Raw genomic sequence first — 63,232 nt, 5'->3', positions numbered from 1 at the left:
CACCTCACAGCAGGGTGCAAGATACTAGCAGGCAAAGAATAAATGGAGCGCCATAACCAGATAGCTGGCATAATGTACAGGAACATCTGTGCAGAATATGGAATTGAGACCCTTAAGTCCCAGTGGGAAACTCCCCCACTGGGACTTAAGGTGGTGGAGAATAAGAGGGCTAAGATCATCCGGGACTTACAGATCCAGACAGATAAAATGGTGGTGGCCAACCAACCGGACATAGTTATCATGGATAAGCAGCAGAGGAAAGCCGTAGTGATCGATGTATCAATCCCCAATGATGGAAATATCAGAAAAATGGAGCAGGAGAAACTGGAGAAGTACCAAGGCCTCAAGAAAGACCTTGACCTCAACAGATACCTGTTTAAACATCGCAAAGCGCAGTCCTAGGAACAGCTAAGATACTGCGCAGGACCCTCAATCTCCCAGGACTCTGGTGGAGAACCCGAGCTTGAGAGATGAACAGCCACCCGCCCTACCCAGGGGAGATGGGAAGGGGTGAGTGAAAGAGGAGTTTATATATATATATATATATATATATATATATATATATATATATATATATATATATATATATATGAAATGAAAATGAAGAATACTTTATTAATCCCCAAAGGGAAATTCAATATTGTAGGAGATAATAATTCACTTGAGGAGGTCTTGTTCCGGAGGCTGCTGACTGCTGGCAGGAATGATCTTTTGTATCTTTCAGTATTACATCGGACCTGAAGAAGCCTCTCACAGAACACACTTTGTTGTTTCTTCACGGTGTTGTGGAGAGGGTGTGAAGAATCCTCCATCATCTTCATCAGCTTGTGCAGCATTCTTCTTTGGACAATCAGCTCCAACGGCTCCAGAGTTACTCCAAGCACAGAACCAGCTTTCCTGATCAGTTTGTTGATTCTCTTCAAGTCTCTGGTTCTGATGCTACTACCCCAGCAGATGCTGCAAAGCTGACTGCACTCTCCACAACAGACTTGTAGAAGATATGCAACATCTTGGTGCAGATGTTAAAAGATCTCAACTTCCTTAAGAAGTAGAGTCTGCTCTGACCTTTCTTATAGATGTAATGCATATGTAATGTAGACAGTATGTATACAGCCTAATATCAGTGGTGTTTGTCACTTTGGGTTGGCATGATGATGCTGTGAGTCTTGACTGAGGCTGGACAGACTGACAGCTTACAGCCTCTAATTGGATTTGGACTTGCCTACATGTTTTTATGGATCACGGCAGACAGACACAGTGCCTGTTCTCGGCATTTGTTAATTTTCATTTACTTTACCTCATTTATATATTTTTTTCTTTTTAACACATGGGATGGGGGAGTGGGAAGAAAACTCACATCATAACTTGCCTAAATGAGCTTTTGACGAGTTATTCACCAACTTAAATGAGGTGTTTTTTGTGAAAATATTGAGACTTGTAGCTTTGAAAAGACATTTAAATGTTTGCAATCATAAATAACCAATATGTTTTCTTTCTTCATAATTAATTTAACATTCCAGCTGCTTAAATATGTTGATATGAAGATATTTGAAATTATTTGTACCTGAAACAACACAAAATATCATAATAGCCACAGAAAAGACAATAAAATGCACAGTTAGTTCATACATACAGAGTAGATGCACCAAGTAAATGTTTAATTAACATTTTGAGGCATTTATACTGTACAAGGTCAAGCAGGGAGAGTTATTCTTAACATGAGATGAGCAGGTGGTGGAGCAAAAGTCTGAGGGCATCTGGTGGTCAGGTGGGCAGCAGTCAGGGGCCCGCTGAAGCGTGAACATGCTGTGTGGCAGGGGTTAAGGTAAAAAGGGACTAAATGAACAACACAGGCTCACTTAGCAACCTCACTTGTCGTTTGTCTTGCTTTAATTAGTAAAAATGTCGACTGCAACAAAAATGATTTTTCATTTTGAGTTAAATCAGTGTGCTGTAAAGATTTTCTGTCCATCATAAGAACTTTGTCCACAAACCTTTTAGGGGTCTTTTCAAATCAAATCAAACTTTATTTATACAGCACTTTTTATATATATAAAAAAAAAAAAATTAAAAAAAAAAGCAACGCACTAAACACAAATGATGAATGTTTTATATACATATATATATATATATATATATATGTATATATATATATATATATATATATATATATATATATATATATATATATATATATATATATATATATATATATATATGTGTGTGTGTATGTATGTATGTATGTATGTATATATATGTATGTATGTATGTATATATGTATGTATGTATGTATGTATGTATATATATATATATATATATATATATATATATATATATATATATATATATATATATATATATATATACATACATATATACATATAGGAGCTTATACTACACTCACATAGGATCTTTTTTTTCATTTGTTGTTTTAAATGTCTCTGGTATATAAATAATGTGATAAACATTTATTAGGACAACAGAAAAAAAAAACTGGATCACAAAGACTGTCTTATATACATACATCTGCATATAAATACATGCTCATATATCGATATATACCCATACATATGTACATACACATAAACACATACCTACACATACATCTATACGCATATACATATGCAGTGCATATAGCTATATATACACACATGCATGCACGCAATTGAGTATATATAAATTCACCTACGTATAAATACACATGTACCTGTACATACACACACATCACATATATGCCTCTATAGCCTTACCCTTACATCAGCACATATTGTAAAAATGACCTTAATCATTTTTTATAAATATTATATTTAGTTTGCTCAGCGTTGTAGCCATTATTATTATTATTGGCAATAATAACAAGACCATATTTAAAAAGATACAGAAACAAGCGTACTGCTATGACGTCATGAGGGAGAAGGGTTCAGATGAATGATTTCACCGCCGACGTTGCTCTCGTCTTGCAGCTTTTCTGTGTGTGAATGAACTTGCCTCAAACTCTTTAAAATTCTTTCTTTATTTCTTTTCTTTATTTGCATGTAAAATCTGTACATGTGTCGGTGGAAGTGCATGTGAAAATTGCATAACTGTGCCATGAACAGTGTCAGAAGTTCACCTACAGGGGCTAAAGATTAGTGAGACCCTCTCATACACACACACATCAAGGTTGTCACAAAGCCCAGCAGGGTTAAAGCTTGTGTAACCGATGGTTGAGAAATAACCTGGCTAGAGCCTTATTAGCCGTAATCTGTCGTCCTCCCTTTACCTGAATTACATCATTGATCTTGGTGCGAAACTGCACGTATTGTGTCAATCCTGTTTTAGAATCGCCCACATATATCTTTACAGTTTGAGTAAGAAATGAAAGATTTTAATTTGTGTTTCTGTGCTGAAGTGAAAGACTGGATGTCAGAAAAGTGAATCAATGCTTTAATGAAGTTAACAAAAGTGTCACACAAACAAAATGCCTGAAAAGTAACACAGTGCTGTAAAAGAAGCAGACTGACATGTCCTAAATAAACATAACAAACAGAAAGGTGAACTACAAAACTATCTCATAAGAAAAAAAGTATTTATATTAAACACTTTATAAAGTGTTTTGTGTGTAATTTTTTTTGTTTTTTATCGCCTGACTTTTAATGTTGTTACTTTTAATGTTGTAAAATACCTTTTGGATCCAGAAAGGCCCTTTTAAATAAAACTTATTATTATTATTATTATTATTATTATTATTATTATTATCAATAATAATATTGAGAAGATTCAGACAACAATCAAGTGAAATGATCAGACCATTCAGTCAGATAGTTACACTTTGAAAGATTTGAAAAAATATCTGGACTTTAGACAATTATCAGCATTTAAAATAACTAATAGGATCAGCTACTAAGTAAGAAAAAGAAGACATTTACTCTCAAAATGAGACTGATAAACAGTTCTTGCAATATTCATACACACACATATACATAAATTATGTACTTGATATGTACTCACAAAGTTATACAAATTAATATATGAATATACAATATACAATATACTATATATATATATATATGCATATGTATATATTGTATATTGTATAATGTATATTCATATATTAATTTGTATCTAACTTTGTGAGTTAAAATATTACCTGGAGAAACTAACACAGTTTCCATGGTGGTCTCATCTGTGTTTGCCCCGTGTCGGTTTAAGCTGAGACTCAACTTGGACCTACATGAGCCAATCCTAATGAGCATGTCCATGTGGGGCACATAAGAGTTAATTTGGGCTATGCGGGCACTGAGTGGGCTGGAATTGGGCAAATTTAGTTTGTTTCATGCAGTTTTAGTGACATGGACCCCATATGTGAAGCCCATGGCCGGCTGGATGAGCCCCAGAAGGTTTGTTGGTGGGCATAGGCATAAGTTGGGCCCATAAATTGGTCCCCAGCTGAAACCCAGTCAGAACCAATTTATCATCCATAAACACGGATGAATTCTCCATGGAAACAGACAAACTCACCTGGCATCTATATCTGCAGTCTAAATTGAACCCTTATGGGCCCCACATGGGCATGTTGGCTGGGAAAATATATATATATATATATATATATATATATATATATATATATATATATATATATATATATATATATATATATATATTCCCATCACCTAATATTTCCTCATCCCTTTATGTGCGTATCATTACTTCATTACAAACTATCTGGTTGTTTTTGTGCAGAAAAGTCTCTTCTGGCCAGGCAGCATTTTTGCATTGGACTGCGATTCCAGCTCTGACACATTTGCTTTCCACAAAAGTTGGTGTTTATAACATTCCTGACACAAAGCGAGCCAGACGCAGTAAAGCAAAGAGAGATGGAAAGATGCAGGAAGGACAGGAATAAGTAGGATATTTCAGAGTCTTTGTGGAGTCGTGTTAATTGTTCATCAGGCTCACAGAGGACAAAGTTGAGGATGAAATTACAGACCCAGTTGCTCATATAATAAAACAGAAGTGATGGTTATAGTCGACTGGTAGAAATGAAAACATCAGTTTTCCTACATGCACTGTTTTCTGCTCGGATGGTGATGAGAGACAAAAAACACCACATGGTAGACTCATAAACTCAACAGTTGCATATGCTTTTTGGCAACTATAACTGGATAATCTTGTTAATATCTTGACTGGGAGCAAAGTTGTAATTGGGATTAAAAGCGAACATAAAACTTGGGAAGAGCTCAGTGTCCTCTATCCATCATCGCTTTGATATAGAGCCCTTACAAAAAGCAAGTCACATGATGACCAGGAGACAGGTCATGTGACGATCTGCTGCAGGATCACTTCATATCATCACAATATGTGTGACGACTGTAACTAATTCCCTCTTTTGTGCGTGGTCACGATGGCGTGTGACAGGACCGAACGGAGGAGGGAAGTCAAACAATGAAACAAAGAAGCCCGATGAGATGCAGGTATGCTCCTGTGTTACAGTAATTTAGTGCACATCCTGCTAAAACAGAAAAAAATGTTTGCACAACATGTAATCAGAGAGCAGTGACGACACAATTGTTTCATATCTTGCATCAAAAGCGTTTCATGCTTGTAGACAGTTTTTGCAGCAGGAAACTGAAACACCGTCTGGCTAAACACTGTTAAAGTACAAAAGTCTGCACATTTATTTGCTCTTACTTAATTTATAGCTTTTCTTTTTCTTGACATTTATTCTTAATTTCCTTTCATTAAAGACAAACTCCAGAACTTCTGCCACTTTCTTTTACTGAATCAGCTGTCGATAGCGACTAGTTCAGCAAAAGAAAGTGGCAGAAGTTCTGGAGTTTGTCTTCAATGAAAGGAAATTAAGATCTTGCATCCTACCTGACCTGTTAGTTCTTTCCAGCCAGCAAACGACAATCTTATGATGACTCTTGTTTAGTCTCTTTCTATGTTCAAAACAGCCAGTTCCTTATTATACCATGAAGCAAAACGTCACGTCCCAGATATAGAAGTTGTATGGTGTCGGTTTCTCAGGGCTGCTGGGCAGCAGCGGTTATAGAGATACACATGATAGATGTCACTGAGTCATCAAAAAAGTTTGGAACACAGAGTTTTAAGGTCAAAAAGTTACGTAATGCATCTTTAATGTATACTTCTAACGGGTTGAGGTGTTTTCCTTCACTGGCTCCTCCTATAAACCTTCATCCAACACACCTGAATTAAAGCTGGATTCCCTCTCGTACCTGTCATCCGGCTCTGCAGAGGCCTAGAAACCAGACGAACATTTGATTCAGGTCTGTTGGAGAAAGGCTGCATCCCTGCAGTACAGGAAGCTGTGATGTAAAAGGGATTTTCCTGGTAAACAGTTGGTTGATATAAATAAATAAAATAAACATAGCTTTGCTGTGAATGTTTGGAACACAAATAAAGCTAAATGGAACTGAATTAAAGGGAAATGCACATCCTATCAAGGCGGGTAATGTCACACCGCTGCGCACAGAAACATCCTCCTCTCAGGGTTTCAGTCACTCTCCACCAGTAAAAAGGTTTGGACACATTTTCCCCTCGGGATTTATTGGAAAAGTAGTGACTGGTAGTGTATTTGTTGAACCAGAGTCATCTTTATTTGGAAGATTTTCAGCCATGCTGTTAAATCTTTTTGTGTTTTTGTTAATTTTTCTGATTATCTGACGTGATTATGTTGAAGAAATTCACATTCTTCTCATGTACGCAATATGTAATTTTAAATTTAAATAAATTTAAGCAATAAATTGGCTGACTGCTCTCTTCTGTGGCATTTTTCACTCCCTGAGGAAATGAGGCTTCGTTTTATCACTGCTCATATGTCTGTTTATTCTGCCAACCGCATGGACAATAAAGTTTAGACAAACACTTTAGAATTTTGTAAAATAAAACACTACTGAAAGTTTGATTGATGCAAAAGAAAAAGTTTAATTGGTTCTAACCAACACTGTATTATCCTCACCGTATTCTTAATCATGTGTTTTATGTGCATTTCATATTTTTTTCTCTGTATTTAGAGATGCTGTTAACATAAATCATCAACTTTTTCTCTTTCTGTTTTCCTTTGTTTCATAATTGTAGTTCTTATGTACAAATCTCAATTTCAGAAGTATTTTTGTGGTTGTTGGAACTGCTTTAGGGTTCTTTTTTTTCTCTTTTACTGCAGTTAAACGGTAAAAGTCTCCTCCAGAAAGAGATTTTTGGCAACTTTATTGTAACTTAAACACATCTATAATCAAATCATTTTCATCTGGAGACTCACAATATCATTTTAAAGATGATAAATATGCATTGCATTAAGCTGTGAGGAGGATTTGTGCCTTAAAAAAAATCTAAATAAACGTGCTTATGTTTCCAGTACTACACAACAGTAGAGACAACATGATTAAGGGGCCCTCTCCTGTTCAGATTACATCCATCCTGTGAAACTGTGACACGTAGTCCAGCATCCATGCAGCCTGAACTTATCACAAGCACCTGGTCGATTCCCACGAAGCCTCCAATCACGACCCACAGAAGCAGCAGCAGCCCCGTCCGGCGGCCATGTGGCGGCCATCGCAGATAGAGCTGAGGTGACAAGAGTCAAACAGCTGCAGAGTCTTCTGAGCTTTCCTCACCTTGTCTTGTGTTTACCTTCCCGCCTGAGACAACATGCTGGCCACTGTGTTTCTTGCCCTGCTGGTGTCTTCTGTCAGCGCCACAGAGAACGGTAAACTGGTATTTATTCTCTCACCTCTCTTAGTCTTTTCTGTGATTCCATCTTTAACGTCATGCTTAGAGAAACTGGCTGCCCATTAAGACTTGTTTTACTTTGGGAACATGTGGAAAATGAAAGAATGGATTGTTATGCCAATGTGTTTGCAGGCTTTCCAGTGGATTATGTTTATGATTTTGATGATCAACAGAATTTTTCTTAAGCAACACAATGGTGTCCACTATTTTTGTTTGATATTTATTCCAGTAACTTGAAATTTTCATATCAGAATTATTCCTGAACTTTCAGTTTTTATTCTGATTAAAAATGAATGACACTCCCATTGGTCTATAAATTTGTGCTAAAACATGTGTATCTACAGGGTAACAGACAAGATGAGCGCTGACTCTAAGAATTTTTTCTGACATATATTTGGGCTCTTTTGGGTTCATTCAACAGTAATTTGACAGGAAATATATGTGAATTTAATATCTATTTAAACGTAATCCTGATTAGGGCTACATGGTGGTGTGGTGGTGCTTAGCACTACTGCTTCACAAAGATGGCTGTTGGTTGGAGCCTTTCTTTTCAGAGTTCAGATATTCTTTCTCCTTGTATATGATTGGGTTCTTTCCAGGTACTGCAGTAAAAACATGCTTGATTAACTCATATCTCTAAATTCTCCCTTGGAGTGAGTGTGGATGACTCCTTGTCTCTGTGGTGGCCCTGTGATAGACTAGCTTCCTGTCCAGTATGTCGCCTGCTCACATAGTGGCCACTGGGATGGACTCCAGCTACTCTGCATCAAACTAAGCTGCTATAGATGATGGATAAATTTGCCTAATTAATGTCTTGGCTGTTTCGAGTGACAGAGCAGACATGGCTGCCACCCACACAATAGTAGTGGATCATTCTTTTGTGTTCTCCATCAGAGAACTCAGAGAAATTATCTCTTTTTTTTGTTCTACACATTCATGGTGGCAACAGGTTTCCACAAACCAGTAACTAATGCCAAGGTCTGTCCATCCTCTGTAATCTGGGGCAGCTGGTTCACCACTTTGGGTCAAAGTGAAACATCCAAACACTGATTTGATTATGTTGAAAGTTTGTGCCGACATCTATGGCTGCTTTAATACATTCCCATTCTCTAAAAGCTGCAAACTGGCTATCAGACTGAAATGGTGGAAAGGAAAAAACACAGATTTGATACAGAAGTAGGTTGTTTTTTTCTAGCGAGATCTAACAAAACCAAACGTCATTCACAGAAAAATGTAAAATATTATCAGAAACAGTCTTTTATTGGAATTTATCAGTTTCCTAACATAATTACGCTTTTGTTCTCTTAGAATTAGCCATTTATATCTACTTGCCATGAGTCAAAGTTGTCAAATCTGTTCCTCAGTTTTGACTATGGTGTCTCTGAAAGGACAAACAACTCTGTGTACAATGAGAAGCCTCTGAGCTTGAAAAACCAGCATTAACACTATAAAGCCAAAAGTATCATATTTGATTCATATAGTTTCTGACACTTTTTGCATCACTTATGGTAAAAACTTGGCTTTAAAATTCTGTTCAACACAATCTGATACATGTTTCCTGCCCCCTAATAGATGCCAGGAAGCAGAGTTATACATTATGATTATTTTGACGCATCACATGGTGATAAATGGTACATATCCCCTTCTAAAAACTGTAATTTTTTTGTAACATATTATTAGGGGACAGGTGAATACCTTATAACCAAAAAACGAGACTTTTACTTATGGTTTTTTTATGAGTTTGGCCTAGAAACGCAGGTTCTGTGTAAGATGCTGGCCACATGGTCAGCACAAGAAACACATTCATTTTGACAGCAATAATTCATTCATTCATTCATTTTCCCAACCGCTTAATCCAATTCAGGGTCCCAGGGAAGCTGGAGCCTATCCCAGCCGTCATTGGGCTAAAGGAAGGGTACACCCTGGACAGCTCGCCAGTCCATCGCAGGGCGACAGTCATAATAGAAATCCTAAATCTATGTGATAAATGCAGACTATAATTTTTTTCCACAATGATTTGGTGATCTCTGGAGTTATCTTGGGACCCTCTTGGGGGTCTGGACCTCCAACTTGACAACCACTGCTTTGCGTATTGTCTTACATCAGCTTATGCCAGCATTCAGCCTGTAACATTGGTGTTTATTTGTTTTGCCTCTTGGCTGCTATGTGCCATTGGACTCGATGCAAACTACTGTAAAATCTCTCTAAAATCATCCATTTCTCTTTCAGACGGTGCTCTGCCCAGACTTAATGACACTAAAGCTGTGGAGGCCTTCATCGACTCTGCAGAAGTGGTAATCATTGGATTCCTAGAGGTCAGTCAAGCCTGTTGCTTGTATAAAGAAATTTCAAACCATCTTTAGGACATCTCCTGAACAAGCTTGCATTCTGGCTTACTTTATTATGCCAGCAAGAATGTGGCAAACCAGACATGATCAGACAAATTAGCTGGGACTGAGACTGGTCTCCAGAGGCACTCATTTGCACCCTGATCTTGGTGATGCTGCAGTCACAAATAGATTTTGGAGACAGATTTGTTTCCTGTGGCCACACCTTTGGCAGCGCCTGCGTAGCTTACTGTCCCACGGAGGCAACTTCTTTGGCGAGACTCTGTGTGCGGGGGAAGATGGCAGGCTCGACATGAAATATATACGTATCTGAACACTTGTGGGATTGGCTCAACCATCCCTTGTGTAAACAAGTGCAAACGCAGGGAGGAGGTTCATGAGAGGAGAGTGGAGGCTATAGAGACAGGGAGCACATAAGGATAGCACACAGCTGAACTGTGATGCTGAGAACAACAAGAGACCAAAATATTGGTGCTCTGACTCACTGAGAGTGAACGCATAAAGACCTTTTGATGAGAAATAGGGATGCCAGAGCTCATGAAACAGTGCCACAAAAATAGCTATGATTCACCGTTCTTTGAGGCAGCCACATTCCTACTTTTTTTTTTTTATCTTTCATTTTTCCAATTTTCCTCTCCAACAGTATCTAGTGTTCCCTGCAACCAGACAGTCTTGGTTTAGGTTACTTAAGATTGATGAGAGATATAACAATAATTATAAGTTCTAGGGGAAAAGAACAAACATGTTTTTGAAATAAATCATACACTCCTTATTTTTTGAAGAAAGTGATTGCAGATGCTGTGATGAAGATGTGGATGAAACTGTCTAGCTTCTTATTTCAGAGTGAGGAGAGTCATGGATATAAGGAACTCCTGGCAGCTTCAAGGCGAATTGACTCTGTCCCTGCAGCCATTTGCACCGTGAAAGAGGTGTGGGCCGACTACAGCCTGTCCTCAGACACCATCACCCTCTTCAGAAAAGTACTTTGCTTCATCTGCTATCTATATTTCCCATCAAAATGGTACTGGGAGTTTTGAAAGGGGGGTTATGATAATGATGATGTGTGTTCTGTAATCCAGGCAGACAACCATCAGGAGAACCTTGTTCTCGCTGATGTCAAGAAGTTAGAAACCGATGGACTTGTGAACTTCATTACCATCAACGAGGTCCGATACGTCACAGAGTACAACCAAGTGGTGGGTGAACTGCTCATACCAGTGTTTGCTTCTCTGCTTGTTAAGTCTCGAAGGAAATGAGTAAAAAGCAAAGCAGGCACACAATACAGTTCAATCATCAGCTTGATCAGGATACAATATATTGTATATTGTATATGTATATTATATATTGATTCAATGGAAAAGGATTTAGAGAGTGTGGATTACTACGTCCGCCAAGGAGGTTATGTTTTTACTGGCGTTTATCTGTTTGTTGGTCTGTTTGTTTGTGGTTAAGATAACTCATAAAGTTATGGACGGATTTTCATGAAATTTTCAGTTGTTAGAAATGTGAAAAGAAGGAACTACTTTAATTTAGGTGGTGATCCGGATCAACGTTTGAATCCAGGATTTTTTTTGTAGAACTGTGGACCTAGGCGGAGGTTTGCGCTCTCCGAGTGCTTTTCTAGTTGTGATCTGATATGAATAACTAAGGTAGAACAGTCTTAGAACTGTATTAGAGATACATAAATCTGGGTATCATCAAATCAAAATATGACATTTTGGCTGTAAATGTGAACAATCCCACTTTATAACTACTAAAAAAAAATTGATCAAGGCTCATTTTTTACATCAAATTATTACATCAAGGGTGTCCAAAGTCGGTCCTTGACAACTGTTGTCCTGCAGGTTTTCCATGTATTCCTGCTCCAACACACCTGGCTTCTATTAAATAGATCCAACAGCCAATGAAGTCCTGCACAGAGTCAGGTGTGTTGGAGCAAGGAGACATGGAAAGCCTGCAGAATTGTGGCCCTCGAGGACCAGAACTGCATGCCTCCATTAAATCAATGTATTGTGTTGATCAATGTAGTGATGCTGTAGCCACATGTCAGAACAATGACAAAAAAAGATGAGCAGACTGAAAGAGATTTTAAGTGGAAAGTTGGTAAGTCATCTGTTAACATTCTGTTTTCTGTCCACCTCCTCAGACAGCAGTGGGTCTGTTCAACTCAGAGGTGAAAACCCACCTGTTGCTCTTTGCCAACAGGGGGACTAAAGAGTTTACTGAGCTCACGGAAGAACTGAGAGCTCTGGCTCCTGAGTTCACAGGCAAGGTGAGAAGAAAAATATTTTAAATCAGTCCATATGTGGCAATCCAAAGTAAAAATGGTAAACTACGTTTCACTTATAAGCTTATATGATCCCTGCATTTTAGTTCTTATTCGTGCTGATTAATGGAGCCGTAAAGTCCAACATTAAGTCACTCAACTACTTTGGCCTCAAGTCAAAAGACCTCCCACGAGTTGGCATCTATGATGGCAATTCAGATATGAAGTGGCTCCTACCTGAAGGAGAGATTTCCACAGAGCGAGTGAAGGACTTCTGCCAGTCCTTCCTACGAGGAGAACTGAAAGTAAGCAGAGGCTTTATCATTCATTGTATTTTCATCAGCGTTTCATCATGTGAAGATGAAGTCTGTCGATCTTTTGAAAAGCTACAAACAAAAAAAAAGTGAATCAATCACATTTCCATGGACTAGTTAGGAACAAGAAATTAGGCTGTCTTGTATCACTATATAGCTGATTATCCTATAATACCATAACACAACCATCACATGAAGACATAGTTGTCCTGGAAACAAAAAATATCCTCCAAAGAGGAAATGATATTGCAGTGAATGTCTTCTTCTCAAGGATTTTCTTTAAACCTCCCTAATATCTGAGCCATTAAATATGCAAGTTTATAGTTTGCAGATTCAAATCAGAAATAGTGACTGAATTTACATTTTTCATGTGATATGTTAGAAATTTTTTTGCATGTCCCCTAATAGATATCAGGGATTCTTTAAAACAGGCAAAAATCACCTCAAGGGAGCCTCTTAAAGGTTTTTGCTTGTTAGTAGTTTTTTTTTTAACTTTAAAATTCATATCTTCTCAATATGAAACATATAGAGCAATGGAAGCGTAGAGTTGTCACCCAGTAATGTTGTAACGTGACATGTAATAGGTTTTCCATGCATTCCTGCTCCAACACAACTGACTCAAATTAATGAATCATTTTGCAGATTTTTATAGCCAGTTAGTTTAATTTATTTTGAGTCTGGTGAGTTGAAGCAGAAATATGTTAAAAATCTCCAGGAGCTGTCCTCGACGGCCTTTGTTGGACACCTCTGGCCTTTGGTGCATAACAATAAATCAGAGTAGAACAATCAATTCTTGACTAAAAGAACTGAAATCTTTCTGCATGACGAGAATAAATTACATAAAAAGTATTTTGCTCTAATATTTTTAGATCAGAAAATTTGCATACAGAACTTTGTATGATAAGGTCTCAAATGGTCTTTTATTTGAGTGACAGCTCTACATTTCCTTATAATAAGATAAGATCAAATCAAATCAGATTAGATGAGATGAGATCAGATGAGATCAGATGAGATCAGATCAGATGAGATCAGATCAGATAAGACAAAATAAACTTTATTTGTGTAGCGCTTTTTATAGACACAAGGTCATAATGTGCTTCTCAACAATAAAACATAGAAAAGCATGCAATTCAGAAAAGAGCTCAATTTGTGAGTTTCAGAAGCTTTAAATGAAGAGTACAGTTGGAGGTCATCAGCAAAAAGGTGATAGGAAACATCCTTACTCTGCTGGATAATCTGACCAAGAGGAACGATGTACAGTAAGAACAGAAGCGGTCCCAACATGGAGCCCTGGGGCACACCACACAACAATCTGCCAGGCTTAGACGGTATGTGGTTGGCAGAAGCACTAAAGCTTCTACCCACTAGGAATGAGGTAAACTACTGTAAAACTGAACCAGAAATCCCCATCAGGTTCCGCAGCCTTTAAATTAAGATCCGGTGGTCGACGGTGTCAAATGCTGAAGACAGATCCAGCAGAACCAATACTGTACATCTTCCTGAATCAGCAGGCACCATGTTGTCACTTGATACTTTCAGTAATGTGGTTTCTGTGGAGTGATACTTACGAAACCCTGACTGAAAAACGTCATACATGCTGTGTGATTCTAAAAACAAAGTCAGTGGCTTTGCTGCCACCTTTTCCAACATTTTAGCAAGGAAAGGGCAGTTTGGAAATCGGCCTGAAGTTCTTAAGATCTAATTTGTCCAAGTAAGCTTTCTTGAGTCTTTGTTCCACAATGGCGTGCTCAAATGAACTCGGAAATACGTCAGAGGACAGCAATGATGGAAACCATGCGCAATTCCTGGATTATTTTTCATCTCTTGTGCATGACCAAACGTATTATATCTATTGTTTTGGCATTTCCATTTAGATCTGTTGTGTTAATAACAACCAGGTGTAACATGTTCTATGGTGCTGCCTTTTGATGACTTCACAGCATCGTTTATTTGCTCCTTGTAATGCGCTAATTTAGCATTGTCTGTGAAGAAACATTTCAAATGTTTCCCCTTAAACCTGCTTGACAACTGCATGGAAAAACAACAATGGTTGGTGTGTGCAGATCAGAGGTGGCAATTCCTGGTCCAGAAAGTAAAAGTCCCGTCCGGCAGCTGTTCCGACCAGTCACCAAGCAAGCTGAATTTAATGAGCAGAGTTTATTTGCCAGGTAAACGAGCCTGTTAGTGAAAACACCTGTTCTAAATGTACAGGTAGATGCAAAAACCTGGCAGGACTTTTGCTTTCTGGACCAGGAATTGCCACCTTTGGTGCAGATTAACTATTGTATATGACTACTAGTGTTTCAAATGTAGGCCATTTGGCAAAAAGCTGCTGTTTCACTGAAAAACACACCCGGTCAAACCTCAAAATAATTTTTCAAATGAAAGAAAAAAAAAGTAGTTTGACACAAACTCTAAAAAAGACATAGCAGGCATTTTTGCAGTTTGTTGGCACTTTAAGTGGCGTTAAAACCCAGTAACAAATGAAGGATAATTATAGGCACTTATAGCTGTGACAGTAAAGTGTTTGTGCCAGACAAAATACAGGAAACAACTGCGTGTTAAAGCCCGGCAGCTCCAGCTGGGTGTAGCTGTCTGGAACCAGACTGAAGCTTTCACATCAGTCTGTTGTGCCATTTAAAGTCTGAGATCCCATCCACTGTATTTAAACTTTAGGGAAGTATTTAGATATTTGTGAGTAAAATAAGTCATGCTGGAGTGTAAAATTCAATAAGCAACCAGCAAACAAAGTGACTTCCATTAAAACATCAGCAAAAGGAAAAAAAAAGAACAAAAAGAAAGATGAATGTTGAAGAAGTTTCTCTTTAATCAAAGTTAGATGTTTCATCAATAATAGAGACTGTTTAACTCATGCTTTCCTCATAAATGTGCTTTATAACTTCTTTTTTCCCTATCCCCTTATTGTGCTAACTGTCATAGAAAATATGTGATTAAAGTGGAATTTTTCTTGCACCAAACGTTGAAAATCCAAAGATGAAAAGCTGTCTGGTTTAAAAGTATCAGCAGAAACATAAATCCCAACCTTTTAACAGCATTTTTTAAAAATCTATATTTAAAGTTATCTTGGTAAAAGTGAGCTGACAAAAATAAACAAAAACAATTTGGATATATGTATTATTCCTCATCATGTGATACATCAGAATTATTGTTACACAACACAGTTTATCAATGTTTTTGACCATATGATGATACAGTAGATTTTAAAACTGTGTCTATCATTTATGATACGTTAGGCATTAAATGTTAACAGTAAACCATTATTTTACATTCAATAAAAATGATCATAACTTCACAAGTTGTCTTTAAGTGTTAATAACATCTTCATTTTTTAATTATTCAAAAACACTGATGTTTATCAGACCGTGAAGTTTAGAAGCAACTCGGTGACCTGAACCCCTAACTGGGTTGACTGGGTGAAGAGTTTAGCATGTTTCTGAAATTAGCTAAAGAGATCATATTGTGTTTGATTCTGTTTGTTGAGTGAATATTTATTGGAGGATGAGTGATTAGGATCCCAATCCCAAACTGCTAGCCTGACACCCCAGACTGGAGTGCTTTATATATTCAATACAGAGCGACTCAGTCTGGAGTCCTTCCCCTTCACAGAGATTCGCATTGGTCGTAAACAAACCGGCCACTCTGATTGGTTGATCTGAGGAGATTCTTGCCTCTTGCCTTGCATCACCTCGTATTCTTTAAATCAAGATGGTGCACGGACGAAGCGGGAGTTCATTTCTTTCTGCCATAAATCCTGTTTTAAATGACCAGGAACATATCTAATCCTTAAAACCTCAACAACTGACAGCCATGAAGGTTATTTATGTCTTCTGTACTGCACGCCATGTTTATTGTCTTCCGATGTGTTCACTCTATGTTACATATGCCATTTTTCTGATTGGTTCACTCCATAATTTTTTTGTTCCGCCCTACAAATCTGTTGATGTGAGTGAGTCCCTAGAGTCTACGCTGGTACAGCGAGAGCGTCTGGCTTGTCAGGCTACCAAACTGTGGAAGGTTGTTTGAGCAATTTATCCCAAAATGCATCAGATCATTTGTCACCATAAAGGCAACGTGTGGCATGAAGTTAGTACAAATTTAAATGAATGAAGTTAAAGCTGGGGTAGGTAATGTTGGGGAGCTAGCAAGATTTGAAAGCAGCACCATGTCTTGGCTCCTCCCCCTCTGGTTTTCCTCTTTGCGTGATCCGAGGCTTTTTTCTTCCCTCCACCAAGGAGGGTATGTTTTTACCGGCGTTTATCTGTTTGTGTTCAAGATAACCCAAAAAGTTATGGATGGATTTTAATTAAATTTTCAGGAGTTGTTGGAAATGCAAAAGAGAAGAACAGATTTAATTTTGGTGGTGATCCGGATCACATTTTGCATGCAGGAACTTTTTAAAGTCTTTGGCGAAGGTTTGCGCTCTCTGAGTGCTTTTCTAGTTTGCAGCTTTTTCCACCAACAATTTTCTTTTTCTCGGCTGTTTAGCAGGAGGAGGCAAATAAACCGAGCCGGGTCGCGGAAATCCTTCCTGCATTTTCTCAGCCATGTTTGCCTTCCGACTTTCTTCTTCACTGCTTTGTATTTTCGCTTAACACGCTATTTATATGCAGGGTGTGGCTATCAGGTATGCGCTGCTGGAGGGGGAGGAGGGGAGCCGGGAGAAGAAGCTTAAGAAATATGAGAAATGAACAACTTCATTTCAGCCCACACATTTTGATTGGTCAGAGTTTTTACAGATTTACAGTAAACTGAGGGGTCTAACTATATTTCTTATTGTTCATGATTACAAAATGTACAGACTACTATCAGGACGAGGAACCACTTCACCCAGAATAAAATAAAAAGTCTCTGAGCAACATTACCTGCCCCAGCTTTCATGCTGGTGTTTGCATGTAGGGAATAGAATAAAAGAACTATAAATATGTGTATATTTTGTGCAATTTACAAGAAAATGAAAGAGGAGTGATGAGCTCATGAGATGGTGGAAACAAATGCAGGAATGATGTAAAAGAAGTTTTTCATGATTATCAACAGTGTAGCGAGGAACACTACTTACCCAGATGAAGAGTGAAGGCCTGGTAAGAAAACAACAAGACTACACAGAAAACTGATCAAAAACAGTGATTATATACAGAGAAACAGGTGCAACGAGGGGAAAACAGGTGATCTCCGTGAGGGCAGGGGAATCCTGGGGAATGTAGTATGGACCGGTGAAGCTGAGCAGACAGGAGGTGGAGCAGGCATGACACACAGGGATAACTTTAAACTCTCCTCTGAAATAAAATAGAAAACTTCACTTGATGTTCTATTTTTTACTGTATTTATTAACATATTGAACTTTTCTATTTTTCAGGACGTGAAGCAGGCTGGAGAACAACCAAAAACGGAGCTTTAGGACTAAAAAAAAAGCACATGTAAATGTAATACTTTGCTCTAAATTAAAACATCTTAATACGTAGAAAAGAGAATGGGTGACTTTTGTTTTGCAAGTTCATCCTTTCAGCACGAGAAGAAGATGCAAAGTCCACATCCCTATCCTCACTTATTTACAGGTTTATGTTAAGCTTTGTATGTTTACGTAAGTGTGAGTCTGTCTGTGGTCTGGTCAGCTGACCACAGGTCACTGGCCGCAAGTCCCAGTGATGTGGCAGAGTTTGTTAGTCTGTCCGCAAATGTTAGAGTCCAAACCACAACACACCAACCTCAGAGAGACTGACAGAAAGCAAGCTGGGAAGATGGAGATCGAGGTAGACAAGACACAGAAGTCAGCGCTGTTTCTCATAAGAGAGGCTCTGAATAGAAAATGATGTGAAAATGAGAAAAAAAACACATTCTGAACTTACATCAGGATCCTCAACAGAGAGTTTTAAGAAATCATCAAGAGAGCAAACCCACACATTCGGAAACTAGGGCATCTGATTTACAGTCAGCTCATTTAACTTAAAGACTTATCTGGCTCGCTAAAAATGGACCAAAAAGGAGATTATTTAGCTCTGAAGGCTGTAAAAGCTCCATAAAAGAACAACAGATGGGCTGTAGACATCAAGAGAGAGAAAGTTTGGGCTTGTCCCAGAAATATTCCCTCAAGCAAGAAGGGAATTTCAAGGCCCAGACTGGGATCAGGATAATTAGTGGTGCTGCACTGCCAAGCGGATACATCCGGCGGAATTGGGGGAAGCCTGGCAGGTGACTGTTTCTCAGAGACCAGATGGAAATATGCAGTAAGTGCTGCCTGCCATCTGAGCTTGTTTACGGCTGACAGGCGAGACGGTGCTGAATGAAGAGCTGATCAGTTCGGAGGGAGACAGACTTGACAGTATGTTTTTGGTTTTATAACACCAGACGGCAGACAAAAACACCCAGCAGTGAGCTGCTTTTTACTCCATGTCTGCTTCTTAACTACAATCACTGATTTAAATGTGGCTTATTTGTCTGGTTTAGTGTCCAATCAAGTTCCTGCCGGGCTTTACATCAGGCATATTCATGTGAAAAATTGTACAGTTTTACGTGACTTACAGCTGATTCGCTTCACCAAGTCAAAGCTTTACCTGCTTCATCCTGTGTGGGGCCCGCAGGAGCCTGTACCACCTGTCAGCAGGCAAAAGGTCAAACAATGTCTGATTTAGATCCATGAAAGACAGCTGACTGTAATAATGATAATAATGACAATAATAGTTATGTAATAATAAGTGCATAACAATAAGAATAGAAGTCATCTTTGACTGAAAAGGCAACATTCTGTTGGAAAAGTGGAACCAGGAAAAAGCTGCATCTCTGGTGTCATTCTGATGTGATGGCAGCAGTTTTTCCTAAATTGTGCAACAAAGATCTATTGCATTTATTTTATATAATGTTGTTCCTTTTCCTCAAACCAGGGGGGGTAACTTCAGTCCTCGAGCGCTGCAGTCCTGCAGATGTTAGGAGTTTCCCTGCTGCAACATACCTGACACACTTCAGACTATATATGCAGACTTGTTCAGAGTTTGACATCAAACATGATGTAATAAATAAATAAATAAATAAAAACATGATTAGGGTCATGTGTGTTGCAGCAGGGAAACATCTGCAGGACTGCAGTTCTTGAGGACCAGAGTTGCCCACCCGTACTTTAAAGTCTCCAGAGGGGATTTATTTATTGCCCAGTTTTTTGTTTTGTTTTTTATTCAAAAACTGCAAACTTAAAACATTTCAGAAAGAAACTTTTACTTTTTTAACTTTCTTCACGTGCATCAGGACGAATGAAGCATGGTCCTTAGCAAGGATGAAAAAACAAATGAAATAAATGAAAAACAACAGATGGCGTTTTACTAGCAGTAATTCTTTTTTTTTTTTTTTTCTCTTTTTTTAAACAAATTCTAACAAAATGCAAAAGAGGTTTGTGGGAAAAGTGCATCCGACAGCTTTCGGTAATTAAAAGGTAAAGCAGCAGCCAGGTGTTGCTGAGCAAATGCAATTCATTAACTGATGTGAGAATCTCTGTAAAACATAACTTTTGGCACTTTGGTGCTCAGGAGAAATCAAGAGTGTTTAAGGCAATGCCAAGGTGGAAAACCTGATGCTGTACAGCCTACTTAGGCAACAAGAGCGACGTCTCCAGAAGTCTCCAAAGTTTTCACATTCATTACCTAGATAGAAGTAAAGAAACCTGCGTTAGAAAAAGAAAAAAAACGTCTGTAGAAGCTAAAGTATCAACTCAAGATTTTCCCTCAGATAATGATTTTAAAACTTATTGTATGAAAGTAATATAAGAGCTAAGGCTGAGGTCTATAGTGCACTAATCTGTGTCTTTCATTTGATTATAACACCCATCAAAATGCATTTAAATTTAAAAAAAAAAAAAAAAAAGTTGCTTTTTGGGGCAAATATTATGCGTTCAGAATGCAACTAGTTGAGATTTAATAAATTTAAAAGCCTGCAATTAATTTGATCTTTTTGTCTTTTTAACTCAAATACACCCTCATGTATTCTAATGGCCATAATGACTAAAAATGTCATATTTACATGTAAATGTAAAGTTTAGGACACTGCCTGTTGTCTTGAGTGTCTGCTGTGGACATTTTTATCCTGGGCGACACACTGTATGTCTGCTATGTCCTTACTGGACTGGGATGTGGTTTGTGTCATGTTCAGATGCAACAGATCACAATCCCATAACATACAAACCAATAGGACACAGGTGTCAAACTCCAGTCCTCGAGTACCAGGTATCCTGCTCCAACACACCTGACCCAAAGTAATGAACAGGTTGACAGGAAGCTGTTGGATTTATTTGATTTAAATTAGGTATGTTGGTAACAAAAACCTGCAGGAAACCGGTCCTCGAGGTCTGCATGTCAGCAGGTCTTAGTTTACGTGAAATACTGAAGCTTATGATCATGATAGCTTATATAAGTTTTTTGGGTAATGAAGAAAAGTAACACATTACACTTAAACTACTTTACAACACTGTCGGAAAACACTTTCATGCATTACACAAGCCGCGTTTACTTGTCATGTTCAGATCTGTTTAGGAAGTGTGGCAAACGGGCTTACCTGGGCACGTTGCCATAGAGATCGATTTGAGTGACTTGGCTTCTCATGTGAGGGACGGACGGAAGGAACTGGAGACGCAGACAGGTGGTTTCAGCTTGTGGCGATACTCTCAAAAGTACAAAAATGCTTCTTTGAAATCAACTTTATGCAGATGGAACGTGTCTTTAACAAGTCAAGACACCAAGAGACAACAAAAGAGCCACCTGTTATTTATCAGCACAACGAAGCCTCATCAGCTTACTTGTAGATCACAGTGAAATATTTCTTTGCACAGGCAAACATATTGTTCTTTCATACATTTGTTTTTACATGCAATGTAGTTTACATATACAGAATAATTATTTTAACACAAAGTGGTAATACATCTATGATGTGTCTGGATAAATTACTTCTCAGGCTGCCAGCTGTAGCTGGGAGCCCCATGCTGCTGGCATTTTGAAGCATTTCAGCTCTACTTTCAATCAATCAATCAGTCAATCAATCAATCAAAATTTATTTATATAGCACTTTTCATACAAAAGCAGCAAAAAGTGCTTTACAAAATAAAAAGCAAGAATAAAACAAGGTTAAAAACCTGCCTTCACATACAAAAATATAGAATTTACCCAAAGTCTTACACATATACTCACTTTTCACACACACTCACATAGATAAAACACTTAAAACACTCTCATCGAACCAATCTTAAGGATCCACATTGGCACACACACACACACACACACACACACACAAAAAATGACAATCATAAAAGAAAAGTCTAAAAAGTCTCTAGAATGTTGTAGATGTAAAGGGTTGCATGCATTGGGACGTCTTTGGGTTCAAACTCGGACTGCATTAACAGCGTGTTGGGCGTGCTCTCTTAGAGCGCCTTTTAGGGACGTTTTGACATGAGTTCACGGCCAAATCAGCTTTCTGTATACAGAAAGCGCAAAAGACATCTTTGGCAGGAAAGCGAGTTAGGAAACAGGAAAGTAAAGTGATGAGTCATGAAGTTACTCTTTAAATTCAGTTACTAGTGATGTAATGTAATCAGAATTTACTGTAACAAGTAACTAATTAATTTCTTTGAGAAACTACCCAACACTGACTTCTGAAAGTTCAGCTAGAAATATTTGGTTAGATTGGAAGTGTTTTAACAAGGAAGCCCTTTTTCCTTCTTTATCCTTCATCGGTCTTTAACAGGAAAAAAAAACATTAGACGGGATCACCTGGAAAAACAGGCCAATGGTTTTTATTCACAACTTGTGCTTTAAAGATTGATCATAAAGTTCACAGCTCTGTGTGCATGTGTCAGTGTTAGCTTGCTGTTTTCCTCTCAAACCGAATGAAATAAAAAACAGGCAAGAAGAGAAATGTCTCATGTTTCCTCTGTTTCACTGCAATTTAATCAGGAAGAAAAAAATACACAAATGTTTTAGACAGGAGTAGATTCTTGGAGTCCGTGGGCACTGAGCATATTTATACAAACGTTATTATCGAGGAGGAATTCTTCTTCCACTTTGTGCGGGTCTTTTCAGATGAAACTGTAGACAGAGCTGAAGGGGTTAATAAGAACATGGCAGCACAACGTTGTCCTTCTGAATCAATGTCTTTTTCACACATAAGATCGAGCTGGACATGTTTTATCATATTAATGTACAGCATCTGGGGTATCATTACAAACCGTGGTGGATGGAGGATTAGTTGGGTTTATTCTGAAGCCTTGCAGTCACTAAATAATTCCTAAACTCCTGCACAAAGCAAAGTTCTTCTACCGTCTGATGTGATGCTTCCTGTCTGACAGCTAAAGCTAAGCTAAAAAAAAAGGGTTCAGGATGCTGCAGTCGGCGACTCAAAGTCCGGACCTCAACCTGACTGAAAGGCTGTTGTGGAACTTAAACATTAATTCATTAATTTTTCCACTCAGAACCGCTTGGTCTGATTAAGGGTCACGATGAAACTGGAGCCTATCCCAGCAACCAGACAGGCAGGGTACACCCTGGACAGGTCGCCAGTCCATCACAGAGCAGAACTCAAACATTGTAAAAATGACCAAATTCTTCCACAGTCATGTCAACGACTGATATATAGAAAACCATTTCTACATTTTAATGCTGCCAGAGGTCCCTGGCTCATTGTTAGAAGATCAGTTTTTATACGTTGCTTAGTTTGGGCTTCATCCTTCTATCATTTCCCAAACCCACCTATGTCACTGCAGGTTCACAGGGGGCTGTCGCCTCGTCCCAACAGCTCATTTTGGCTCAGTTTTAGTTGTACTTTTACTTTATTTAACTCATTTGAAAACATTGTAAGAACCAGCAATATAAAAGACTGTAATTTTCTGTTTTGTTTGTAGAGTTCAGCTTCAGCTTCAAGGCCCTCCTGTAAAAACATGCACTCATCTCCGTCGCATCCTGATGTTTGTGTTTCCTTAGAGCAGGCAAGGAGGGAAAAGTACATGTTGAGGGTTAAAATGAATCTACATGCTCTGGTTTAGATGTTCGAAAGTTCAAAAGTACATGTTGAGGGTTAGAAAATTACACAATGTCACAGACTACGTAGTTTAACTCTCGCTGGTTGCAGCTGGATCACGTGATCCGAAGCCACTTTACATAAAATAATATCCGTCTTTCATCTATCAAGCCTGCATTTACTGTGAATCTATTCCAGGTTGGACATGTGGACAGGTGCTGCTGAGGCTGCTCTGTGTTGGCTCGCTGAAGGCCTGTCATGCAGCGGAGTAACAGTAATTATCCTTTTTCAGGAGATATTGTGGCCACGACGAGGCAGGGATGAACTGAGATGGAAACAGACTTGTTCGGTGTACATCATCTTTTAAGAGAAACGTTTAAATGTGAACTTTTATGGTAGAAATGTTTTAGTTCGGAGCGGCTTTGCTGGCTGGTTGATGGTCCAGGTTGCTCTTTAAATCAGTTCTCCCCTTAACCGGTTCCGCCCCGAGACATTTTTATGCATTTTTTTAATATAAAATCTTGTACAATCTGTTTGACATTTTATATTTCAATTCTACTGATGGTTCGTCATGCACCTGCAGATCCATCAGCAGTTCTGAAATATGGTAGCACTGCTTTTCTGATAAAGTAATTAATGATAAATATTAACTATGTATTTATTATCCACAAGAGCTGTGAGAGACCTCTCTTCTGGGACTCAAAACACCCAAACAAACAAAAAACAAACACTTTTTTCTCTGTTATCATCTCTAAAAGGGCCCAGGGGCGGGCCCTGATGGTTAGGGGTTATCTGAAAAAATAAATAAATAAAAAGGAAAAAAAGTACACAGTGGAATTCCCTAGAAATGTTCCTCAGGGCAGCGCATGCTAAAATACTTTCAAACATCCAAATTTAATGCAAATGAGGCAGCTTTCCATCATGGCATTTGGTAACAAAATAAATTCTGCAAGCTCGTGTCAGAGTCGTAGAGTCTGAGGCCACAGGCATGCTTCCTATTTCCACAGACTATGCAAATACTGCAAAATAAGAATCTGGAGCATTTTTTATCTATTTTATTCCTTGCAAACATGTCTTTCCATCTGCGGAGAGCCGTCAGTGATCTGCACAGAGAACGACTCAGTATATGCTGCTGTAAAGCACCGTTTGGACACGTAAGGAGAATCAAGTCATTTGACCATATTTAAAGGAGAGAATTTGAGAACATCTCTGAAGGAAATAAATCTTTCACAATAAAAGTATGAAAAGAAAAGCTGGTTTCAGCTCAAACAAAGACACTGCATTATCGTCACTGCAGCATTTCATCTTCAAAACTACCTAAAAAAAAACATGGATGTCCATATGTTCCAAAACAATGATCCTCCAGATGTACCAACGCCTGAATTAGGCCATTATTGAGTGGGTTTTCTTTATTTTATTAGTATGTTTTCACATTTTGAGTGTCTAAGACAACCAACGTGCAAACCATGGTTTGAGATATCTGACAGAGTTTAATTCCTCTTCATCATCATTTCTACATTCATGTTGAACAGCCATCCATTCATCCATTTTCTTAACCGCTTTAACGAGAAGCAGGGCACACACTGGACAGGTCGCAGGGCCAACACACAGAAACAAACAACCATGCACACTCTCAATCTTCCCTACAGCTTCAAGATGTTTTAACATGTGGTCATGACACTTCACAGCCACCCTCTCGTTTTCTGGTGACCACCAGAACCAAATGTTTTTGTCACGGCGTTGAAGGAAGTTCAAGTGAAACTGGTTCACACTGCTTCATGTGGATTTATCTGGTATGAAGGAGAAAGTCCAGCTGGCACAATTTACCCACAAAAACTACCAGATTTTTGTCAGTAAATCAAGATCCATGACGGATGTTTTAAAACTAAGATTCAGAAGTTAAGTGTTGGGGTGTGTTTCATTGTAAGGAGTCAGGTTATGGAGCAAATCTGGATAAAAAAAAAAAAAATTAAAGAAGCAAAATGAGGTAAAAAAAAAAAAAATTGTTAAAGATAAGAAAACCTCATGAATGAGGTCAGTTTGTTGTTTTGTTCTGTGACATTTTGTAGATAGGAAAATGAAGAGTAAAGTAGGAAGTATCAGCTGCATGTCGGCCTGCAGCTGTTTTCAAGTTACATTTTAATAATTAAATAACTTTTATTTAATACCAGTTTAATCATTTGTGTGAGAGGGGAGATTATATTCTGTTCCTTTTTATTTCAATAAATAAATAAATACATTTTTACATTTTCCTACAAAAATCAGTTTTCTGTGAACACACAGATCTCAGAAAACAGAAGTAGTGATTTTATTAGGAAAAAAAAGGAAATAAAGCTGACAAAACTCATTCTAATAATACTGAAACAAAGTTTTATGAGTTTTTTTCTGAAGCCATTGTTTTTCTTGGATTTGTTCTCCTTTTATTACATGTGACGGGGAAAAAGGCAAAAGTTTTATAGTGTGTCTTTCATGGAAGCAAGGTATGCTGGAACAAGGATACATCGAAAACCTTCAGGTTTTTTATGTTTTCTGATGTATACTGTTGTATACTGATGTATTCTGATGTATACTGGTGTATACTGTTGTATTCTGATGTATACTGTTGTATACTGATGTATTCTGATGTATACTGGTGTATACTGATGTATACTGATGTATACTGGTGTATACTGATGTATTCTGATGTATACTGTTGTATTCTGATGTATACTGATGTATATTGATGTATTCTGATGTATTTTGATGTATACTTATGTATGCTGATGTATACTGAGCATTGCTTGTTGGCGAGCAACAAAAAATGGAACTTGTCCAAAACAGAAAAGCACTAGATGCTGAATTTCCTGCCTCTTCGGGGACGATATGGCCATTGTTTTCTCTAACTGTGTCCCCCACACTGAAATGTATCCACAAAAATGGACACAGAACCAGACATTGAAATTACATGGCACACAGTCCAAAGCAAATCACTGACACCAGGAATAACACCAGACTATGATACATTAAGGACACGGAGGTCACTGTGCAGCAGTCTCTCTTTCTACATGACAGATGAGTTTGGTTGGGGACCCTTAGAGATATTTATATAAGAAGCGATATAAATGCATAAATCGTTGGTAATCTAGACAGTATTTAGAATGCAATGTGGTTTAAGACAAAGCTGCAAGCTACAAATTTCACTTTTTATCCAAAAAACGCAGCTGAAGCCACATTTGAACCATATCATACAAACATACAGCTGCAGCCAAACCCGCATGCATAACGCTGTGCATCCAGCACATGGGGGTTGCCTAAGTTTGGCTCCATATATGCAGAAATACCTCAAGCGAGGCTGTGTGTTAGGCCACCGGTTGGTGTTTGTAAGCCATGGCCGTGTCCTGGATCTGTTCAGGACCTGGGCAGAAATGCATCCGTAAATAGCAACCGACTGCGGCTCAAGCAGGACTGTGCAACACTCTAATTAAGCTCTGTCGCATAATGAGGCTCACTGCTGTCCCATGTCACTCGATTAGTAGCTTGTGGCGGCCTCAGGCTGTAGTTTGGGGTTTGTGGGGGTGGGAGATCACATCTGGGGCAAAGACTACAGCAGCATAACAGCGAGTGCAACAAGTGGCAACCTCGATGTTAAAGACGGAGCGCTGCATCGGGGCTCTCCCTGATTAAAATCACATTCTATTTTAAGGGTATTTTATAGAAATCTTGTAACGCCACCAGTTTGGATTTTTTTTTTTTTTTTTTTTTGGTTTTTTGCATTATTTTTACCTCACTGATGAAGGGTGAGGAGTGAGAGGCATTTGAAAGGAATGTACAGGACTGGCAAACAAGACCTGTAAAAAGAAATATATAGCGGGTTAAAAATAGTGTTTTTGATGGGGTCGGGGGGGGGTATGACACAAATATTGTTTATTTTATGCTCAGAGAGAACGAGAGTGAAACTATTTTTAAATGTTTTAATGAATTATTGTGTGTAACAATATAATGATTTAAGAAAAAAATTTTATTTTCTGTATATGAAAATGAGGAAAGACATATATAGATGTACATTATGGGGGGAGAGGTGGGGTGGGGGGGTGGTTTCCACCGAACTGTGAAGTTCTGTTTTTATTCTGACCTTGAATGGAAGCTCTTAATGCAGGTCTATGGGTTTGCATGTCACACAATGCACTGTACATACAATCAAATGTCAGGAATGTTTGCGGCTGGGAACGCTGAACGACTTTTAGACACAGTGCCAGGTTGTGTGGGTGTTTGTGGGAGCTTTCTCGACAAGTGGAAGCGGAAATGTAGACATTTGACTCCCCAGCCAATCAGAGGCTTATCACATTGCGTGGGTCTGGTCAGACAAAAGAGGTGGACTACAGTATATATTGACCTCAAGTCGGGGCAAAGGAACAGAACAAGCCACTGAAGGCAAGCGAGCAACAGAAAGCAGCAACTTGTTACAGCGAGACACTCACTACAAGGCATCATGAAGACTCTGGCTCTCCTCTCCATCTGTGCTCTTCTGTCAGTCTGCTGGTCCATGGGAGGTAAGGACAAAGTCTGGCTCTTCTTCTCTGTTGTTTGGGGCCATGTAAGCAACCTGGATGATGCTTGACAGATGTTGTGGTTGCTCATCAGCTGTGGAACCCGAGGTGATCGTGGATCCTGCTGCGGACACAGCTGCTGAAGCTGCACCTGCTGACCCTGCAGCTGCCGGTTCATCCTCCTCCGAGTCGGATTCAGCCTCATCCTCCGCATCCGACTCTTCCTCAGACTCTTCAGCATCTGATTCCAGCTCCAGCTCAGACTCGGCAGCCTCCAGTTCAAGCTCCGAATCCTCCGAGTCCTCCGAGTCTTCCTCTGAGTCCTCAGAGTCTGCCTCCTCAGAGTCTGACTCCTCAGCATCCGACTCTGCTTCCTCTGACTCCGCTTCTTCATCTTCCTCATCTTCCTCATCTTCGTCAGAGTCAGCCAGTGCAGAAGGTATGTAGCTGAATATTTTCTGGAAGATTAGTCAATGATTTTTTTGTAAAAAAAAAACCAAACAAAAAACTCAGACATGGTTTCTTCTATCTGTTCCTTCAGCTTCTCAGGTGGTTATGAAGAGAGACCTGGCTGCTGTTCTCCTGAGGAGAAGAAGAGCTGCTCCAGGAGGCAGCCTCAGCCCTCTGCAGCTGGAAAGGTGCAGAGTCTGCCTCCACTATTGATTCTGCTTGGCCTTTATCAGTAGAAATCTGACTCAGAATCTGCATTACATGACATATTGTCTAACCGTGTGTCTCTCCTCTGACCCCCAGCCTGCATGAAGTCTGTGAGCTGAATGTTGCCTGCGATGACATGGCTGACACTGAAGGCATCGTCGCTGCTTACACAGCCTACTACGGACCTGTTCCCTTCTAAGTTAAAGCTTTTTTTTTTTTGCTTTTTTTTTGGTAATTCACCCACATTTGGACAGTTTTTTTTTTCTTGTCACTAGACAATAATAACAATGCAACCACTCCCCCAAATCTAGACAAGGAGTAGAAATACTAAAGGGTGGGACTGGTCCATCTTATGACGCTAGCTGCAAATCACCGCTGCACACATGGCCAGCAGCAGCAGCCCAACATTTTAAGGCCTCCTCCAGGCTTTCAGAGAGAGGCACATGGAAACAAAAGCCTGTGAATGATGTAAAAGCCCATGCAAGTGTAAATATTTTGTATCCTAGAATAACACAGTGAATGGTGCTACAGAAGCAAATGTATTGTATGTTAATGTACTAATGTTTTTTTTATATATATATTGTTGCTTAGTTTTGCTTTAGTGATAGTTCTGGTGAGTAGACGATATAGTGTTGAGCTGATAGTGTTGGTGTACAGTGTCTGTAAAACACATCAGCTGTTTCTAATGACTGTAAGCACAAATTGCCTCTGGGTTTGAAAATAATAAATTATTTTTGTTTTGTCAAAATGTGCAATTGTCCTTTATTTGGTTTAACATCTATTAACGGTCTTTTTTAAAAAAAAAACAGTATTTGTATATACAAATGAATGCATCACAGGCGTGGTCCGCAAATTTTCTCTGCCATTTAGTGCTGAGATTTTTTTTTTTTTTTAGATTTTCACAGTGAGCCAGAAAACATTAACTTAGAGCAGAAAGAATCAGCAGAATCAGGTGTTCGTTGCCTCTGGAGTTCAACTGTTACACATACAAAGTAGTCAGAACATACATTTATTTATGCTACACTTGTGTAATAGTATTAGTACTCATATACTAGTATGATACTAGTACTAGAACTTATATAATAAAGTGTTTTCACTCATAAATGTGTCCTAAACAATCAGCATAACAAAAACAACATGAACAAATTAATCTGCACTTGTTTTGTTCTGTTCCCGTGATGACCACTAGATGGTGCTGTTGTTCGGTCAGGCAGCTTTCCATTTCTGGTTATGACTTCATTTTCTAACTAAACTACATGGAGAAATGGTCAGCGGTCTCACCAGCGGTCTGCTTGGTATTTAGCGATGACTTGAAGCTAAACGTGGTCTCAAGTTTTTTTACAAGAAGAAATAAACATCTAGGCTACATGTGATATATTCAGTAAACTTGTTGTTGTTGGTACAGCAGGTCTGACCCATTGCATACAGTCGACTGGTTAAACAGTCATTACAAACTGATGTGGTGCAAATTTTTGGTCAAACACAGATGTCTTTACTTTAAATTCTCTTCAAAGCATCTGGCACAGTTGTATTTGGTTTGCAGAAAGGCAAGAGGAAGGATAAAGTGTTATGGTCCTGCAGTGGATCCATCAAGGTCAATTAACAAGTTTAAAAAGTGCATCTGTCCCATCTATCTTATGTTCTCCTGCTTATCAAGCTGCAGGGTCAATAGTCTGATGAGTGATCCCCTGACACTTCCTCCTCTTTCAGAGAAACTCTTACCCAATCCCAAAGCCAACCTGGAGATATGATCGCTCCAGCAAGCTCTCTTTTACAGGGAACATGTGTGTGTGTACTTTGGTTGAAGCCATGTGTATCATTCTCTTTACTATACATCTCAAACCCATTGTCTATACACACACACTGGTCAAAGACACGATAAAACTGAAATATAGACTTAAAAAATGAGTTTAAGGTGAGTAAAAGTCAGCTTTAGAATCAAAACTTACAACTTTGACCTGATCATTTATGCCAGTCTGCGACACTGACGTTGTGATAGTTGACACACACTGTCAAAAGCTGAGCCATGTTGGATTGGTACAGTGCAATGAAGCGTATATTTATGCTCAGTAAGGAAGATCTTTTCCTTCACATCTGCCCTCATACTGTCACTTTCATCTCATTCTTAATTCTGCCAGTGCAGCTGTGGGCCTATGCTCTTCTCTGGCCAATCAGTCTGATCCCATTCTTTAAAACTCACTTTTGTTCTGTCATTTTCCCTCTGGGCTGACTTTCCATCTCCACCTCAGACTGATACCCAAGATTCCTCATCAGAAGTACCCACTTCTTTTCTCAGCTGATTTACCAGCGTCGAGACTCCAGGGGGTCCAGTCCTATCCCCTCCCTTACTTCATTTCATTGCTATACTGAGCTGATACTTTGGAGTCCAATCACCAAGTACAATTGCTTCAGGTTCATCTCTTGTACATCATTGAATGTTGTTTTTTCCATTTTTTTTTCCCCAATTTCTCTTTGTCTAAGTGCCATTTTATCATTTGCAGAAAGACAACCCCAATTCCATCCATCAGAGGCATCTGCTTCCCTCACAAAACCCTCTCACAACTTTTTAAGTAATTCCATAAATAGTTAATTGGAAAAAAAAACACCTAGTTTAAACTTAACTTAGTAATTATCCTAACCGCTTATCCAATGAAGGGTCACGGGGAAGCTGGAGCCTATCCCAGCTGTCTTTGGGCGAAAGGCAGGGTACACCCTGGACCGCTCGCCAGTCCATCGCAGGGCCACACAGAGACAAACAACCACTCACACTCTTTCCCAAGGACAATTTAGAGTAACCAATTAACCTAATGTGCATGTCTTTGAACTGTGGGAGGAAGCCCGAGTACCTTGAGAGAACCCACACATACATGGGGAGAACATACAAACTCCACACAGAAAGGCCGCGGCCCAAACCTTGCCCCAGCCAAGAATCAAACCAGCAACCTTCTTGCTGTGAGGCCACAGTGCTAATCACTATGTCAGCCCATTTAAACTTAACTTTCAGAGTTAATTGTATATCACAAAACAAACAAAAAACAAGAACAGCGAACAATGACCGGCTTTTTATCATTCAGCCTGAAAGGTCACATGATGAACGCTGGCAAAAACAAACAACAAATACTTCCAACATGTTTATTTATTCTAAAAAACATGTTTAAAATACAATAATTTAAAATAAATAATTTTTCAATATGCTGTTAATAACCTTTAAAAGGTGAGAAAAATTTTATTTGGCTTTGATTGCAGATAGAAAGTTGTTTAATTATCGCTTCAACTGGGAAGACTTTAGATAGCAACAAAAAAATTTTTGGTTTGTTTGTTGAAGGCTTGATTTCATTCTACCTGTTGTTTTTACCAATATCTTACATTCACTTGGCATTTTCTTCTACTGATACAACATTTCCTTTCAGCATTCTGCTTAGTTATGTTTCCTGTTTCTCACCTTGGCTCAGCTTACTAACTGCGACACACCTATTTTATATATTTGTTCCTCTACTATTAGTTTTTCTGTGTTAAATAATTGTTGCCAGATGTTTTACCTGCATTGATTAACTATCCAGATGCAGGGCCGGATTAAAAGTGCACAGGCCCCTGGGCCCAGATTGTCCCATGGGCCCCCCTCCCCCAGCACAATATTGTGAAAATTGTGAATGATAAAGTGTGAAACGACATTTCTACCATCTTTCAGCCAGTGGTACCAATAGCAATACACTTGACACTGTGGTGTAACTATCTGACCTTTATGAACATTTTGTTTTGTGTCCAAACTGCTGGTGTATGCCCTACGTGGGCCCAACTAGTCTCCAAATGGGCCCCGAGTGGACGTGGGCTCATTGGCGTGGTGTCCGTAACATCCATTGGATAATTCTGCCTTGTTCAGATGGTGTTTTATTTAAGAGAAACAGACTTTATCTTTTACAAAACTATAAACAAAAAGTTACCATGCCTTAATGTCAGCAGCTGTATTTTGCCATTAGTATTTATTAGACATTTACCCTTCATTTGAATTTATTTTTAATAAAACTTTTATTTTACCGCCTGTCTAAGTTTGGGTCATAGTTTGGATGGTCTCTTCACACACATAACACCATGTTCCCAACAGGAACCATCATTCTTCAGCTATGAACTGGAACTAGAAACAGTCAATGGGTTACTGAGGACAATTAATTTTTTTTAGTTTCGCTTTTAACTCAATTTTTGTTTATCTATTTTTGTTTTAGTATCTGATTTAATTTAATTGTATTACATTATATTTTAAAATAAATTCCTGCACGGTGGAACAGTGGTTAGCACTATGGCCTCACAGCAAGAAGGTCACTGGTTCAGTCCTTGGCTGGGGAGAGGTTTGGTCAGTGGCCTTTCTGTGTGGAGTTTGCATGTACTCCCTGTGTATGCGTGGGTTCTCTCCGGGTACTCCAGCTTCCTCCCACCATCCAAAGACATGCATGCTAGGTTAATTGGTTACTCTAAATTGCCCCTAGGAATGAGCGTGAGTGGTTGTTCATCTCTCTATGTGGCCCTGCGATGGACTGGCGAGCTGTCCAGGGTGTACCCTGCCTGTCACCCAAAGCCAGCTGGGATAGGCTCCAGCTTCCCTGCGACCCTGAATTGGATTAAGCGGTTCAGAAAATGAATGAATGAAATTTATTAATGTTATACTCGTTCTATTATCTTCTGTTCTTATTTAAATTTTTACATATTTAATTTAATTTTTAACATTTTAATACTTCTCAACTCCAGTGTTTTCCTTTTGAGCATCCTCAACATTGGAGGCTTTGCCTGCCTGGTTTGCAGGACTGTTGCCACGGGTGGCTTGGGGGTCCTGCACTGCAGCCCTATGACTGTGGCGTGGACCCCAGCCTACCTGGATCTTGTCTGTTCCTGTGGCAGTGGGTGGACTTGCTCCTGGTGTATATAGACCACCAAGACATTGTTTCATCACAGCAGTGTCAAGCCAAATGTTTGTTTATTTTTATTATTTTATATCCACATTCAGTTGAGAGACAGTAACTCATGTCTGTTAAGGATAGAAGGGGGGGGGGGGGGGGGGTGAAGGAGAATTAATACTTTGGTGAGTGAAGGCTTTATTTTGATAGCAGTAATTGTGTTTATTATGTAAAGAAATGGGTTTTTGGTCCTGGATCTGAGTACTTTGGTCCAAACCCTTTGCACTGGGTGTTGTGATGGCCATGGCCGCAGGGGCACCTTTTTATGTCTTTGGTCTTTTGACTAGTGACCGTTTGTGGCGCCCCTGATACTGTGTCTGGTTGACTTCTTATGCAGACAGCTCCTGTGATAGTGTTTCCTTACCGGGCTCATCTGTGCTCAGCAACATATAACTAGACAGGTGTATGCATGATGTTTAAGACAAGTGTTGGAAATGAATGTTGGGTGTGTGTGTGTGTGTGTGTGTGTGTGTGTGTGTGTGTGTGTATCTTTGAGTGTATCTGAGTGTGTGGGAAGAGCAAGGCTGATAAACATTCTTTGTTGTGCTTTTATATTGTATAAAGCCCTTTGTGTTCCATCAGGTTTTTATCAGTTCCTAGAGTCAAAACAAGACATGGAGGAGCTGCATTCAGCTTCTATGCTCCACACGTCTGGAACAAAGTCTGAGACTGTCTCAGATCAGCTGAAATAGTTTATTTAAAGGGTAAAAACCCTCCCGTTCTCAGCTGCATTTCAGTAGTTTTTATTCACAGCTGTTTTAAGTTCTTTTGAAGTCCTCATCTGCATGTTTCTTTATTTAATTTGATTTCCTTTTCTTTGCTTTCATGTTTTAATTTTAAATGTTGCTTCTTTTATTTCTAATGTTTTATTGTCTCTGTAAGGCAATTTTAATCACCCTGTTGTTGAATTGTGCTGTATAAATAAACTTGCCTTGCCTTAAATCACTTCGTGTTGCTTGTTGCATGAAAAGTGCTTTTTAAATTAAATTTTAAAGCAAGTTGTGTGACTGAAACCTCGTGCTTTAGATCAACACCAGGTTTGGGATGAGCTTAAAACAAATTAAATGACAGCCATTATTTCATTACATTTACATAAATATTTAGAAATTTTGTACCATTGACATATTTTTCACTCACTTTAAGTCACATGTAAACAATATGATAACCACATTGACATTTTCCCGAACAAAACTCAAACTTTTCTCATATTTAAAAGCATTGTTAGAAGTAGCAGATGTTTCCCTAAAGTTGTTTACACTCAGTATTGCTATATTGTTTATGTACTCATGGTCTTTGTACATCGCTCTCCGTACAGGAAGACACCTGATCCTCTTGGAGGCTGTTACAAAAACTGTGAAACATTAATTTGATAACAGAAATGCTGATTAAGTGTGCAATTTGTTTAGATATTGAGCACATTTGCTTCTCTGAACTCTTTAAAGTCGAACAGATATATCATAATTGTTCATTCCCACCTTTTTTTTACTAAGTAAACCTGTAGATAACGCTGATAAGAGTGTAATAAACAACGATTTATCATGTTGGGTCATGGAAATGTTCAAAATGATGAGTGAAGATGTTCTTTTACCAGGCGACTTCCTAACTGACTCATTCAATCAAGTACACAGTTTAATGGTTCATTTCTTTAATTGCCATATAATTATCTTGGAGACACTGTACAACTTAAAACAAAGCAATAAATATGTAAAACATTTCATTAGATGCTCATTCATCTGTTTAAAGACAACATATTCCTTGAATACAGTTTTGTTTTATTTATTTTTTTTATTATAAAATGATTTTACACCTTAAAACGATGTGTTTGGGTTCATCTGTATGTCTCTTATACACAGTAAGAAAACACAAAGATGTAAAAACACAACAGGGGACACTGATAGAAATGAGGAACATTCTGGTTCTTTAAGCTTCAAAGGTCATGGCACCTTGTGGAATTTTATTTTATTGTGAGAAAGCTCATTCAGCTAAAAACCAAACAAAAGATTAGTTATAGGTTAACCTAATCAGACATATCTTATTTTTTCTTTTTTAAAATATCTTAAATAAAAATTAACTCATTATCTGTACACAACTACATTCAGGAATACTTCAAGTTCATGTTACATTTTTCACCCTGCCTAAAAAAAACATGTATTTCATGAGAGATATGATACAAATATTATGTGGTGTAAGTCTGATATTTCTGTTTAACTAGCCTAACTAGACAACCAGAAATGCTCCATTTAAAACCATGAGCTGGAGCTTGTTCTGCCTTCATCCTTTTCCTACACATCTGTGTCAAGAAATACTTGAGGTATCTCTTTTTTTGTCCACAAATGCTACTAAAGGACTAAGTGCAACATTGACTGAAGTATAAGCATTCTACTGAACAAACTTGCTAATGTTAACACATGAACAGTCGGCTGCTCTGACTTCAGTTTTGATCCGTCTTAGGAGTTTGTGGTTATGAGCTTGTTTAAAACAGGAGAGCACAGGTGCATAACTAGATAGAGGCGTCTGGGGGTGTCCTTCCCTATACTGTCAAGAAACAACTCACACTAGGCAGGTTAGATTGAAATTCCATTAAATGCAAGACTGTCTCAAGAGCCATGATGCATGTGAAAAAAGCTGCTAAAGCAGTCCCAGCATTTTACAGTCCCATCTGTGACAAAAAGCTGGAAAGTATTGACGCTTTTTTGTCAACTTTTTGTAATTTGCATTTTGAGGTCGCTTACGAAAAAAACGTTTGATTGGTAAATAAAATATTAATTTATTGAAGATAGTTTTGCCCTTGTTTGATCAGCCATGCCACACATGGATTGATGTATACTCACATACACATATAGATGTATGGTTGTATACTGTAGCACTGTAGGCCCCTGACCAAGGCCCTTCACCCCCAACTTCTCCTCTGGTTGCTGTAATATGGCATCCCATGTTCTCTAATAAATCTAGTGATGGGTTGAAAGCAAAGACTAAATATAAAGAGATGGACAGAGCCTCCGTGACGTCACCCATAGGTTTCTGAAGAGGTGAATTGAAGCTCAGTGGGCGGTTCCTACCATGGCCATCTTGGCAGAGGCATGTGTGTCATCTCACCCGGAAAATACAAGTATGGGCAGAGAGGTGAAGCTGAGAGGGGGGCTGTTAGCGCCATGGTGGATGATTGACAACTAGCGAACTCCGAGCTTTCTGTAGCTAAGAGCTAACCAAGCTAACCCGGAGATAACAGGACAAACTAGCTAACGGAGGTAAGCGGGCTAAAGCTAAGTCACGTTGTTAACCGGCTAAAAACCGCGGTTGTTCTACGTTCTTCTGACTTGAAGCCAGAGATCGGTACCTGTCAATCAAAGGGACACGCCCCTAAATATGCCGAACTTCAAGATTAAATTACTTTTAAACAGTCAAGTTCGAAAAAAATTTGTGAAGTTGGTCTTTTTAACATGGGATTCTATGGGGATTTGCTCTGTTTTGGAGCCAGCCCATAGTGGATGAAGGGGGAACTGCAGTTTTATGCACTTCCACATAGGCTTCACTTTTTACCGCCGGAGGTTGCCGCTTGGTTGAAAGCAGAGCCTAATTTCCTAACTGGGATTATGATATGACCTCCTTGCTTTTTAATATGCACATCCCTGTTTATCATTGCTAACTCGTGTGTTATTATTTCCTGAAAATGTCCATTATGCATGTGCACAGAACGTATTGCTACGTATGATGCCATATAGAGGTGATTAGTAGAAGTAGAGCAGGTGCAAATATGAGTTTAAGTTGAATATTCTTGTTCAGTGGCTTCAAATGCCATCCACGATGCCACGGCTTGTGCATTTTGTGCACAAAAACCAAATACTAACCTTCTTTATTTTCCCTGTGTTTATGGATACAGCCTGCAAATCTGGTAGCTCTGTGGGATCTGAGTTATCTAGTGAGCCACCAACGAGAAGCCTCTCATCACCAGTGCAATACACAGAGTATTAACAATTACACCCTCGATGGAGCTGACTATAGGAGAGACAAAGCAAGTATATTCTCAGCCCAATACAAAGAAATTCAGGTGAGCTGAAAATGCTGCTTCTGCTTCTGAAGAAATAAATAAAGCATGGTATCAGAAAAAAACAGCATTAGAAAATTAGCATCATATAAAAAAAAACTCCTTTGATTTCCCATTACACATGGCCTTGGCACCTTCTACTGATTCCTACTGACAACACTGCACATCCCAGTTTATCCATTCCAAACCAGTAAATGGTAACAGCCCCATTGTAAAAGCAGCATCTCCAAAGCTTTGTGCAAATGTACTTCTCTAAATGGGAACATTTGTTGTAGCACCAAAACACAGAAACAGTATTAATCTGCACCTGAGAACTGTGATGAACAAAATGTAATATTTCTGTTTAAACGGACAGTGCCCACTTCCAGTAGGATATTGTTTAGCCAGTTAATAGAATTTGCATTTGATGGCAGATTTTATATTTTATATCAAATCAAGCTGGCATGGGGGTGGGCTCGGGCCAAATTATTAATAAATAAATAACTTAACATTCACATGATTATAAAGTTTTATGGGATTGGTAGAAATCTAAGACTATACAGTATAATGTTATCTATAATTTCAAGGCCACTGAAGTCCAAGCACCAAGACCAGCACCAGCGTTCCTCTGTTTCTCCATCTTGTAAACATGTACAGCTATTCCTTTTGTTACGCAGAAAACAACCTACGCAAAGTTAGGACATAAATACTTAAAAACCATCATTTCTTGTCCCATTACCAATGGTTACACAAACAGTGAATGTAAACATTTTACAGCATGGTCATTTTCAAAATCTTCGGCTCTGTTTTTGTCTCATTTTCTAATTCTTTCTCTGCATTCATTGTGGGGTTGTCATACACAGCCATGTGCATTATATCACCATTTTCCATGGATTGTACTTCTTGTTCTTGGTCATAAGATGTAACTTGGCAGCATTTACAGCAGCAACAACATTTGGCTACAAACACAGTAACCACTTTATCCCAGGGTGCCAGGGAGTGGGCCCAGAGAGGGAGAAAGTCCCAGGATCGCAGTATTACAGGCAGACACTCAGGCTTTCGTTTCTGCAGGATGTTGATGATCAAAATGGTGATCAACATGACGACCAGAGGTACACCTACACCCACAAGTACCTGCCAACCAGCTAGTGACAGGCTGAATACTAAGAGTGGCAGAACAAAGAAGCAAAGGATGATGTAGACAGCAGCAAACCATCGATACTTGGCCGTGACGTTCCCCAAGCTTTTAGCCATCCGGATGGGAATTCGAGTGTAGGGGATTGGATACCACAGAATGATGCCAGAGATGTTGAACAGGAAGTGCACGAGAGCAATCTGTAGAAACAATTGAAACAATTATTTAAATATCTTTAAAGTACATACATTGCATGAAGCAATAAGTCTTAATTTAGTGCTTGCGAGTTACTTTCTGCGTAGTCAGGGAAGTGAGATCAACCTAATTTTTGTAAATATTTAATGCAGTTTAGATTAAATTGATATTTTTACCATTTTTTCTGAACAGAAATAAAAGAAATAGAGAAGTTTTCTGCTAAATGGAGGAAATAGATCATAACACCTGATCATGAATTGAAAAAGTGAAAAAGTGTGACAAATTGAGCAACAAAATGTGGAAAAGTCCATCATACATAAAAGAAAAAGCTGGAGAAACAAGTTGCAACTAGTTAGGTTAACTAACAATAAGTCAGTAACATAACTGTGGATTTAAAAAGCAGCTTAGTGGTAAAGTCTTTCAGAAGTTACGACTGGGGGTGCAGCAATTCACAAAAAAGCTGCATCTATAAAAAGCCTTCTGATTGCAGTGCATTAAAGCAGGCAAAGGTTTGCCTTGGAAATCCCTGCAAAGGCTCAGGTATACCTCCAAAAATAACTGCATATGCACACAGTTTTTGTGTGCAATTCACAAATGGTTATACATCTACCATGCAAAAATAAACTAGAAATTTTGTGCCAAAGTTCATTTGAAGTTGACTGTGGCAATGTGGAAGTTTTTTCTGTGGTCAGATGAATCCAAATTCAATTCCATGTCCTCTGAACCAAAGCATAAGGGGCAATTTGGCTTGTTAGTGGGCTGGTACAGGACTATAAAACTGGTAATTTGCCATTAGGTAACATTAATAAAAGGGTAATAAGCTGTTGTTTTTTTTTTAGATAGGGGTAACTAGTCAAGTTAACTGTCCCTTTAAACATTAATATAAAATAGGCCATTTCAGTTTTGGTAACTTTGAGAGCAAACGTAGCAAAAGTTGCATTTCTCATTGAAGACCAAATATTTGAAATCCAAATAAAACACATCTATAACAACAGGAGAATTGAAGACAACCACCATACAGCACTTTTCTATGAATCACTCACCTGTAAAGCATCATCCAGTGTTTCTCCTGGACTAGCCATGGCTGCCAAAATGGATGTTGTGGTGGTGCCAATATTTGAACCCAAAGACAGTGGGTATGCTCTCTCTATGCTGATGACACCGATTCCTATTTACACAAAAGAGACACTGCTTAAAATGCACAAACTTTCTTTGTAAACACAGCTTTCTTTATTTTACTTATTTTGCCAAAGAAGTAGAGTTATTAGCTGTAGGTTTAGCTAACCAAGGTCAAAGACAGTGAATGTAACAAATGAACTGATCTCACCAACAAGTGGAGTAATAGCTGATGTGAACACCGAACTGCTCTGCACAATGAAAGTCATTCCAGCACCAACTATGATGGCAATGTAACCTGTGACCCAGCTGAATGGAAATGGGAAATCTGCACACACACACACACATGCACACATTAATATTTCACCAACCAATGTATCATTTTATGTTAGCTAAATGTGAAATAATGCACACCTGTGTTGATGACCTTCTTGATCACCACAGCAACCTGTCCCTTTAGCATGGAATTAAGCAACTTGACAATAAGGAGCAAACAAGAGCAGAGAACCAGCAGAGAGAGTGCCAGCAGGATTAAACCCACAGCCAAGTCAGGCAGATTCACATTTGCAAAGAGATGAGTACCTGAGGAATATAGAAACGGGTTTTATCACTGTATACGAACTGTACCTGTTGTGGAAAAAAAGGTCTATAAGTATGAAGGCTTCTGTTATACCCTGAACTACACTCTGATTGCAAAAGTAGTCTGTTGCCTTATTAGGACAATGTTATAGTAGGCGTGTTTACATGGACACAAGTAATCAGATTAAAAGGCCTGATCAAAGTAAAAACACTTCATGTAAACATACCAATCAGACTCATTCTGATCAATGGAGGGAGATTAAGCTGATTGTTATTCTAACTGCTAGCATGAAAAATTTATTGCAAATATCTGGTAATCCTTATTAGTTATGTCTGTTATGTCCGGCGTATATTAATAAAATATAATCCCACACTTCTCACTACATCTTATATTGCACTGTTTACTTTACTTAAGTTTATCTTTGTTTAAAAAACTCAAATTAATTGATGAAAGTTACGTCTAGTTTAAGGCAAGGTTGGTTGTATTTGTCAAAATCATTTATTTAGATCAACCATGTGATGCATGTAATCACACATCATGATCAGAATTAATTTTTCAGGCTGGTGTAAACAATACAAGTCCGATCAGAATTGTAACTCGGTGGAGAAATTTTGTACACTTAAACATGGCTATTTGCATCATTGTCTTACATCTCTGTAGATTATAAGTTTCTGACACATTCTTCAGTGTGTAGGTGTAGTTGCCATCAACCCAGCAGAGCGTGGGAAGGGTGCAGTTCTCTGGTCCAGGGACTGTGACGTTCTTTAAGGTCTGAAAGTACAAGTTGACAGTAAAGTTTTCGATATCATTGTTGTATCAGGTGTAAAATCTTTGACATGCTTGATGACAAGTCTTACTGAGTTAGTGTAGGTTAGGCACCATTTCTTAATGAGACTCTTATTTCGGGCTTCTTCATCTCCGATGGCAATTCCACTGATGACGGACTGATCCAGCTGAGTCAAACAGAAAACACAGCTAAGTACAACCACAATGAAGATAACAACTTTATATAATGGCTTCTTATCTTGCTGATAGTCTTAGGGGTCATGACAACAACATAGTTCTAGCAATTAAAGATATTACTAGCACATATTAATGTCAATTTAACAAAAGAAATAAGTAATAATCCTGCTTTTTCAGTGGCGCAGAGGTTCAAATCACAGAAAGCAGGTTATAAGTTATTTCTAACTGAAAAACAGACAAGCTTTAAGTTGTGATCCTTGTGTGGTAGAGGAACGTAGCGTGTTCTTTGTCCCATTGTGATCTAGAGAACATCCACTGCTGACTCTGCACTCTCGATGTCGGAAGGGTGCTGCCCAATATCTGTGCGAGGACAACATATTGCTGATGGTGTCCCAGTGTGTACTTCATGCTTGCTCTAATCAGCTGCTAAAAACTACACTAACTATGTTTATCTCTAAGCAACACAATGTGACCACTGCTTGATTGCACAAATAGTTGTAATTTCTAAGTACGTCCAGAGTCTAATCGCGATATAAAGCACCATCTATGGCACTCTGGACCAGTATCATTTTGTCTATAAGATCTATACAGGAAGAAGTCATCTGCAGCACCTGTTTCCTGCTGCAGTCATTTGGCAGATTAACATAACATGCATGTCTTGTGGGTGGGAGGAAGCCAGAGTACCTGGAGAGAACCTCCACATACATGGGGAGAACATGCAAACTCCACACAGAAAGACGACTCTTCTAAACTCCCCCCACCGGAAGCTCAAACCACCGACCTTATTGCTGTGAGGTTGCAATACTAACCACTATGCCTCCGTCTTGTTTAGCCTCCAGACAAGTCAAATACTTATATCAGGAATATTCTGAGACACTTGATGTCCAAACCTCAAATTCAGCCAGAATCCTGCCATCCAACTTGATTCTGACTCCTGCAGGATGTCAGGTTAAGCAAACACATAACATAGCCACTCTGAAAAACCAGTCCTTTTCAGCTCTGTGTGTGTGTGTTGAGCCCTCTACGATATGCACTCATTACTCCTGACTGTCAAGCGATCCATGCTACAAACAGCATTATCAAGTTTGCAGATGACTCAACAGTCACTGGCTTGATCTTCAACAATGATGAGACCTCATGATAACTAAATGAAACTAACCAGAGGGCAGTAAAATGTCTTGTAGTTACTAAAAATCATTGTCCTTCAATGCATTTAGCAACTACCTGTCCAGTTGTTGAAGCAGAGCCTTTAAGGATGGGTTCAGATAATAACAGAGGAGTATAATAGAGGAATTTGATTATCATAGAGGAGTTGATTAACCCTTTCATGCATAGTAGCCATATTGTGGACACCTATTTACAAGCTTTTTTCTTGCATATTCATGAATGAGGATGATATTTTTGTAAATACACTACTTCAGTGGATGTTAGTGAGTCAGAAATATATGATCTAATTGAATATGATGTAATTACACAAGTTTGTCTTTGCGATAAATAGGAAAAGAAAATTATACAGCTATAATTTATAGAAGATTTACATTTAAAAAAAATATGATTATAGATTATTTTAAAAATATATTTCTAGAATACATTAAAATAAATCATGATAAATTCTAAATATCACTAATAAACAAAGAAAAGTATCATTGCATATGTCTATAAAGGTAAAATACTGTATTTAAAAAGAACTTTGCATCGTTTTTTATCAATTCATGCATGAAAGGGTTAAAGACCAATTGTCCCACCCAGATTGGATGGTTTGTTTGACGTAGACATCACTGATATAATTCACTAATTTAATAACTTTCCTGCTTATCAGGTTACATGAACACTTTGGATTCAAGTATGTACAGGGGTGTGTTGACTTTAGATTAGAGACCTGAATGATTTTGTTCTTTTTATTTGTCCAGAGTTTTGCTTTGCACTTAAATGCCACTGAACTAATGGCTTAAACATGAAATCTAGTAATAAAAAAATGTTTCGTCATGTAACCCAATATTATCAGAAGAAAACAATTATTAATGCCAAACAACACGTAGAAGTATATCACATGTTGCATTCACTTGCACTTGGACATCTGATGTTTACCCTGGAAGAGGTCATTTAATTGTAATTTGACTGCCTGTTCTTGAGGTGGCCCCTGAAAGGGCATCCAGGTTTTAGGGTAGGCCTGTAACCCCCGCCTTCTGGCCCAACCTTTGCAGATGACATGATGTGTTTCAACTTTCCTTCGCTTCTGACAGGACTGTGAACCAAATCTCTAAATCTACTCTGTAGCTGACTTGTGTCAGATACACCCTTCATGACCCTGTCGTTACTGACAATGTTCTTCAGACTTGAGCAAAAGAAAAAAACTGCCACTCATTGTGACATCTTGCCTCTATGATGGACTCGGTGAGGGGGTCAGTGATCACGTTTAACAGGTCCGGGGGCTCGCCACTCTCAATTTGAAAGGAGTCGATGATGATTTTTGTGACCTTGTACAAATAACCAGTGGCAACTTCCAGAGGCAGCAGCACCAGCACAGACAGCCAGTTAAAGAAGTCGTGCACTGTGGCGCCTGCAAAAGCCCTGGACACAAAGTGAAAATGAAGACATAAATGCAAAGTAACATTTAATATAAAAAGGCTTAATAAAGTTGCTTCCCATCTAAGTACAGACAAAGTAAATGGACTGCATTTAAACAGCACTTTTTGTTTATTGATCACTTTAAGTGCTTTACACATTCACACAGTGATGAATGCAGTTAGGAGCAAAGTATAGTTCAGACACTTTGGTGTACTTTAGTACTACAATGTGACATAAATAAAAGCAAACTTTTCATTATGTCCATGTAAATACCATCTTATTACCTGCGAAAGGTGCTGCGTTCACCAGCCTGCGTCATGGCCACAAGCGTGTTGGTTACAGAGGTGCCGATATTTGTGCCCATGATGATAGGAACAGCTACCTGGACAGTTAGCACTGTCAAAGCACACAGATCTCTTAGTATTCCCTCCCTTCGTTCTGAAGCTCATCATCATCCCTGCATGTTCACGCTGGATTTTTTTGTGCGGCGTAGAGGCCCATACTTACAGCCAGAGGAGACCATGCTGACAACAATGGAGGAGGAAGTGGATGAGCTTTGGACCAACAGAGTGACCAGAACACCGATCACCAGTCCGGCCAGTGGGTTAGACAAAACTGAGTTATCCTGGAAGATGTCACCTGCTGCTTTACCTGAGATAGGTGAACATCAAAGCATATGCACCTTTATTAGCATAGTGTTGAGTCCAGGTAGTTTGCATTAGTCTTTCATTAGTTTGCTTAAAACATCAGGAAATCTTCTCATTTTGAAGCTTAAAATAATTAAACATTCCAGTTTCAAGATCTCAGTGATTTAAAATAAATACATCAATACTTTAATTTTCTTTTTTTTAATGCTGATAACATGTGGGAGTAGACATGAGTCTTGACAAGAAAGGAGTTTACCTCCAACAAGCTGAAAAGCTGAGCTGAGAATGTCAAGAGAGCAGATGAACATGTAGAGGAAACCAATCAGCAGAATCAGCTTCATCACTGACACCAGCACCCTCAGCACCTTGCCTTTGGTGTCCAAGTCTAAAACAAACAAGGAAGATCACATATACAGATATATACAGTTGTACTCATATGTCTTCATCCCCTTTCATGAAAGAAAAGGCTGAATTTACAACAGTCTCTCACATAACTGGAGACTTAAAAAAGGAAAAATAACTAAAAATTTGCAAAAATACAATTTAGTAACATAAGACACTGTTTTTTTCATTTAATTGAGTTGAAAAAAGAAAAAACAAACAAACAAACAAATTGGTCCTGGACAAATTAGAGCACTTTTCTTTTGAACAGTGGGACAAAATACCTGTCAACAGGTGCAGAAGTCTGACTGAGAGGAACAGAAAACACCTGACTGTATCAGAAACATTAAAGGATTGTTCAACTAAATATTACTTTATGACTGATGTAATATGTAATAAATTATCTTCTTTGTTTGCTTTTTTAAAAAAAATACTTCTATTGAACCAGAATTAGAAAATAATGTGATGATTTTCATAAAATTTTTATTTATTATTTATTACTTTAGTCAATTTTCGGTTATTTTACAGGCAGCTGGTTTTTTCCTTCTTTAATGAAAGGGTATGAATAAAAATGAGCACAACTGTATGTGTTGTGCATGTGCCAAGCCAGACACAGAGATGGACTCCTGAAGGTAGGTTATTTATTTTGGTGTAGAGGGTCAGGGGAAAGGTGGGGTTGTGTGATTGGGCTGCGTATGTGTTTGCATGTGTGTGTGCATAAGTGTGAAATTGTTTTTATGTTGTTAAACTGTTTGAAATGCATCTGTATGAAAAGTGCTATATAAATAAAGTTAAGTATATATATATATATATATATATATATATATATATATATATATATATATATATATATATATATAGATATAGATATAGATATAGATATAGATAGATAGATAGATAGATAGATAGATAGATAGATAGATAGATAGGTAGATAGATAGATAGATAGATAGATAGATAGATAGATAGATAGGTAGATAGATAGATAGATAGATAGATAGATAGATAGTGGGAAGGGAAAAGATAAACTACAGGGAAGAGCAACAGCAACATGGAGAGGTAAAGAGTTTGATCACACAAAACTCATTTCAAATCGAGAAATGTCTTCTATCTGTGGCACAGTGGTTTATTTTTGTATATCAATGATATTGAATAATTTTAACTTGTAGAGTGTGTCTATTTATCTGCAGCAGTAAATTGCTGTACAGTTACTGAAGAGAAGGGGGTGGCTGACTAATCTCAACTTAGACATGCTTTTAGTGATTTATTAGTGATATGCTGGTACACAGTCAGCAATCTGCCTGTTAGGTATCAGGATCATGAACTATAATACAGCTATGCTTTCTAAAAATCACATGGCTGATTGATTTATTGCTCTTTAAATGAGCAGTAACATGTTTTTAAAGAGTTTTTTTATGATTTACTAGGTACACGAATGAAGTAAAATGTTACTTTCATGGCAAAATCAACAAATATTACGTAGAAAAATGAAAATGTATTTACACACTGTGAAGGGACACAACTTAAAGTTGAATGTGTAGTTGAAGCGTTTGAATCGATGACACTGAATTGAGTTTTTTGTATGCGCTTGTTTCTTACTGTCTACATGCACATCTCGAAAACAAAACACTACCATTCCTTTATGTACATACATATAATATAATATTCTTATAGACCAGAGGAAAATTGTGAGTCACACCTGACCACGGGACGCCGGTGTCCTTCATGTCTGGAAGGTCCCACGGGTCTACCTCGTCTGACTCCTGCTCTATCAAACCCATAGTGGAGTGTGAAGGACTTGCTTTGACTTCTGAAACACACATGAGACCTGAATAAGTAACATACCAACCTTTTTGTTTTATTTTACTGTATAAAGACAAAATCAGTTGCTTTTAGTATTTAAAGTGACATCATTGACATACTGTTCTGGAAAATTACCTTTGCTTTTCTTTTCCTGTTCATCCTCGCTGCTTTCTTTACTCCCTTTTCTCTGAGAAGCCTTTGACTGAAAAAGACCACACACTGTTAAAAAAAAAACTTTATTTCTAAAATAACTATGTTTTTTTCTTTATGTTTAAATGTTTTTTTCTAACAGTTTAATGAGAATGACAAAAAATCATTTTACTTCATACAAAATAAACATTTTTGGAGTCAAACGTTGCTCTAATTTTGTATTAATGGGTGTTAAAAAGAAAGAAAATCCCTCTACAACACATACAGACATGTGCACACACACTTTTTTCTCACATGCCAGGTTATTGATCCTATTGTCACATGCTGTGGTTGCAGTGAAATTCCATTAACACAACAGTAAAGCAGAAGGAAAGTGAAATCAATGTCACAGCAGTGCCACACTGGCATTGAAATTATGATTAACTTTTGATTAAATATTCACATACATGATAAGGTTTACTTCTGTTACCTAATAAAGTCTTGTTTTTTTTTTTTTTTAATTACTTACTACACAGATTTAACTGTGAATTCATGTCCTGTTTGGTTTTAGCTCAATTCAAACATGAAATGTTATAGCCTATCCATCCTGCTTTAATAATGCTAAAAGTTTGTTTCCAAACACATCAATTTTTATTTAAAGAAAATATTTAAAATACACAATAATAATAATAATAATTCATGTTAGCACCATCTTTTACAAGTTGATATCAGCAGTAAAGCATCATATTGGCAGTTTTCACCTGTGGCGGGTGCAGTGAGTCCATGCTTCATGAATGATGAGCACACCTTGTCTTCAGGTTTAGAAGTGCTGCCTCTGCCCAGTTTACGTGGAAAAGTTGGAAGGCATTGGAGGGGAGTGGGATGTGCACGTCACACTTCAGTCTCTTAGATAAGCCAAACACACCTTTCAAACCTTGATTAGCCTTACCTGACGTTGCTTTAATCTCTCTCCCTGTTGTGTTGCAATCCAACTCACATTGATCTTGATGACTCAAAAGTTATCAACAGTTTGCAACATTCACACAGACACACATACACACACACACTTCCACAGCTGCTGAAGTTAAACTCTAAAGCTCACCTAAACACCTGAAACTCTTGACTGTTGCTTGCTTGTCCAGAATGAAAACGCGTAAATCCATTTGAGGAAACCCAGTTTTTTTGCGTGTCCATTAACACGCACACAGCCTCCATTAACCATGAGTGAGGAGTGACAGAGAGGCTGGCTCCCCTATCAGAGATTTATCCACATCTCATAGTGAGCGGGGGGGGGGGGGGGGGGGGGGGGCAGGATGCACTCAGTGTCACACAGCCCCAACTTAAGTTTGCCAATGTGGCAATGTTCTATTTTTGGAGATTTTTTTTTTTTTTTTACTATATATTGATTCTCTTAATATAGCTACCAATTGATCAATGTTTCAGAACATCGATGACAGAAAGTTTCAACCTACAAAACTGGTGACAGCAGCTCAGAGTCATTCTGGGCCAAACTGAGCTGCTGACTTTCCATGGAAGCTGTGATCAGACAGGAATCTAACTGTGTTGGTGTCGTAGTGCATGAATGGAGCCCACGTCACCACTCAGACTGACACATTACCATTTTTGGTTTATGTTGCTGCAGATTTTATTGGAATACACAATAGTTTTCAAATAAAACATAAATAAATGCTGGGATTTTTGCAGCCATCTTTAATGTCTGGTTTGTTAAGTGACTTTTTGACATCAGTGTCAATACACTAATGACCCTGTCAATCCATCTGATGGGCACTGGCACTCCCCCAGGTGTAGCTGTGATTGGCCACACTGGTTTGACCTTAAGCTTAGAGAGGAGATAATCTGTCATGCACACAAGAACAGATCAAAAAGTCAGACAGAAATCATTTTTAATTTGACCTCTCCTGTCATGCAGACTAGACAAACGATAAATGTTCAGGATGCCAACATATTAGACTATTGATTGGAATTTGATTTGTAATTACTCTCCCTTTCACTCTCCATACTGTGTATCTGCATGAGACAAACATGCTCTAACTAAGTCAGGATTTTTTTTTTTTTTTTGGCTAAATGAAAGTATGTGGAGTCCATCACAGGCTTCATAGTCCAAGAGTTTGCAAAGGCAACAGCATCACCTAGTCTCTGTAGAGTGTTACTACAGCACATACTTTTCCAGAAATGACTGAGAACCTGTGTTTTAATGTAGTCAAAAGAATATCAACAAAAGATCCAAGTTCAGTTTAAAACGCTGCTTGTCATCTATGTGCTTACAGCATGTTAAGGCACTTTACAATCCCACCATCCACAGACATTCATGTTAGGTTAAATGGTCTCTCAATTGTCCTTAGGAATGAATGTGTGTTTCTTCATGTTGGTGGACTGGCAACTTGTCCAGAGTGTAGCCTGCCTCTTGCCTGCTCATTTTTATATTTAAAAGAAGTATTTTCACACAAAGGGTTGGTAGTGGTTGTCCCATGACCTGAAGGTCAGTGGTTCAAGTCCTGCTCCCTCATGCTGCAGCCCTGAGGGGGACACAAATGTTCTCTGAGGACTGGTCCCGAGTCTGGATAAATGCAGATTTGTGTTAGGAAAGGCATCTGGTATAAAAACATGTACCAAAGTACAACTGTGTGAATAGGGTTTCCATAGGGGCTCGGTAGTTGGAAGCCGATGATTCGCTGTGGCGACCCCTTCTGGGGGAGATGAAAGGAAAACAACTGTGTTATTTATGATGATGAGACCAAATGAAAATCCAAATGGAGCTGTATTTATCTGACTGAGCAGTCATTACTCTCAACAGAAACATTAAACATTAACTTAAGGAGAAGCTAATCTTACCAAAGTCAAGCACTGCCATGGGTAAGCTGGGGAAAGTTCAGACTTAATTAGCAGACTTGTGCAGAGCTTTACATCAAACTGTTTTCTAATAACCCATTGATTTGAGTCAAGTGTGTTGCAGCAGGGAAACTTCAAACACCTGCAAGACTGCAGCTCTCAGGGACTGGAGTTGGCCAGCCCTGATTTACATAGTATACACAGGACCAAATTAAGGAAAAAAACATACACTTGAATGTATTTATATATGTACAATAAAATAGTGCAAAGGGGAAGAGCGGCTCTTGATACTGTGGAAGAAAAAGCCAAAGCTACTAATATCAATTGTTTCATCAGACTGCAATCATCCAATCCAATAATTACATCCGAAACAGCAGGATACGTTATTTGGCACAGCAAGTGAAGATTTGTCAAATTTTTCATGGACAGAATCCACATACTAAACTCTGCTGCTCAGATGAATTTTCCTTTAAAAAGCAGCATGATTTAAAAAGATCATAAACAGGTTTTTACAACACTTTAATATTTATTGTCAATAAAAACTGTTACAACACAGAAATCATTAACCAAACATTAGTATCTTTACTTTTTATGTGTAGTTTGTGTATAATATAGAGGACGACAACCACTAGGGGGACATTTTACTTTGAGTTTTTTACTTTTTAAATGAACAGATACAGCGGAAATGTTTCGTTTTTACATGCATAATGTTGTATAATTTTTTATTGGTATTATTCTTGTGTAATTTAAAACAGTATAACAACAAATAATTTGTCTCTAACTTAATTTAATGTGTGTTTTCTACAGAGGAGTAACGATGACAGGAACTCTCCTGAATTCTGCTTCCGGGTTAGGAGTGCAGCAGAAGCAATGACATTGTACCAAGCATTAAACAAGTCAGTCTGTGGAGTGCCTAACACCTTTTTTAACCACATGCTTTGAAAACTTAGTAAACACTGACATTACAGTCAATATGTCGTCTACCGGTACGAGTTTCTCGGAGGAAGGTCAGCGCACAGCAGCACAGGTGACCGCTTCCATAAACACGCTTTATCTAAGATGCTAACATGTTAGCTGACGTTAGCCTGCGTTGACTTTGCTGGAGGTGCAGACACAAATACACTCTGTTTTTCTGCTGATTTAATCTCTTTAGCATGAGAATGAGTCTATTTGTGTTGGTTAAGTTATCTGCTGCAAATTAACTAACGAAAAGCTGCATGGTGACTAGTTAAACTGTTATGTTCCTCTGTTACATCAGGAGACATTAGATCATTTTCTGATGGATTGACGCTATGTAATTTAAATTGTGTCCAACTGAGACTGATAATTACTTAAATTTTTAATTTAAAAAATGTATGTAGTTCCTGGCACCTTGTTGAATTAACCATTGATTTGCATTTCCTGTGGTAATAGAGGGTACAAATTAGGGCTGCATATGCTTTAGTCCCGAATTGATTTTATTCTTTGGGTGCCTATACGATTTATATTGCAATTCTCACAATTCTTCGCTGATTGCTGATTTTTGTAGATTTACAAACAAAATAAATGTATAAAACTTGTTTTTTGCTCCTCATTATTCTTGATTTCAATGGGTAAAAAAACAACACAGTAGCTAGATCATCATTCTGCTGCTATAATGCCAAAGAAGACAAGTAAAAAATGCAATAAAAACAATAAAAAAAATGACAAAAATATTACAATGGATTTATTTTTTATTTGTTTCAATTTTAAAATTGTAAAGTAAAAGAAAAATATCCTGATTTTCGACTTTTCGATTCAATTTTCCCACCCCTGGTACAAATGTTAGGATCACCTACAGAGATAATGAAATCCAGTCCACCAAACTCTCATGTAGTGACCTCAACCAGAAACAGTTTTCACCTCTTTAAAAACTATGAATATGCTGCAACTTCTTAAAGGACTAATTTAAATCATAAATAGTTTATCTGATTGGATTATTTATTATCTAATGAAGTTGTTGATGAGTGCAGCTAGTCATCTACACTAAAAAAAACAAAAAAAACAACACATACTGGAGTGATGCATCCAGTGAGAAATAAGTATTTTTCCATTTTACTGTGTAAATAAGTAGTAAAATAAATGTTGTATGTAAATATAGTGAGTAAAAGTTGGATGGACGAGTCTATAAAATGGTCATTGCGGGTTCCTGAGTTTACATGTAAATAAAGAAGTGTCACACTCCCTTTAGCGTAGTTACAAATTATTAGTTTAACAAGAGAAAACTAAACAAAAATAATACAAAGTCAAAAATTGGCGGCAGTTTAGTGAAAACATGTGGAGATATATATTTATTCAGTTTCTGGAACTTAGTGACATTTAGTAGCGATGTTGGCGATTGCAACCATCATAATAATCCCAGCCTCACTTTCTTTTACCAAAGATATTTATTAAAAAGTAAACTTAAACTAAAACCTTACCAATACTGTATCGTAAACACGTATAAATTGTATCAATAGATCAGGTTTTTTTTTTTTCATAATGACGACATATCCTGAAGGAAACAGACAGTGGATTTATTGAGAAGTAACCTTGCGATGTATCACAAGTAACAATACAACAATATACACACTAGTCTGAGGTTATAAACAGCTAAACTGTGTGATAAATTACTTCTTGTCTACATTGTGTTATAGAAATCCCTTTATTCTTGTGTGATTTTACAGCTCTAGGCCCTTTTTTTAGGATATGTTGGATCCCTGCTCATAGGGAAGGGTGGAGGCGTACAGCTGTGGACCCCCTGCCCCAGTCCACAGTTCTTTCCTCTATTAAATAAATATCTCTGACGATGCTTGCCTTGTAGCTCTGTTCTTGCATTAAACTTACATTATACACAGTATGGCAAAAGATTCTGTGTTTTTTATGCTTTTTTTTCTTCTTCTTTACTGTTTATACTATTTTTATGTATAACTTGCACTGATTATGTCATGTTGAATTATTTGTCCTGTCATTTTATTCTGTTATACAGCGGTACCTGGATTGTGTCTCACGACCAATTTCCTCTTCTGGGACAATAAAGTTTACCTTTGCTGACTTTACTTAAACAAAAACTATCACACAAATATGAAAAAGGCTTTTTAAAAGTCTCTATTTTTAGTCTGTTCTGGGTTTCTGTGAAAATACAACCGTGTTTACCAGAAGAATTAGCTTTTTTTAAATATTGCGAAAGAAGGAAATAGTTGTTATATATTTCAATTGTTTCTTATATCTGCAGGTGCCGTTAGGTGTGGACTACATCCCCACAGAAGAAGAGAAGAGGGTGCTGAAGGAGTGTAACAAGGAGAGCTTCTTATATAGATGTAAGTTTGTGTCCTGGATATAACATTCAGAGCTAATATTTTATATTGAATCCACAATATATGGAGTCAGTCATTGTCTAGAAACAAGAAAGCTTATTATTTTGAGGCCAAATTTGCATGATTATGAACACAAAGTACCACTTTTTCCTCATACTGTAGCTAAAGTATAAAAGACCTGGTGTGTTGATTTGGTTTATTTATTTTTTGTGCACAATTTTGCCAAATCCTGCAAACAAAATAACATAAATGTCCAAACAAGTTATATCTTATTCTCTGACTGCAGTAAATCACAGATTTAAAATAATTTTTTTTTCTCCATGCTTCTTAATGTTTTTGTAAATGATGAAAGATGGACAAATGTCTTCTAACATTTGCTTTCTTCACAGCGGTGCCGTTCTCTGTGGTCAGCATGGCTGTCACCCAAGCCCTTGTCGCCAGAGGTAATTCTCTAAAAGTCTCCGCATCAACAGCCTTTTTACGGTATAAATTTTGACTGCCGTTGAACTTAAAGTTGAGACCACTCTTTTTTTTTTATTTGTAGGGGCTCTGTCTGCTTCTCCAAGGTTTGGATCTCTACCTAAAGTGGCCTGTAAGTACATCGATACAACACAATGCATTTGGGAATAAAAACCAAAAAGTATTTGGATCTAATGGCTTTCTAGTAAGAATAATTTCTAAACAGGTTGTTTGACAACTTATATATGTGTTGTTTTTTTTGTACCAGTTTGATTGTACTAGTTAACCTCTTGACAAGGTCCTTTTTTTGTGTATATATATATATATATATATATATACATGTATATATATATATGTATATATGTGTATATATATATATATGTATATATGTATATATATATATATATGTATATGTATATATATATATATATATATATATATATATATATATGTATATATATATATATGTATATGTATATATATATATATATATATATATATATATATATATATATAATGTATATATATATATATATATATATATATATGTATATATATATATATATATATGTATATGTATATATATATATATATATATATATGTATATATATATATATGTATATGTATATGTATATATATATATATATATGTATATATATATATATATATATATATGTATATATATATATGTATGTATGTATGTATGTATGTATATATATATATATATATATATATATATATATATATATATATATATATATATATATATATATATATATGTATGTATGTATGTATGTATGTATATATATGTATATATATATATATGTATATATATAAGGGCACATTTTCTCACTGAGACATTTGCTTTTGTAGGGAAAAATGATTTTTAAGTACCTTTGTTTGTTTAGTTGCGGGTTTCTGTGGCTACCTGGCTGGAAAGTTGTCATACATGAAGACATGCCAGGAGAAGTTCAAGAAGCTAGAGAACTCCCCTCTGGGAGAAATCCTCAGACAGAGGGCAGGAATGCCTCCACATTTGTAAGTACAAAACACCAGAAATCGGATTCATTAAACGTTATTTTTCATGCTCTGCATTGTTTGTTTTACAATCTTTTAGATGAGTTCTTGTTATCGTTTACTTCCCCAGTTCAAATGCTGCACAGTCCGAGCTGAGCGACCCGAACGCCCAGTCGTTTGACCCCGTGTTCCAGTCTGCAGATGACCCCGGCACCAAATCAAGCAGCACCAGAGATTATGGATACGACTACAATCCTGAGCCGCCTACTCAGATGGGCAGGGCAGATGACTTCAGCGCTCCAGGTAGCACATAGAAACATCCTCATCAACAGTGACTACAGGTCACGTATCATTATAACCTAATAAAAAGACATAAAGAACAGAGTTATTAGACTTTGAAAAGATTTAAAGCTTCATCGCGTTTATTGTCGTATACACAGTAAGGAAACAGGTTTCCCTGTACAATGACATTCTTGCTTTGCCGTCCTCGTTGAATGCCATAAATATTTAAAGTATAAGAAGATTAATTTAACAGGAAGAGCATGCAAAAAGAGTAAAAATAAAATATAAACTACAAGTAAAGAGATGTATGTACATAAATGTGCAGTGTGCTACATAAATTGTAGCGCAGCATTCAGCATTGGATAACTGCAAAATGGCTTAAGGTGAAGATGGAGTTGTCCAAAAAGCTGGTAGCAGGTACAGATATTTCTTTTTTGTGTGTCATCTTCAGTCCAGTCATATGATGACGAAGAGCCCAAGAGGAAGAGCATCCTCTATGAGGACCTGAGGCTCAAGAACAGGGAGAACTACGAGGTGACGCTCATTCAGAAGGCCGACACAATGATCAAACCGGCACCACAGAGAGAGCCGGAAATACCCAGGAAAGAAGGTGAGCTGCTCCTGCAGAGATGCAGATGTTTAAGATGATGACTTTTCTTTCATCTGAGAAAACCTGACTTTTATTTTTCATTACAGCAAAGAAGAACATCTACGGAGACACGTGGGAAGAATAAGTCTTTGAACTGAAGACGTTATATGTCCTCTGGTGTCACTGATGTGGGACACAGGAGTCAACAGTGAGCAAGCTTTATGTAGTTGTATGAGATTCTGATTATTAATGTTGGAAATATGAATAAAAACCTGTTTGATTGTTGAATTCTCATTGTTTGACACTATTGTCACTGTAGCCCACTTTTTTTTTTTTTTTAATCTTAATCTTCCTCGCAATTAAACCTCCTATTTGCTTTTTTTCCAGTTGTAACCCTCTTTACTTTCTATTAAATAGTGTGTAAAGAAAACATCAATAGGAGCAAATTAGGTTAAAAAAAAAAAAATCACATTTAATAGAAATATCGATACAAAACTGAAATATGAAAACATTTAGGGTTCCCCTTGAGACCCCTCATGGATCAGTGATGCCAGCATTCAAGTTTGCTTCCCCACAGTGCAGAATTTTAATGAAGCCTTCATACTGTGAAGTTAAAATAGTAATAAAGCAGAGTATTTCCATGGTTGAAGCTCATCTGGAGCACTTTGTGGAATAAAAACTACATGTTGGAGCATATTTGACCTGCCAAACAGATTTATAGATGAATAGGAGGTTGTTCCAGGAGCCCACTTGACATAAATCCAAACCAGGACGGCTTCATTTCCACATCTTGCTTGTACTGATGCCAAAGTTGCCCTGACCAGGATCCTCTGTATGAAGTGCCACAACAGTCCCACTGGACCAATCGTTACCCCTGGGGCCGTGACCTCTAAACCGGAAGAACTGGTGCAACAGATCCCAGGAACGCCATCAGATACCTCCTCAAGAGCACTAAGACACATTGGCAACCGTCCACATGTTGACAGGTGTGGAGGTTTTTTTTAAGACATGAATTTATACATGAAACTTGGATATTTTTATCTTTAACTAAAGCAGTTTGACATGTCCTTTCTTTTGTTTTATATTTAAGATATAAATTTAAAAAAAAATAAAGATTTAGAAAAGAAGAAAATGTTAAGTTCCAATTGCATCATAAGAAGGTGTCAATGTCTGCGTTAAAGACTTTGTTTCATCATTTTATAGAAGTATTAGAAGGATAAATTATACTGGTGTAGGGTAACGGAGGTGCTGTGGTTCAAACACAGCTTGTTTGTGCACATTTCCATTTTGCAGTCTGTAAACTTTGGTCCAAAAACATCATCTTGAACAAGTTCTCAATGTAAGCAAAAATGTTACATCACACTCAACAGATGCTTTTATGCAAAATGGCTTGTAGGAAAATGTGTGTTTCAGTGTCGCACCCGTGAATACCTCATGTGAACTGCTGATAGGAGTCACTAACATCGTGACATTCAGAGAGACATCTTAATGGCAACGGTGAGCAAATGCTCCAATTATTTCATTTTACATAAAGGAGTTTGATGATGAGACGCTCTTCGAGCTCACTGGTGTAAAAACAGTGAAAAGTAAGTAAGTATTCTGAAGCAAATGACCATAGCTACTGTTGTTGTCCATGACTGTGACTGTGGCAAAAACTCTGCTCTGAATTGTGTCCATGTGTGTGTCCGAAGTTATGTGCTGAGGGATTGGAAGGAGGTATGTAACTGGGCAAAGAACCGATTGTATTCGGCCAGCCTTCGTACATCGTGGCTGTGGTACTAGCAGTGTTGATGCTGGACAATGGAGCATATGCCTGGACAGGATAAGATCCAGGCGTGGGATTTATTTGTGGAAGCAGCGTCTTCCTCCTCTCTTCAGCGGAAGCAGGAATGAATGCGACACCACTGATGCTCCTCAACAACCTGAACAGCACTGTCTTCTCCAGAACTCCAGCTCTGGCCTCAGACAAGTCAATGACAGAAAGCCATCCTTTCCCATATGCCCACCCAATAAGAGTCCCAATAATATTGCAGGGCAGCACACTATGTGGGATGAGGGCGCTGCAGATCACAAGGAGGACCCACGGGAGAGCCATGGTAGGGAAACTGACTCCACACATAAAAGCTTTGGTCATCTTTGTGTGCGTGGTCGTAACAGCAACACAGGCCAGAGTAACAGGGAGCAAGCCCTCTGTTTGACTCTGCATGCTTGCATCCTGCAGAAGATCCAAGAAACTGTAAATCAAGCCAGTTATGGAGGAGAGCAGGAGGAACAAAAACACGAAACGGACAGTGCCCACGCCTTTCTCCACGCTGCTACACAAAAACAGCACGACTGCAATGTTCAAGAGAAGCTGTCCCAACGTTTTGTGGTATAAGGGATACACCAAGAGCCTGTGAATGTGTCCACTTTCAAAAACAGTCGCACCAATACTGAAGATCCCTGGAGTCCAGTTTAAATGTGTTTGGATGCAGAACAGGATGCATGACAGCAGAAGCACGACGAGGATGCCGCATGTGGGGACAGGAACGAAATCCTTCACGTTAAATATAGCTTTTAAGTCTTTGGTGATGAACATCTTTGGAAACAACAGAGAACATCCAAAGGGAAGAAGTTGCAGGAAAAGTTTAGTGGGGTTGAGTCAATCTGTCGTTACACTTCCGGAACAGGAAGTATTGTAACCATTTTCAAACTGTTTTGAGCTGATACATCCTTTAAAACTCTCTGTTTTCCCTTGTTCTTGATCAGAATGATAATAAAAAACAGGCAAGAGAAAAATATTACGGTCAGTGATGCAGTAATTTAAAGGAAATCCTTCAGTTTTGTTCAGTAGATTCACGTAGCGGAACCTCCCTCATTAGCGTCTGTTGTTAACCGGAAATTCCTGGTTACACCTTTTCAAAGTAATATTTTGTAACATTTTGTCATAAATTGAAAGAAATACTTTACTCGTGTAGTAAATTGACATATTTACCACGATTCAAATGTATTTAAGTGTTTTTAGTTTTTTGTTGTTTTTTTTTTTTAATTATAGTCCTTAAGATTAAGTGGGAAGCTTACTATAACATTTAACGAGGAGGTTTATGTTCTTCTTATGTAATATTTTCATTTGACTAATAAATAATAATTTTATAAGACTAATTTATAGAATTTTATCTCAACTCTTATTTATTTTTTTATTTATTTAATCTCTGTGGAGGATGTGAAACTATCATATAATTTTACAGATGCTTTTTCTCCCCAGTTTTCTTTTGCAACCATCTTTATAAGTTCCAACACCAGAAAAATAGTCAGTGCTTGATTTAACCGTATACAGGTCTAGTGAATATCAAGTTTCTGGAAAAATTACACATTAATGTTTAATGAAAAATGGTGCCAACACTAAATACAATCCTCAATATACTGGTACTGTCACCTTACTGAGTAGTTAGAGTTAAAAAGTAGCACTTTTATATTTTAAATTATAAAAACAAATTTAAAAAAAAAAAAAAAAAAAGTCTGACAATTTGGGGACAAATGTGCAAACATTAAATACTAAAATATTACTTTGCATCTTTATAATAATCAATCAATCTTTATTACAAGCTCAAGGTCCAAGATAGCTCATAGAAACAAAACATCCTTGTATCTGTCCCACTGTTTTATAGCCTATATTGAAATATTTTTGGCAATCAAACGATATATTAAGAAGAAAATTAATATTTGTGAACCTAAAAATGTTTTGACATCTTTTTACTCTGAGCTGGGCTGAAATGATTCAGGGTGAAGTAATGCAAAATTGCAACAAAAAAATAAATAAATAAATAAATAAATAAATAAATAAATAAATTTAAAAAATGCAACTTTTTCAGAGTGATGTTGCATATATTCTTCTGGATCAAAACTATTTGTGTGTTTGAATAAAGTTGCATTAACTTTTGTCAATAAACCAGTTATTATAACTATTTGTTCACAACTTTTCGATTTACATGTAAATCAGGCAGGATAAGGCTACAAATAAAGGTTTGCAATATAAATAAGGCACAAAAAATAAAAGCTATGGACATTTGTCTTCCTAAAACTAAAAAACAAAAGATTAGTATTTTATTTTATTTCATTTTTTATGTTTGTATTTTATTTTATGTTTGTGTTTTTTTTAACAATGTAAATGAATGAATAAAAAGATTTAAAAGCCGTAAGGCCGCGTGCCCTCCTTCCGGTGTCGTACGGTTCCTGCGGCGGATGTTGATGTTTTGTTTCGGAGCTTGGAGGACAATGTGAACCTCTCGTTATTTTCCGCGGTCACCCCCTTCATCCTCTTTGTACTATTTTCTCGGTAAGGTTTCGGTGTTTGTCGGCATCGTGTCTCTCCCGGTGTCTCTCCCGGGAAGCGCGAGACCGAGTCGTGCGATGATGGAGGACTTTGATGAGATCTACGAAGAAGAGGAGGAGGAAGAGGAGGACGAGGACAGGGCCGCGGAGGAACAGCTACTCAAGTACGCTCCGGACCCGGTGGTGGTACGAGGGTCCGGCCACGTCACTGTGTAAGTAACCGAGCCAGCTCCGGGATTGTAGACCGACGTTAATCTCTCCTGCGGGGAGAGGAGCAGCCAGGTCTCCGCGGATAGCTGGATGCTAACTGGGTTAGCTTCCCGCTAGTTGCTAACTAAGCAGCAGGCTAACTGAGAAAGTGCCCGATGAGATTAGACTTTTATTTTATTTTCTACCCTTCTAAAATACACTTACTTGTTGTGAATCAACAAAATAATGTTTTATGATTTAATTTAAGTCACTGTCACATCAATGTAATGTTTTATTAAAACAGGAGTCACCAATTCCAGATTGCAACACTCCTGCAATAAAACCTTTTAACTTGCAGTTTACCAGGAAGTAGTTCCTCTTGATATTAAATATCTGTTTTTGGAAACAGGGTTAGAGCAGGATTGAAACAACACATGCATACAATGTGTATAAAATAATATATTTGTGAAGATTATCTTTAAAGAAACTCTGAAAGGAAGAACACACAAAATAACATCAGAGTAGTTAAAGTGTTATTGTTAAAGTTGAAGTGTTAAATAGTTAAGAGTTAAAGTGTGTTCAGTGAGAGGCTTCTTCAGGTCCGATGTAAGACTGAAAGATACAGAAGATCATTCCTGCCAGCAGCCTCCAGAACAAGACCTCCTCAAGTTAATTATATACTACAATATTTAATTTCCCTTTTGGGGATTAATAAAGTATTTTTCATTTCATTAAATGTCAACACTGTCTATTCAGACAGAAAGACCAGTACAGAACCTTAAGATTCATTTAATAAGTTTATAACCATAGTACATACTTTAAAGAAAGAGTTTAGTAGGGTCTTGTTTCTGTGTTCCAGCTCAGCCCAGATGTTATAAAGATTATTAATGTCCAATAATCCGTAAACTGATAAAGAATACCTTTTCTCCAGACAGGGTCATAGAAATAGACCTGTTGGTGAACTCAGAACGCAGCTGTATATTAATATAAATGATAAGATTTCATAAATTGATTCAGGTTTCTTCATTGTGAATTTCTGACCCGCAGATTCCAGTTTCCTACATAAGATCTGTAATCAAGCAAAAGACATTTTTTCTTAAATATTTAAAATTACATATATTTAATGTGAGAAATAAATTTGCAGAATGAATTCAACAATTAATTAGCCTAAATTTATACTGTAACGTCTGACTTGTTGGCCATAGTGTGTGACTTATTTCCAAAATAAACAGAGGGCAACTTTAAGGGGATATTTGAGAGTAAATATGAGTTGATTGTTGTTGCATTTATGTTTAACGTCTTTTGTTTATCTTTGAAATCCCTGAGTTGAAACATCAGATGCTCCTGCGTTGTCAGTGATGTGATGTTTCACTTTAACATGTCTGTACTGATGCATATTGAAAGTCAGCAACAATAATTCAAATTGTTTTAGTTAACAGGGGTTATAATAAATGTTTCTTTTTATTTTTCAGGTTTGGACTTAGTAACAAATTTGAGTCTGAATTTCCTTCAGCGCTTACAGGAAAGGTGAGTGTGTTGTTCATTATTATAGGTTTGGACATTGTATTTTTTATACTTGCTTAAAACAATATTTCCTATTTTAACCTGTATTCATCATCATACTTACTTTTATTTGGACTGATGAATCACATATGAGTCACATAGCACCTCTTCCAGGGTCCAAGCAGGATGCAGATCCTGCTGTGACTCATATGTTTAACGTGGTAGTGGACGTAAGCGTTCCCCTGTGGAGAAACAGCATTGAAATCAAGTCTTTTGATGAGGGTCTCTGTCTGTTCTGATGAACTGGATTTAATGTCTCTCAAACCAATTATTGATTGATTAATATTTCTTTATTTGTAGAAAAAAAAAGAAACAAACAAATTAAGAAACAGGTAAAAGAAAAAGATTAACAGTCACTATAGAGTCTAAATGAGGAGCAAGATGGAGCAAAAACATATTTATTCCTGCCCATTTATAATCATAATTTTATCTTTCTTACAGTTGTTTCATTAATTCCTTAATTGTCAGTTTTCCAAACAAAAAAAATAGAAAAATTTAAATAAAAAAAAAAAATAAACAGACATGTACGCATGTATACTGATGTACACTTTTGCATATGTACTGTATGTACGCATGCACACACATACATACATACACATATGCAAACCCACATACACTCGCAGAAACAAAGAAATTGCATGTATATGTATTCATACATCAGGGGTGTCCAGCTCCGGTCCTTGAGGCCACAATCCTGCAGGTTTCCATGTATTCCATGTATCCTGCTCCAACACACTCGACTCAAATAAATCAGTCATTGTGCAGAACTTCATTTGCTGTCGGATTCATTTAACGTAAGCCAGGTGTGATGGAACAGGGATACATCAAAAACCTGCAGGGTAGCGGTCCCTGAGGACCGACTTTGGACACCCCTGTCATACACCTGTCTGTATGTTTGTACTCGTTTAAATACATACATATGCATATTTATTATACGCACATGCATGTGCCCATTAGCATACACCGATATATACAATTCTGCCTTTTAATGCACATGCATATACTAACAAATACATTCATATTTATCACAAATATAGTTTTATTTACTATCAAAGAGTCAGAGTAGTTTGATATGATTTGACCAAAATTTTCCCACTCAAATCAATCAAAGCTGCATTCAGAGTTACCCAGATGTGATATCTGGTTTATATAAAGCTTATAAAGGGCTTTATTGGATCTTATATACCACAGCAAGATGGAAGAAATCTTCACCCAGACACACACACACACACAATTTTATTCTGCATTTTAACTGAGGATGTTGACCTTGCTAACTTTTCGTGTTCTCTTTTGAGGGTAGAGTTCAATAATCTGATTAATTAAC

At 37.8% G+C, this 63,232-nt stretch overlaps 6 protein-coding genes across 6 annotated transcripts in view; 4 read left to right on the top strand and 2 right to left on the bottom strand.

The window, feature by feature from the left end:
- Nucleotides 1–7,650: 7,650 nt before the first annotated feature.
- erp27 (endoplasmic reticulum protein 27) lies at nucleotides 7,651–18,075 on the top strand (the record flags this gene model as incomplete). Its single annotated transcript, XM_079264369.1, has 7 exons — nucleotides 7,651–7,708; nucleotides 9,961–10,046; nucleotides 10,922–11,059; nucleotides 11,159–11,275; nucleotides 12,226–12,351; nucleotides 12,453–12,650; nucleotides 18,034–18,075. The coding sequence occupies 7 exons, from the start codon at nucleotides 7,651–7,653 to the stop codon at nucleotides 18,073–18,075; spliced, it is 765 nt and encodes a 254-aa protein (XP_079120495.1).
- Nucleotides 18,076–28,076: 10,001 nt separating this feature from the next.
- On the top strand, nucleotides 28,077–29,045 carry bglapl (bone gamma-carboxyglutamate (gla) protein, like; the record flags this gene model as incomplete). Its single annotated transcript, XM_079264366.1, has 4 exons — nucleotides 28,077–28,192; nucleotides 28,284–28,628; nucleotides 28,731–28,827; nucleotides 28,943–29,045. Exons 1-4 carry the CDS (start codon nucleotides 28,132–28,134, stop codon nucleotides 29,043–29,045), a joined length of 606 nt encoding a protein of 201 aa, XP_079120492.1. The 5' UTR covers nucleotides 28,077–28,131.
- A 9,542-nt stretch (nucleotides 29,046–38,587) lies between these two features.
- On the bottom strand, nucleotides 38,588–48,118 carry slc34a2a (solute carrier family 34 member 2a; the record flags this gene model as incomplete). The annotated part of the gene is made up of 13 exons (XM_079264004.1): nucleotides 38,588–39,151; nucleotides 40,190–40,314; nucleotides 40,474–40,590; nucleotides 40,677–40,844; nucleotides 41,493–41,613; nucleotides 41,700–41,795; nucleotides 44,184–44,376; nucleotides 44,658–44,769; nucleotides 44,881–45,024; nucleotides 45,277–45,405; nucleotides 47,101–47,211; nucleotides 47,340–47,406; nucleotides 48,095–48,118. The coding sequence occupies 13 exons, from the start codon at nucleotides 48,116–48,118 to the stop codon at nucleotides 38,588–38,590; spliced, it is 1,971 nt and encodes a 656-aa protein (XP_079120130.1).
- Nucleotides 48,119–51,037: 2,919 nt separating this feature from the next.
- Nucleotides 51,038–56,139, top strand: LOC306774347 (OCIA domain-containing protein 1). The gene is made up of 8 exons (XM_079264361.1): nucleotides 51,038–51,210; nucleotides 53,416–53,500; nucleotides 53,887–53,940; nucleotides 54,042–54,089; nucleotides 54,866–54,995; nucleotides 55,105–55,277; nucleotides 55,708–55,866; nucleotides 55,953–56,139. The coding sequence occupies exons 1-8, from the start codon at nucleotides 51,157–51,159 to the stop codon at nucleotides 55,988–55,990; spliced, it is 741 nt and encodes a 246-aa protein (XP_079120487.1). The 5' UTR covers nucleotides 51,038–51,156; the 3' UTR covers nucleotides 55,991–56,139.
- Nucleotides 56,140–57,463: 1,324 nt separating this feature from the next.
- On the bottom strand, nucleotides 57,464–58,423 carry rhbdd2 (rhomboid domain containing 2; the record flags this gene model as incomplete). The annotated part of the gene is made up of 1 exon (XM_079263992.1): nucleotides 57,464–58,423. The coding sequence occupies one exon, from the start codon at nucleotides 58,421–58,423 to the stop codon at nucleotides 57,464–57,466; it is 960 nt and encodes a 319-aa protein (XP_079120118.1).
- Nucleotides 58,424–60,090: 1,667 nt separating this feature from the next.
- The window catches only part of chic2 (cysteine-rich hydrophobic domain 2), a 4,915-nt gene continuing 1,773 nt past the window's right edge, over nucleotides 60,091–63,232 (top strand). The window contains exons 1-2 of the mRNA XM_079265187.1: nucleotides 60,091–60,368; nucleotides 61,818–61,872. Of these exons, the coding sequence (XP_079121313.1) occupies nucleotides 60,235–60,368; nucleotides 61,818–61,872 (189 nt within the window). The 5' untranslated portion in view covers nucleotides 60,091–60,234. The remainder of the gene's footprint in view (nucleotides 60,369–61,817; nucleotides 61,873–63,232) is intronic.

Source organism: Telmatherina bonti (assembly GCF_933228915.1).
Source record: "Telmatherina bonti genome assembly, chromosome: 3".
Lineage (NCBI taxonomy): Eukaryota > Metazoa > Chordata > Actinopteri > Atheriniformes > Telmatherinidae > Telmatherina > Telmatherina bonti.
This window is presented reverse-complemented; position numbering and strand designations above follow the sequence as displayed.

Excerpts from the sequence above, each read along its gene's own strand:
- LOC306774347 (XM_079264361.1), top strand. The coding sequence starts at position 51,157 with ATGTCGTCTACCGGTACGAGTTTCTCGGAGGAAGGTCAGCGCACAGCA. Across the intron at positions 51,211-53,415 it reads GTCAGCGCACAGCAGCACAG|GTGCCGTTAGGTGTGGACTA; the intron begins GTGACCGCTTCC and ends TTATATCTGCAG. Across the intron at positions 55,867-55,952 it reads GGAAATACCCAGGAAAGAAG|CAAAGAAGAACATCTACGGA; the intron begins GTGAGCTGCTCC and ends TTTTCATTACAG.